This window comes from Drosophila hydei, unplaced genomic scaffold (assembly GCF_003285905.1).
Source record: "Drosophila hydei strain 15085-1641.00,03,60 unplaced genomic scaffold, DhydRS2 tig00000063-arrow-pilon, whole genome shotgun sequence".
In the NCBI taxonomy this organism is placed as follows: Eukaryota; Metazoa; Arthropoda; class Insecta; order Diptera; family Drosophilidae; genus Drosophila; species Drosophila hydei.
Genome location: NW_022045657.1, coordinates 3,882,784 through 3,954,872, shown reverse-complemented (window position 1 = coordinate 3,954,872; position 72,089 = coordinate 3,882,784). Strand labels below are relative to the sequence as shown.

The 72,089-nt window shown below is 39.0% G+C and overlaps 1 protein-coding gene across 1 annotated transcript; it reads right to left on the bottom strand.

Annotated features, from left to right (window-relative positions):
- Positions 1-21,629: 21,629 nt before the first annotated feature.
- On the bottom strand, positions 21,630-68,103 carry LOC111600261 (ABC transporter G family member 20). Its single transcript, XM_023316310.2, has 9 exons — positions 67,391-68,103; positions 51,708-51,969; positions 35,030-35,189; positions 34,435-34,697; positions 33,598-33,691; positions 27,279-27,706; positions 26,999-27,218; positions 23,041-23,218; positions 21,630-22,770 (listed from the first exon to the last, which is right to left on the bottom strand). The coding sequence occupies exons 2-9, from the start codon at positions 51,941-51,943 to the stop codon at positions 22,016-22,018; spliced, it is 2,334 nt and encodes a 777-aa protein (XP_023172078.1). The 5' UTR covers positions 51,944-51,969; positions 67,391-68,103; the 3' UTR covers positions 21,630-22,015.
- Between the last annotated feature and the right edge of the window lie 3,986 nt (positions 68,104-72,089).

The following is a 72,089-nucleotide window of genomic DNA, read 5'->3' as shown; positions in this document are numbered from 1 at the left end:
TCGGCAGTCGGCTACCAGCTAGCAGCTGTCGGCTATCGAGCGTCGGCTGTTGCTCGCGACTGTTGTCCGTTTGCCTGTTGTTGTTGGTTCAGGATCTGTCGCATATTAATGACACGCTAGGCAAATGTGTCATTTTGACATTTTAACAGTCTGTCATGCAGTCGCCAAAACCACGCCATTTATACATAAAAATAAATATATAAACATATATATATGATGTATGTATACAAACTGTATGTACAAATACATAAATACATAGCCACATGTTGGGAGGCTGCAGCTGTGGCGTTTCTACATAGGCAAAAAAAGTAAAATGGCGCCGGCAACTTAAATGTGCCATTTGCTTATCACACACTCACACACACACACACTGACGTGTAGGCAAGCGCCGCCTGGCTGACAGTTTTGTGCCGCACAGATTTGTCATGCATAGATTTATGTTTATGTTTGTGCATAGTTTTGGCTGACGCTCGCCACGCCCACTCGACACACACACACTTACACAGGCGCTTCCCCTATTGCCACTAAACAGCTAACAGCTACACATTTGTCAAGCGGTTGCTGCTGTCCCTTTCCGTCTGTCTTCATCTCTCTCTCCCTCTTCCTCTCTCTCTCTCTCTCTTTATGTATGTATGTGCACTCAACAAGGCCGAACGATCTCATTATGTTGCATATTTAATTAAAACACAATTTAAACAAATGCCACGATTTCAATTGAAAACTTTTCTTCACAAATACATATACATTTCTGAATGGATACTGCATGCTTAAAACCAGACAAAATATTAATTAAGTTATTATATTTTTTAATTTAAATGGTTATCAATTTAACAGTTAATTTTCTAACTTACGTTATAAGGATTCTTTGGATGATTAAACCAGGTACTAGCCAATTTCTAGTAAGATCTGATTTATTAACAAACTGAAACCGAATCTACAACCAAAATTCTTATGCCGTTTCCATGGGTCAGTATTAAAGGGAAATTAAACAATTAGTTTAATAATATTGCTTTGCTTTCATTTTTATTTTTAAAGTATCTCTTACTCCACGACTCACCATATCAACTTCGATTCATGACAATTAAATCGCGTTTTCCGCTTAAAATTATTTGGCGCTAGGGGCCCTTAGACGATGCTGCGTGCCACGCAAGCCTGCGCTCGTGGAGTTGAGTTTCAGCAGCTGTTTTCCTTAGGGCATCGCAACAGTAGCTCTATTTTTGGGGTCATGCCTTATCGCTAATTGTGGCATACGGCACAATGCAAATGGGCCTAAGAACCTTTCATGTTAATTGCCCGACTTGCGGTCCTTCAAAATTATGCTCTGGGCTTAGCTTTCGAAGCCATCTCTGACTCCGACTCCGACTCTGATTCCGACTACGATTCTCAGTATCAGTCTCAGTCTCAGTTTTCATTATTCAACTTCCCGCATTCGGGTCTTGGTTTTGGTTTCGCTTTTCGTCGCCAGGCTAATTCGAAATTAATTTCAGCCTTTGTCTGCACGTGTACTGAGTGTTCTTTATCTGGCTAATTAATTTATGCAGAGCATCAGGAGAGCAGAGCTTGGGAGACGCCAGACTAATGCGTATTAGATATAAATTCATAACTTTGCATTATATGCGTGGGTTGGGGCTTGGTTTACCTTTGATTACTGTAGAAAAAAATAGCTAAATTGAGTGTAGTCGTTGTTGTTGTTAGTCGGGAAAGTGCAACAAAATAATAAGGGCGCCAAAAGCCAAACACAAAAGCAAAAGCAAAAAGCAAAAGGCGAAAAAGCTCACAACAAAATCTACAGCGTGCAAAACAAACACTGGACATGGCAAAGGGGAAAAACAAAAAAAAAAAAAAAACAGAAAAGCACAAAATAACAACAAAAAAGTGAAGGACACAAAACTAACTAACTGAACCGACGCCAGGACGATAACTCAGCGAGCTGTTGAGCTGAAGCCCGGCAGCATAAACTGCCACCTGGTTGGGTCAGCGGGCGGGCTTTTGCCAGGTGATGGGGACTTGGCTTTGTTTGCCGAAAGTGCCAAAACACTAATTTACTTTTTTCGCACTTGCAACGCCCCTCCCTTTCCTTCTCTCTCTTTCTCTGTCTCTTTTTCTTTGTCTGTGTACGAATGTCTGACAGAGAGAGAGAGATAGAGGTAGGCTGCTCAGCTGCCCAGTTTCTGGCCTTACGCTGTGTTCCGTTCACTGGTTCCGCTTTGGCTCGATTATAAAACGCAGATGTGCCACAGCATAGTCAAAGGACAGGCGCTGGGCGTTGAGGGACGCAAGAATAAATGTTTGGATCAGATGAAAATATTCACAGCGTGGCTGATGGGCGTGGTCTGTGAGCTAGGCTTTCAGTGTCCTAAAAGCCGTCAGAATGCGTATGTGGGCACAGGAGTTGACAAGAAGCAATTCCTTTGCTCTTTTCCAAGAAGCAAGTCCAAGCAAGCTGTTAAGTACATGAACTCAAATGTATAACTCAATTGCTCAACACATATTGCGCAGGTAACCAAATGCTTTGCCGGTTCTATTTCTTCACATAATATTTATTAATAATATTTACTTATATACAATCTAGCAAAGAGCATCTGCTAGTCGCCGAGTTCTGAGACGGCTGCTTCAGTTATTTGCCTGTTGTCCCTTATTTTATATTTTTTCTACGTTCAGCTTTGTTGTCTTCTTTTCCGGAATGTGTTTGCCAGCCTCAGCCGAACTGGGCGTCGCGTCGCTGGGAACTTCTTTAAATTGTTGCGATGCCAGAAATGCTTAACGCAGGCGGACAGGCTGGGTGTGGCACATGGCATATGGGTTGGAGGCGGTTCACACTTTAAGTGCCGTTGGCAGGGTTCAATATTAAGTGCATAAATGCTTAATTGTGCTTACTGAATTGGAAATGCATACATATGTGTATAGTTGAAGTAATTGCTGCTTTATTGACCAGTCGAGTGTTTAATATTTGTAACTCAAAAGTTGCATGAGATACAAACTGAAGTTCGATAACGGTTTTTATCGATTATCCTGACACGGAACTAGTTATCGTTTTGCTAGTTCTTGTAGACAGACGGACTGGGCTCAGCTATACATCGTGCTGCCAGCTCCGCCTCTTTATATATATATAAAAATATTTTTAAATTTCTGTATGAATTTTGAGCCTATTTAAATCTCTGTAAGTCTCTTATTGAAAGCTCTACAGTTCTTTTAACAAATTCATTATTAAAACTAAATTATATAAGCAATCTTTTGTCTTCCCCAGAGCTAAGTGCCTTTAAGTATTTTCTTTTCACCAATACAACTTCATTAATACAAATTTTCTGAATTTTCTGAATTTTCTTATTTATTGTTTCGAAAGATATAAGCATATGCTTAGCATCGCTAAAGTTCAAACAGGAAGTGAAAACATAGTGAGCTTCAGAGAAAATTTTAAACTCTTTCAATATTATATTAAAAATTCAAGCTTACAAAGTTAGGTTAAAGCCATTCCTTATGTGACTTTAGAAGAATTCGCTTTCTGATTTGACTAATTTTTGTAAATGAATTTTTAATTTTGCCATTTTGATTTTTCCAAAATGGATTTCTTAATGCAAACCCTTCAGAGGTTTGGCCAATTAGCAAATTGTATATTAACCATTTCCATCTATGTACCTTATGGCCGGAAGGCAGCCCTTTTCTATATTCCTTTACAGATTTATATTTATATCTTTTTTAATGTATTTTTACATATATATTTCTGGCACGCGCCTGGCTGGCAAGCATTAAATTCATTAAAATTTCATTCGCATTTTCAACGGAAAACATATTTAAAATTCTAATAACAGCGAAGCAGAAGCAAATGTTTTCGCTGCACGCAGAAATTTCTATCGCCTGGGTACAAAGATGCCAACATAGATAACAATTAGGGGTAGCAGTCAGGCAAAAAAAAAAATCTGTAAGAGATTCACTGAAAACAACAATGAGCTGAAAAAGAAAATGCCACACAATATTATGGCTGAAGTAACGCTAGGAATTCTGAAGTACGCAAAAAGATGAGACATAAATTCTAATTCTTGGTTAAGTTTAAATTTCCAGCATTGTCGCAACTTGTGTGGCGCAAGCGAAAATATTTTAGAAAATTATAAACCAATTTTTATTAAATTAGAAGGCTTCGTCTGCTAGCGGCTTTACCAGTGCCTCTCGCCAGTTTAATTAGGTTAAAGAGCAGCAGCACAGTGGGCCACAACTAAAGTCAATGGCCATGGCTTTAATTGCCAGTCGTTGGCGCAGTTTATTATCCAAAGTGAGGCACACACATAGGCAAATACAGCGCACACACAAACAAACATACATATATATATATAAATATATATATATATACATATATATAGATGGAGGCACTCAGACAGAGCATGAGTGCAGCCACAAAGGGGACGCTCCGTGTGCAAACAAATTACGCGGCTTTAAAGCTAAACGTGCTTTGTCCTTGTTGTCCTGGGACAGACAGACAACAGGCTACAATTGTCACTGGGGACCGTTCGCAATCGTTTGCGAACTGACTGCGTCGCCTTTGGCGGGGCAACGGCATATTTATTTTCGGCACAAACACAAATAAAGTCAAAGCGATAATGTGCGACAGTTGCTTATCCCTTAGCCCTGTGCAGCTGTACCCTTAACCCTTGCCTTCTAAAAATCACGTAACCAGGCTAGTGCCTCAGCTAGGAAATACTTTGTGGCATGTTCTCAAAACATTTTTCAATTGTGGTTCATTGTGGTTCAGCAGACACGGCTTGCTGTGGTTGCCAAAAGCCAACGTGCTAACGGGTTTTGTCTGGGAGCCAGTTACGAGTAATCTATCAAATGAGATTTACTTTAACGAAACAAATGGTCTCGTAGATATTTAAACATATTGCTATTTTAAAATATGTACAACTGTTATATACGTATGCTGAATGAACCTTAAGTAAAGATTAATACGATTTTGTTTAAGCAATATGAAGCTTAGGAGTTTTCACTTAAAAAAAATAAAAAAGATAATTTTATTCTTTTTGTATTTTAAGTTAATTTATTTGAACTTGCCTTCGCTTTGAGTATACTTTGCCTCCAGCCAGCCATAAGTATTCAAAAAGGATACTTGAATAATGCCAATGGGCTGCTGGCTTTAGGCTAAGTTGCCAATCGATGTGGGTTGCTTGCAACCAAAAGCTGATTTAGTTGAGGTGCACTTAAAGCAGCAATTTTTCATGCAGACTCACATGCAGCCGACAATATTAGCCTAGACAACTGTCAAAGGCAACAAGCGGAACGGTCAGCAGGCACTTGCTGGTATCTACAGCGACAAACAGCTCAAGTGCAGGCAGGAGCGGGTGGCTTGTCTGGTCAAGCGTAGAATTGCCATTAAGCTGCAAATTTAAAGCAACTAAAATGACAGCAAATATACCGTGAGGCTAGCAGCAGCAGAAGGAGCAGCAACGGGAGCAGCATCATCTATGGACGTTACACATACGCAACGTAAGCCGCACTGCCGTTGAGCTTTCGATGGCCTCAGCAAGTGCTGCTAGCATTTTCTGTGTGAGTGTGTATGGAAGCCATAAGCAAATATGTACGCTAGAATGTGCTAGGATTATGCTTGTTCCATGTGTTGGCTTATGAACGCTGCCAAGTTTACATCGAAATGTGTCAATAGTACCCCAACTGCAAGTCCGAGTCTAGCCCTGAAATTTAAGCCACTTCACCAAGCCATACTGCTTATATATATGGTGTATGTATGTATATGTGTGTGTCCCTTTGTTCTGTATCCTGCCAAATTTTACAAGCACGTACTCGGCCCGTCGACATGCTTGTTACCTGACTGGATGGCTGGCTGCTTGGCAGAGTAGCTGCTCGCAGTCTAGGGTGAATCAAATTAATACCCAGCATCCGACGGGCGTCACGCTTGAACCACAGTGACAGAGAACACATTAAACTGATGAGCTTAATTGCAGGTTACTTACACAGTGAAAACAAATAGTGAAAAAAGGGAGAATCTTAGCGACGACAACTGCCATTGCAACCCGTACCGATCTACGAGAGCCGATACTCTGCTAAACTATAGAATAACTGAAGAAATCAGAAATAATAATAATAGAAATATATTTATACACGTAGCATAATGCCGAAAAGCGAAACATAAACATATATATTTATTATCAATATTTCTCTGAATATGAGTATACTTGTAGTATATTTTCTAAAAGAAGAAATAATTGCTTTAATTCAACTAAAAATTATCAAAATATTATTTAATTCAGAAACCGTGAGAGTGAAATGTATACAATAAGTGAAATCCTACTTGAATTCAACTGCATGTTCTTCAGGCTAAAACGCTACGCCCCTTGTTACATGAGATCTAATGATCCATTGGAGACAAAATCGAAGATATGACCAAAAAACACCTAGATAGACAAGATTGTCACCGAAACAGCCAAGTTAAGAGTCTATGTAATGCAGTGCAAAGAGCTGTTTATCCGCGCACTGGAGCTAGTAGAAGGCTCATACCTTAAGTTTAGTTAAAATATATCAAATGTGACCCTAAGCGTTCTTTATAATTAAAACTTTCTGCTTCTCTAAGCAACTCAAAATCAACTCACTGAGTTTTTATTCTGGGACATCACTTACATCAGACACTTGTCAGATATTGTGAAACCCTTCACACCATCTTTAACACACGAAAACGTTAGTGGTCACATCTCACGAAAAAGGTTGCCTACTTTCATGGACTACACCATTTACAACATCACGAAAAAAGAACTGGAACAACTGTCAGGTCGCAGTTCTTATTCCGGCATCACGACGCTTTGTACGATTGTCAGGCATTTGGGTATCTCCACGTGCGTTACCCAACTGACTGCCACGAAGCTTCTGCTCACTGTTTCCTTTCGCCGCAAATGAGATGCCTGGCTGAGCTGCTTCAGGCACCTGGCTCAGAGCAGCTCACGTATGCTTGTGAAACGCTCACGCTTGCAGAGTCACTTAATTAAGAGCATAATTTATAACAAATATTTAGCTGTCGGTCAATTGGGACACTGTTTCAGCAGGCAGCTGCTCTTGGGTCGTTGCGTCTGCCACAAGGCTTAAACAATTCCGTTCTGAAATTTATATATATTTTTTTTACTACTGCCTTTTTTGGCTCTTATTTACATTTTCTGTTTTTGCTTTGTCGACTTCATTAGGCGCGCAAAATAAAAGCGAAAGGAAACAAATGCGACAGGAAAAAAGGATAGAAAAAATATGCAAATTTCTTGCTGCTATGAAACACTAGTGTCGAATATGCAAATATAAAATATTTACTTCCGCTCTCGTGTGATATTCACATTTTTAATGGCATACTCACACACACTCGCATAGTCGAATACATACAGCAGGTGTTCCAGTTTTCAGTGCAATTATGAAAGCTGCCAAAAAGCAAAAGGCCAACAGCTCTGCCGCATAAAAGTGCCAACGAAATATACAAACTGTTGGCTAATTCCTGTTGTGCTTTGTAGGCCAACTTCATTAGGAGCGACGCTGTAGTGCCTGTGTGCGTGTGCTAAAAGGTGAGTGGCCTAATGAATTAGAACATTTAACTGCTGCTCGTCTTGGAGGCACAGCATTTGTTCATATAAAATGCATACATTTTTGCTGTCTTTAGCAGAGTTTAATGATTGCAGAGCTAACAATTTGGAATCAGATTGTGTTAGACAGATCAGACATTGAACCATAGCACACGTATAAAGGTAAACACTATGCTTTCTATCTCTCTCTCTATATAAATACAAATATATAAATACAAATGACATATTGCAATTAGTGAAACAATTAACAATTTATCTACACGCGAGCAGGCATATCAAAAGGCTATTAATTCAACAAATACTCGTATTATTATTACAAATCATAGACATTCCATTGTTTGTGTTTATTTTAAATACATGAATTAAACACTGATTTACCAGTGACTCACAATGTTTCAAGATAAATCTATGAAATATTTGCTATGGGAAGGTGAACATTGTTCGATCTAATGGCCACAAATAATATTTTCCAAAAAAATTAAACTATAAATTAAATGAAACGAGTATACTTTCTATAAAAGAAACCGTAGACTTATCAAAGACGCAGTACACATAGAGTTTGAGGAGACCTAATTAAGCACTTCATATTATTTTAGCTTTATTTGTTTTGTTGTTAAAGATAATACTGCTTTCATAGCATATAAATTAGAGAAAACTAGAATTGCAAGCTGAGCTTCAAGAGAGGAATTCAACTGACTCTAAGTGATAGAAAGAATGATCCCATGGGAGCTAATGTGTATGGCATATTCTTATTTGCTATATTTTCTGAATTTAATTTGAATATATATATATATATATATATATATATATATATATATATATATAAGAGCTGATGATTGGCCACAAGGTAGAGCAACACTTCATTTGTTAGCGACGGCATAATTGAAATACACTTTGTTCTGTGAATAGGTTTAAAGAGTATTTCTACCTATATATATGTATATATGTATATAAACCTAGTCAAAGAACAACGTGTATTTCAATTATGCCGTGGCTAACAAATTAAGTGTTGCTCTACCTTGTGGCCAATCATCAGCTCTCATTGGACTTTAAATATGCGTGTTCAGTTGCCTTGTCAACGGCAACATTTGGCACTTTCAATGCTCTCTCGCCTAATTGCACACATAAATAAATTGTAACTAATTTGTGCCAAATCATTGCGGAGAACAGCAGAGCTTATAGGAAGCGAAAAGGATATAGAGAAAGAGAGAGAGAGAGATAAAGAGAAACAGAGAAAAGAGGAACAAATTAAAATGGGTTGCGGCTTAGCATGACATTAAAGGCTATGGCTTTCATATGTTGGAACGCAGCCGAATGAAATAACATGTGCGAAGGGTTGCAGGTGCAAAGCCTGGCTATGCGTAGTAAAAGCTGTTAAAAAATTCAAAAGGATTTCGGCAAATAAAGTTTTATTCTTGCTTTGTTTTCGCTTTTATATTTTTATCCGGGAAGCGCTGATAAATCGAAATGGTTTATTATTTTTTATAAGCGAATATTCTGAAGTAATGTTAAAAAAGATATGATTCATAACAAACGCAGACACGATATCCAATTTATAATTGTGTATCGATGTATTGAATGCCACTCAAGTATCATTTGGCTGGCGACCAAAAGTCAAAAACCTTTTTAAAAGTTTTCATTGTCATTGCATTGTCTGGAAGTAACGAATAATTAAAAATTCGGTTAGTTTTTAGTGCTCTGCACAATGGAGAGCTGCATTGTTTATTGCTTGGTCGACAGCTTATGGAAAACTTTCAAAACTGATGAAAACATGGCATCAAAAACTGTCGCGTTGCAGCCGAACCAACAACATGGCCATCAAATGCGCAGCCACCGGATAAGCCAGCTGAACAGTTGAGCGGCTGAGCAGTTGAGTGGCTGAAGTTGAATGTCGCCCATTTCGCTTAGTTGCTTAAAACTTTAGCTACGTTTTATTATACGAAAAGCGGATTTTTGTTTATATATAAAGTCTATGTGTATCGCTGGCAGATATGAGCACAGTTTTTGCTGTTTGCTTTATTTGCAGCAATTGAGTATTTTACGAAAATGTTTTCAAATTTTATCGATATAAAAATTCAATTTTTCAGTATTTTTAAAAAAATTAATATTTATCATAATATTTAATTTACTATATATATTTGTTCATTCTTTAAATAAGCTTATTGTCGTCCATGTATTTTCATTTTATTTAGTGAAAATCTTTGCTTTTTAGCTATAATAAGCCATCATAATTCCAGTGTATTTCTCTTGTCACATGCTTCGAATTGTCTCTTGTTTCTCAAGCTTTTTGTGGATGTAAGTCAACGCGATATGCGCGCTAATCTGGCCAACTTCAAAGCTACTTAACTTTTATCCATTTAAGCCATCAGCGCAGGCAGCAAGCACAGCAAGCACAATGTCTTTCGAAGAACAAATGGCCAAGTAAAAGAAAAGGCTGCCAGTCCATAGACAGAGTGATAGATAAAGTGAAAAAGAGAGTTGAGTGGATGTGCTTGGCCAGGGTGCGGGAGCTGCGTTCGTGTATTGTCTGTGGCCTGGCGACATTTTTGCTTGACTGCACACGGCTTTAAAATGTCTCGGTCGACTTTCGTTTCAAACTGCTGCTGTGATTCTGATTGCAGCAGCTGTTTATGACATTACGCATACGCATCGCTGACCTTTGCCATTGTCAGTGGGCGGGCGGTGTACCTCTCTCAATTTGGTAAGGCCTTTACATAAAGTGCAAGTGGGGCAAGCCCGAACATATGCTGGCAGACAGGCTGGCAGGCAGGCTCACTCGGCTGATGAACAAGTTGCTGTCATAGTTGTAGTAGTTGCTGTTAGTTGTTGCTGTACGCCACTTCCGCTTCCGTTGCGGCACAAAACAAAAGCAACTGCATTGCACTTTTCCTTTGGCCCCGTCGCTTGTATCCGCATCCCTTACACATTTGCCACAGCGTCAACAATGTTGTTCACGGCGGGCCGCCTGCCTGCCTGGCTTATTCCCCTGCCTGGTGAACGGCACTGCTTAGAAATGCAAAGCAGCACACAGCGCAGCAGCGCGGCAAACACAACACACAAAGTGATTTTTATATTAAGACCACAAGTGCCTGCATCCATCTACCACTTGGCCCTTCTTCGAGTAATGTCCTGGCCGCCGCTTTGTTGCCATTATGATGACTGCCAAGGCACGTTGATTGCTGTGGCGCCTCTGAGCTATAGCCGAAGCTGCTCCTTTCCCTGTGTGTATGCTTGAAATGCGCGTTGCATGAGATAATCTCTTGCAATGTGCGTGCTGCACGCCAACCAGCCATCGTCCTCAGCATGGCCGGAACTTAACTTAACTTGCTTCATGCCACTGCCACGACGGCTGGTGTGGTTCTCGGTGCGGTGCAATCACAGAGAGCAAGCCATAAAGCACGCGAAAGACAGAGAAGCAGCGACAGCACGCGGATTTTTGATGGTTAATAAAAATTCCAACATTGTCTTCTACAGTTCATCATAGCCACATATGAGCAGCGGGAGTCTGCGACCAAAGTGCATGCCGACAATATTTATGCACTGAAAGAAATGCTTAGGAGTTATGAAATATTGATAAAAATTTGTATTGGGCATAAGCTGATAATTAAACTAAGTATATTATATATATTAAATAATTTTATTATAAAATATATATTAAATTTATATAAAATATATATAATTTTATGATAGTATCAGTAGAGACGGATGCTTCAAAATGACTTATAATAATTAAATATGCTTAAGCCTATATTATTTTAAGTTAAAATAAGTTATATAAGCTGGTTCGATGCCGTGATTGGAAATATTTTTATATGACACTAATATACATTTCAATCTTATCAAATAATAAAAAAAATTATTATTAGCTTGCAATTTTATTAAAACATTGTTTAAATGATGAAATACTTTGAAAGTTGCTTTTTTAATGTTCTATCTTTTCCCTATTTTTTATCTCTAAATTCTAAATTCACATTTATTATTTTCAGTGTAATATGCTGCCACAGTAATCTTATTGAGCTATATGTGTGTAAATGTTAAAATGCAACATCTCGAGCGCTTTACAACTCGACTTAGGCGCTGAGAGTTCAAGGCACGCTCGTTGCCTGCCTCATAAATGACACGAATTTCAAATTATGTGCCAGAGCTCAAGTTTTATTCAAGCTCAACACTGAATGAAATAATAATAAGCTTTATAGACGGCCTGAACAGTTGATTCTGATGGCATTTTGAGCAGATATCTAATCAGACTGTCGCAGCGTTCAGCAGAGCAGCGAAAGGAAAAGCCAAGAGAAAATGTTGCATACTTTGCACTGCTTTGAGTTTTAATTAAAGTGGTATAAGCAAAGTGCACGACTGCGTATATGTGTCAGTGTGTGTGAGTGCGTATGTTTTGATATTTGCTCATTGGAATTCTCACAATTGATGGCAATACATAAACATGGTTCATAAATGAGAATGTGAAGCAATCACCTACAGGCATTTTCCAATCAAGCGATTGAGTTGACTACAACAACAATGACAGCAACAGAAAGGAACCAACAAAATCCTTGCCACGCATTTGAGTTAAGCTTAACTTTATGACCGAGTAGCGACAGTGCTCAGGATCAACCTGCACAGCTGCATCGCCCATCGTCAGCAATGGCATCATCAACATCATCATTATCATCATTATAGCTGGCAGCCACCGGAATTTAGATTTTCAATAATCAGCCATCATTGAAAAACAAATACGCGTTGGATTTTGAAGTTCAATTGAATAGCCGCAGCTGCTGCATAGAGGAGCATCAAGCTATACTTGGGATTTGGCACATAGAACGTGATTGGCTTCGCTGAGTGCGTAAACTGCACAGGTGAGGAGCCACTGGATCGAATTCAACTTTATCCGGCACACGCTAAATGTGCGTGTAATGCAGCGTAGCAGCTTATCGTATTGCAAGTTGACTCCTTGCAGAGGTAAACATATTGTCGAAAATACTTAGCATACCCTGTAAGCATGCTTTGACTTGGTAAAGTGTAAGGAATCCATCAGAAAGATATTATCTCTAGATGTAAATAAATAAAACAGAATTCTAAATTATTTGAAGTATAAAAGTGCAAAGACCCATTTGGATCTTAGGCTATCTTTTAGTCGATTCCATACTGGTTTCGTGAGCAGCTAACATACCAAGAAATATTTAGTATTTACCAAGCAAATATATATATTTAAAGCCAAGCCATTTTCGATGGTTCAATTCGAATCAACTACTAAGCAAATGCAACGGCTTCTCAATGAAGTGTAATCAACCATATCCTCTCTGTACATGTTTCAATATTATTGACAAAGCCAGGAATCCATGTTTGACAACTAAAACCCCATCGAAATTCATCCCAATGACTGTCATAGTTAAATGTGTTGACTAATCGGCTTTAGACGATAAAGAGGCCTCCGCAAATCGACAAAACTATGACAAGGAAAATTGCTGAATGGGAGCCAATCAATTGACTTTCACTTCAGATAATTTGGCCACACTTGAGGTCTTGGCTGAGTTCTTCACTCGCTCTTTATTTTTTGGCTTATGCAGAACACATCTGCATTGACAATTTCTACATTTGCATAATTCAATAAGCACACAAATCAATGGCGCGCTTTCAAATTCCACTCGTGAACTGGACCAGAAAATAAAAAAAAATAGAAAGGCAGAGAATTCTATTCAAGCAATTTGGTGCGATTAACTGCTCAATTATTTAAGCAACCCATGGCGCAAAGGAAGGGAAGGAGCTTGCATTTGCAGCATGTCGAAGTTTGAATACTCTAACAGGTGAAAAATTGCAATGGAAATCAGTTTTTGAATAAAATAAATGCTTAAAAAGATGAACTTTGATTTTAAAACTCAGGAATATTTTTTTACTAAAAAGCATTCTGTACTTAATAGAATTAAAAATAAAATATTTTATGTAAGGTACATCATAGCCGCGTTACCCTCTTTTACGGGTACACCAAGCTCGGCTTGTTTTCCAATGAAACACGAGCGAACAACGACGATACGGTCAAGCACAAAACACTTAGCCCGCGAGTGAAGCGATGTTGGTGACCGGCTGGTGGGTTAAAAGGGTTGCAATCAATTGACATTGATGTGTGCCAGACCAAAAACTATTTCAATGCCCCAGTTGGGCGGGCGTAAATCCCGCAAAGGAAGCAACCAACTGACTGTCTGACTGACAGACTGGCGAACGTTGAGTGTGGTCGAAGGTCCTGCCATTGGTATCTCTGCAACTCCGGCTTGACACCGACGCCAGAATCATAAAATCTAACATTTATGGGTGCGGCGCACGTTGACTTTGCTTGCCTTTGGTGCTGCCTACTTCACGGCTAGTTTTGCTTACTTTTAACGGCCTGTCGACGTCTCTATATATGTGCGTAAGTGTGTTTGTGTGCGTCATTATAATCCGTGCCCATTTAGTGGAGCTATTTGTCGTAGGGCTGACTCCCTTTATGGGTCGGCATCTTTGGCTGTGCTGCATGCAAAGTGTGCCACTCGAATGGCAGCATCATAAAAATACGTTTTATTGCCCCAGAGGATCTGCCTCAAGACATGTCCTCTCACTCGTTTGTCTGTGAATGTGTGTGAGTATGCGTGAATGCCAACTAATTTATATTGAGCGAATGGGCGCGGGCGTGGCAAACCTGCTCGTTAATTCGCAACATGAAAACTAAAGTGGAAAGTATGTGGCACGACATACAACAAAGACAACCAACAGCAATAACAACAACAACACACGGCTGGCCATCAAATTTAATGCTTATGTCAACACTTACAATACACACGGTCAGGTCGTTTTACAACATAGGATGTGCGTCTGTCACCCTTTAAAGTTGTTGCCATCGTTGTCGTTGCCGTTGCCGTTGTCATTGCCGTTCTGGTTGTCGTTGTCGTTCCCGTTGCTTCATTGATTTTAATATCAATTTTCACACTAATATCTTGTAATATGTAATTTTTATGCATGAGGCGCATACAGATAACACACCCACATACACACAGTCATCTCCAGCACACCCACACACATGGGACCTGCACTTCTTCCTGACTGGTCTTGATTATCATCTTCTGTATTGCACTCCCATTGCGTACACGTTATATTTGATTTTTATTATCGTTTTACGGCTGTTCCCATTTTCAATCAAATTTTCACGCAATGCTTTTGTTCTTATCGTTAATTAAGTTAACTTTTGATTACACTTTAATAATCAACGTGTTTTTATTCAAGTGCCTGTCGCATTGGTACGTGATTCAGTGCATGCACACACGCATGTGCCTCATTGCAAATGCTTGTGGTGCCCTTGTATTAATTAATGTTGATAATTTAAAAGTGCTTTGCAATCGCTTCATATACTTCGATAAGCGCCATCATTTCAACGGTTTGCATTCGTTTCCACCCCCGCTCATCGGTCTTCCGAGCAGCGGCAATTAAATTGCATTTATATATGGCATGCAAAATTAAAACGCATGTCCAGTTAAACCGGCTGTTTGCCAGCCTAGCCTTGTGCAGCGCGATGCTAGAGTACATGCAATACAATATGGATCAAGTGCTTAGATTATAGATATATTTGTAAGCTATAAGATAGATTTGGCGGAAAAAAGGCTAAAAACTGGCATTCACTCTTCCCTCTTTCTTTCTCTCTCACTCTCTCTTTCTCACTTTTAATCTCTCTCTCACAATTTCACTTATCAGATCGCTTTATTGTATCCTAATGCTAGAAGACTTTGGTTCAGCATACACGTTGACGCATGAATGCATCCAGAAAATAATCTTTAATATGTATTCAATAAACATATTTATAGTTATTCTAGAGTATTAAAATGTTTAAATATACTCAAAATAGAAGTTTTATCTTTATATTGCACTCTGAAGTTTTTCTGTTTTAATTCAACTCACAATGTGATCAACAATCAGAAGTCCGGAAGCTATTTATCTGGGTTATGCCATAAATTATTTCATTGCTATGGCCCAATTAAAAAATGTATGCATGGTAATTTGATTATACCAATATGTTGAGTGGGTCCTATTAAAAGCACACTTTTATTTAATTTATACAATTATTAATAGTTGCGTGGCCTCTAAAAATATTTCACCAATGTCTGATGCACTGCTGCCACGTGGTGGATCTCTGATGCGTGCTAAAGATATACGTGATATTTATTTATTTACCTCTTAGGAGCTGCGATGGCATACAAAAAATAATAGATATGACTTGTTAATGGAAATTGGACTGGTCAAGAAATATCTTGAGAATTTAGAGCAAATGTGCCATTAACAATAATAGACAGCACAAGAGAACTTTAAATATTTCAACAGACCGAAGAGGCACTACTCTAAATGGCAAATTGAAAGGGTACTGTATTACAATAAATATTGTTGGCTAGGTAAATCAATGGTATCGATAGACTGGGGAAAATGTTTTTTAAAGCTTAAAGGCTTCTTTTCAACATGAGAGAGAGGGTCTCGATATTTTCAAGATGTTGCAAACTTTGTCAATATTTCCAAGGCATCCCAATACTTACAATATTGAGGGTAATAAATATGTCGAGTGCCAAGTGCGCATTGGCATTTCAAAAATCATAAATATTAAGAAAAAATTACGGAAAATGAGGAAATGACCGTGGGGCCTGGGGTCTGGTCGACTGTTGTTGGTATTTTCACTAAGCTAACGGCAATTGTGGGAGTGCACACAAAAGAGCCATTAGCAGCGAATTACCAGATAAAGGGACGCAAGTATGGAGCCTGCTGCTCCTTTTGTGAACTGTGCCAGATACTCGACATTTTTCAATAGGCCACACACACACACATGTGTCTGTGTAAGCAACAGCCTGCTGCGTTTATTAGTATGGGGCGTGGCACTAACAAACCCACACACAAACATACACAAGCATACACACACATACTTATATGTATTTATGAGAATGCTAGCGAATGCTCTGTTGGCTGACTTTTGGCGTATTTTATGCTCGTGTTTTGTGTCATTTGCTTTTGAGCCATTAGCACGTACTTCCTGCCAGCCAAAGGAATGAAAGGAAAATATATACATATTTATGTGTGCGCCTGGTCTGCCCTGGCCGCCAGCCAGTGGGCTCTACGAATTGGCTTCATTGTTGTAATGTTTGCCTCAAGCAGCTGAAGCCGGCAAAGAAAAGAAAAAATTGTAACAGAAAACGAAAAACAACAAGTAGAACTAAGTAGTTCATTTTGAGATGCCTGCTTTTGTTTTAAATTTTAAGTATGGATAAGAAAAAAGCAAGCTGCAAATTGTCGCAAAACAAAGGACAAGGAAAATGCCCAAAATGAAAAGCGACCAACAAAGGCGTGGCAGAGGCAAACGAAGGGAAAGTAGCAGCGCTCGCTGCGACTTGACACAAAATGGGTTTCCGCCCCAAATCCCAAATATCCCCGGAAGCCGATTAAGTGTTACCCGTAAGCGGGCGCAACAGCGTGAAAGCGACGCCGCTGCCACCGCCGCTACTACCGCCGTTGCCGGCATGGCAACTGGCTGTGGCTGCAAATTGAGCGCCTTGCATTGAAAGGCAGAAGCCGCAGCAATGGCAGCAGCAGCAGCATTCGCCTTGGATGCCTTGGAAAATAATGGCAATACATGTTGTTCAAGCACTTACGGGAACAACGAGGGGCGTTTGACAATTAATAGAACAGCAAATTGGGCAAAGCAAACAAAATTCTGAATAAAGTTTTAAAATTAGATGTTTTTACATATATACAGCATTTAGCCGGGAACTAAACTAAGTATTGGACAATACTTTCAAAGTTGCCAAGCCGCCCTCGCATGTGACGTAGACGCAGCCGGCATGTAAACATTGCAAAACACATTACAATAAAATATTTATCGTTATTATGCTTTTGAAAATGCTTTTCAATTGCGGTCCGGACAGACCGTAGATACCGCTGACTGAGGGCCATTCCACCAAAGCCATTTGGCATCCCCTGCATCCGTCCGTCAGAAGCCTTTTGGCTTCTTGGCGGCATCGCATGGAGGCGCGCAAAGCGTATCGAAGAATGATTGATGAAGGCGTTTGGGACCTGTCTCTCTGTGGGTGTGCTGACAGCATTATCTTTTACCAAGATCTCCGGTTGGCAACAACTTCATCAAATACGCGAAATTTACCAAAAATATTTGAGCATATGTGAGTGTGTCTATGTGGGTATATTAATTTGTGCGCCGAACAAATTGCAAAGCTGCGTAAGCAGCTGCCATATGCGGCGTATGAGTAATGGCATGTATGGCCCTATTAGTCAGCCATGCCGCGGGCCAATATAAAGGCGTTGATTTGCCTGATCATATTTATTTCGATTTCGTCAGTTATTTGCATGCGATTGTGTATCTAAGTGGTTTTCCGGTAACCAGCTTTAGCCCTAGGCGACGACTTCATTATTATATTATTATTTCATTTCCCCATTGGAAATTAATATGTCATTTGAGCCACACGCCCGCCACCGGCGCGGCGCAAGTAGGAGCGGAAAGTAAGCGAAAGACACGTCAGGAACAGGCAAAAAAAGCAGATGAGGATATAATAAAGGCAACAACACGCTTAGGGGCTTGGTTGTTGCTCTAAGCCAAAGCAAAGATGAAGCAAAATAAAAATTGCAAAAAATGAAAAAAAATAGAATGAAATAGGGGAAGATATACAGAAGAGATGGCGAGAGTACATAGCTTAAGCAAAGAGTGAAATAAAAATGCAAATAAAATAAAATAAAAATGTGTCTGTCATGTCAATATTTGCCGCCAGCAGATGAACTCAATTTGCAATTGGCATTGAGTGTGACAGGCAGCTGTATGTGTGAGTGTGAGTTTCAGTGAGAGTGAGAAACTATATGGGTGTGTGAGTGCGTGTGTGTGTGGCTTCTGGGCAGCAGGACCTCAGCATAGCATTTACTTTGGTGGCAAATCATGGGAAAATTGATTGACATTTTCATTATACAATTTGCCAGGCGAAAGGCAACAGCAACAACAGGAGTAAAGCACAGGCAAACAGCAGACAGGAAACGGCAAATGCTGAACTGATTGCCGTTGTTGTTAGTGTTGTTGGTAAATTATACAAATTGCTCATAATGTACCACAAATAATTAATGCCAGTCATTAAAATAATAAAGTGCCTGCATATGTGAAACAGGCTGCTGTTGCCGCCTCCCGTAATTTCTGGTAATTACTTAAATAATTAAAGCCTTCTTCGAATTTGGCAGTTGTCACTGGTAAATGGGCTAATTGATGATGGCAAATAAACAGAAAAGCTGGATAAAAATGAAAAAATATTAAAAAGTAAACAACTCTTCTGATTAAGTGGCAATTAATGCATATAAATAATGCAAAAACAGGCGCAATGCAAGCGAGGCAGTCGCAAATTGATTGCTCAGTCAGCCAGCTGCGAGGAGTTTGCAGCTGACACTTGCAATGCGGTCAAGTGGAAACAATTAACGTTCAAAGACAAAGACAACAAGTTAAGTAAGGCAATATAAACAAACATACTATGAAAATACGATACAAATATGGCAACGCGCAGGTACGTGCATTCAGCAATGATTGATATGACCTTCAGTAAACTAATTAATATTGAATTTCGAACAGAAAGCGAAAATTATTCCAGCAATTAAAGCGTATAAATTTAGATAAAAATTTAACCAAAGATAATTTTAAGCTTTAAGTCTTCAAATTCTTCTTATTTTAAAGAGCATTTTATCAAAATTACCTCTGTAAATACATTTAATTTCTATTTTTGTAATGGTGCCAATTAACTTACATATATATTAAATTCTTTTGAATTAATTGTATTAATTAAAAGCTCTTTAAAAACTTTTGTCTTTATTCTTTCTAAATATTTTAATTAAAGCCATTTTTATATATCGATTTTTAATTACTGTGTATTTTCAATAAAGTTCTTCGACGTCAGTGGTTATAAAAGCTCTCCCTTGGTTGGCTATTGCATACCTGGGAACATTCAAGAAAAGTTTCGTCTCACAAAGTCCTTAACAAGCACCTGAAACTTTGAAAGCCGCCAAAAGGACACTTAAAGTCAAATTCCTGAACAGATTACATTTTATCAAAATGCCACCGCAAATATGGTAAATGGTGAGCTATTTATTTAAAGGATTTCACTTTGACCCAAGCCCACTCCCAAAAACGGATACTCTTCGGGGAGCGAGCTTACAGACCAATTTATGCCAAGTAGCACAAAACATTGGCGCGTTGACATTTGCAAAAGTGAAGCCCATTGAAATGAACAGACAATTGACATTTTGAGCAGCGAAGCAAATGGCTGGCATACCGAACAAGTGTCTGGGGTAGATACATGGAGATTGGGATCGTGGGTGGCAGATGCTCGCTGAACATTAAATTAATTGAGCAATTAATTAAGACGCCATCGAGTTGGCGGAGCAGCAACACTTCACGACGCAGACGAGCAAAAGTATCTGAAGGAGCAGCCCAACGCGTTAGCGAGTGCATCGAAAGGAGCAGCCTCAAACAAAGAGCCATTGTAGACATCTGGCTGACTGGCTGACTGACTGAATAACTATTGGCCACGCCTGTGTCTGTGTGTCCGTCTGTCTGTATGGTTGTTATGCTGGCTTCGCAGAGCACGTGAAATTATGAAGTTGAGAAATTAATTCAGCGGCAAGTCGAAAAGTTTGAACTTTCAATTATGTGGAAAGCAGCGCTAGCTACATGAACATCTCACAATGAGAATAAAATTAAAATGAGTTTTTCCAGCACCGCTGAACTTTTCAATTTATGTGCTCGAGTACAGCCGTCAGATACACTCGAGTAATCAATGTTTGTAGTCAAACAAGTATTACAACAACAATAACATCAACTCGAAATCATTTCAAAAGGAATGTGAAAAATAATAGCAAATGCTTCAGTTCAAAGTTATCGATGGCTGACTCATATCTAATTCTACATAATAATAATAGACACGTTATGGAAGCAGAATATATAACCTTGACTGACTGACTTGCGACGACAAGTCATTAAGTAGATGGAAGATGGAAACTCCAGGCGGATTAAAGGGAAAGATAGAGATGGAAGGGAAAGATAGCAGACATCAATGCAGTGGCAATCGCACTGGCACATTTAGTCCAACTCCAAATCGTAGTACAAGTTCTCGTCCTAGTCACGGAAACGGACGACATGTGGAGCACGTTACAAGTTCCTGCTATGGTCTGCCAAGTCTATAGTCCTATGCTCTCTTGTGGACTGACCTACATAAGCATGTAAAACACCCCACTTACAGTGAGTGTGTGTGTGTTTGTGTATATGCGTGTGTGTGTGTCCGTTGCTTTTTCTAATTCATGTCCCCTGCACTCGATCACCATAGGAGCAGAAACAAAAGCTGAAGTCCCATACCATTGCCCTGCCAGTACTTTGTCCGCTTGTTAAGTTGATTTTTTGCAGCAGACGGATGCTGCACGTGTGGCACGGACCACGTTGCTCACTGTCTGCACTTGCTACATGCTTTCCGGTTTAATTGATTTTGCCGCAAAATGTGAAATGTGTCGAAAACGAGCTGCACGACAAGCTGACCTGACCACCCCCAAGCCAGGGGAGGTGATGCACCTACAAATAATGCGCATGTTTAAGAAGCAGCTGGAGCAAAGGGTTAGGAAATGTGGCCAACAGCCGAACTGACAGATTGCTGTTTGGGGCAAACTTTGATTGGAGCTGCTCTCGGTAAATAAATATTGGGCAAATCAAAGACTGATTGAAAGGGTCAGAAAGTGCCTCATCTTGGCTTATAATGAATGGCTGCTGAATTTTAGAGCTTACGTTTAGGGATTGCAAATTCTGAAAACTTGGCAATTGCCACAGATTTTTGACAAGGCGAAAGAGCTAATTGGTCTTAAGGGATAGAATTCTTTTTAATAAAGCTTTACTTTAACGAATGTTTAGTTTTCTGTAGGAATTTGGTAAGGTCTATCAAATTGATGGAATTCAAATATTCTGATGACAGCGTTCATTTTTGTCAGTTTTTCAATAATTAATATGAAAAATATGCAAAATATTTATTAAATAAAATTCCGTTTTATAGAGTTCTGAAATATTAGGTTCACATTTTATTCATATTTATTAAGCAAACTTTAAGCAAAACTAAAATGCTTTACACACTAAATTATTAAAATTAATTTTGATTTTTAAAATCACAATAGAATTACGTGTATTTATATAGACCAGTGTGTGACATGGATGGGTATGATCATAAGTGTAAGGGATGGAGTGAAGCTGATATGAAAACTTAAGCGTAAAAGGCACAACATTTCCATGAACATGTGACATCCGGAACCTTAGAAATACATTTATATCGAATAATTTGTGTGACTAACACATTGTACAAGAGACATACACTCGCTAGACTTATATACGACTAAGAAATACCCTTACGACCTAGTAAAATCATAGGCAATAACATGTGCCGCTGCTGACACTAGCCCTTCTTGAACTTGAGCAGTAATATGGTGAGCACTAGAAACACGAGCACCCACGACGAGATGGAAATGAAGCCGTTATATACAGTTGGATTATCCATGCCCCAGCCGCGCTGCAGTATGGAGCGCATCGATTCTGTGGGCTTCGTCAGCGGCAGGAACGCGGTGACAAACTGAAGCAGTGGATACATGCCCTCAATGGGCCAAATAATACCGCACAGCATCACAATGGGCAGAAATGAGCCCATCGCCACATATGTGGCCGTACGCTCCGTATCCACAGCGCATGAGATGACAAAGCCAAAGGTCATACCGCAGAGTCCGTTGAGTATGCACAGTGCTACCACCAGCCAGATATCGCCCACCAGCGTCAGCTCAAAGAAGTAGAAGCTGACAATGAGCACAAACACAGTCTGACTGAGCATCACCGTGAACTGGGTGACAACCTGCGATAGCAGAATCTCTGGTCCCGTTATGCCGGCCACCAAGCAGCGCTCCAGCATGCCCTCATTGCGTTCAATCAGCATCGCGCCCGAAGTGATGGCCACCGACAGAAAGAATATGATGGTCAGTATAACGCCCGGGGCCGCAAAGTCTGTGAAATTTGGATTCCGATAGCCGTAAATGGGCTGCTCCCATTGTACTGGCACGCGTCCCAGCTTCGGGTTCACATTGCAATCACTCAACATGTTCTCCACAAAGCTGAAAAACGTATATTGCAGGTCGCGATAGAGAAGTGTTGATATTTGTTGATCTGCGAAAGGAACGGAAATTACACTGAATTTAGTATTATCTTCTATTACAAAATTGTTTCTAATATAATTGAAAAATTAATATTAAAATAACAGTAAGGACACATATTATATTTATTCTAAGATTGAATACAAGAGGAAGAGAGAAAATGCTTTGCTATCTTCACATTGACATTCGAATATGCCTTACACAAAATGAAATTGACAAAATTGAGTCTAATTTACCTTAAAATGCTTTTAAATAATAATAATTGTCAAACTAATTAACTTACTGGACCAATCCATGCGTACGCCCAAATCGGAGGCCTCCACCGTCCCATCCTCGGCATAACGCCCATCTTCGACTCGCTCGACCAGGGCATCAGTATAGTTCGGCTGTATGACAAGAGCGGCCCAGGCATAGCCGCGACGCACTTCCTCATAGGCAGCCTCATCATCGCTTACATATTTCTGTCAAAATCCAAAGCATTTGAAAAATAAGTCAGGGATAGGTAAGATATACCAGCAGTCAGTCAACGTCTGTTCTTTCAATTAGCTTAAAAAGTCAATGCAACAACTGTTCAGCTTGTACAGACAGCTATGAAGGCATATAGCAATGATATTGTTGTTGTTGTAATGCAATTAAAAGCCCGTGTCACTGAATTATTGAGCAACCCATGTCAGGTACGCTTATATAACTATGGGCACTTCCTTAGTGAGTCTAGAACTTGTCGGCTGTCTCTTTGTGATGGCAAACACTCTAACTGTTAGCAACTGTAGCTGTAGCGTCGCTCGCTTCATTTCCTGTCGCATTGTTTGTTGCATGTTGTTCCGAGCACAATAAAAGTAACTCCGCGTAATTAATGTGCGTACTTTGCGTCAAGCGATAAATTCTGCAAACAGCAGCAACAAAGAAAGGAAAATCCTTAAGGCAGCGCCGCAATACAAAATGCGTTGCCTACTTTTGTGCGTTGCGCCTTTTGCTTTTTGCCCGCCGACGTTATTGTTGCCGTTGTCAACAATATGTTTATGTTATCTTTTACAGTTTCATTTCGCTGATTTTTTTTTGTATTGTGCTTCTGACACACAAAACAATAAATAATGGAGTGTATGCAGAGAGTAAAGCTGTTTCAGAAATTTGCGCCCAGCATATCCTTGGGCCTAAGCCAGTGCTTGTGCCATACATTGATTAAGTTGGTTCAAGCTACTTTCGGGGCCACAACTTTGCCTAAAGTTTTGGCAGCCACTTATGTACATACAATAACCCACAGACAACAGCATCAACAACAACAGCACAAATAAATGCCGGCACATGTATTGGCATTTGTATTTGGGCTAAGCTTTAGCAATTTTGTGGTTACTATTTAAACCGAAAGGGAATCTAGAACAACAGGCGTGAAATTTACGGAATTGCCGCACTAATGTTTGGACAAATGAAGTCATTCACACGAACACACACACACTTAGTTACGTGCACATGTTGAGGACATGTGTGTGGTTATACGGCTGAACACTTCGATAAGCTGCATTAAATATAATGGTTAATCGAATTTACTTGTTTAAAACTTGGCTTACATAACTTTAGTAAGTAGAGAGCTACAAGGTTGAATGAAGATGTCAATCTGAATCTTTGTGTTCTGTATTGTTAATCAATTTCTGTCTCTCATAGAAATCCATATGGATAATTATTGAAAGGCCACAAAGTATTAAAGCTTCGGGAGCAGTAAATTATAATTTAAATTTGCTCAATTTGCTTAATCTGTTAATAGTTGTAAGCTGACAGCTGTTAATTATCCGTAGTTAATGCATTAACAGAAAAACGATATATAACAGAAAAAAGATATATACACGTCAATCTAAAGACATGGAATGGCATTTAATTTATGCATAACAAACTCAATCAGAGAGCTGAGAGTTGTCGCAACAAGAGGCAATCAATTTAGCAGACTTGACAACTTTTATACTATGGCTGAACCCTAAGATCAACATTGTTTATGACAAACTTGAGCCACAAACTATGCGAAAATGAACTCAACTTGGACGGCAAATGAGATGGAAGGAAGGCAAACCCAGCCAACAGCTACTGCTTATGGACTAGACCAAGTTGCAGCCCTACGCAAATGAGCTGGAGACAGAAACAGGTAATAACTTTCCAGCATGGCTATGGAATTCTCGCGTACACTATTTTTTTTTTTGTTTGCTCTTTGGCCATAAAACAAGACCACAGAAAAATTATGCTTCACCTTAAGTTAAAGCTTGTCGCTAATCAAGTGCACACAATAAACCCGCTGCAGTTAGCCCCAGCTCCAGCTCCGGACCCTCAGCTAAGGTTGACAGCAAAAGCCGTCTAATGAGCAGCGTTGTCACGCCTAATGAACTTTTAATTAAAAGCCACAGCGACAACAACAATTGAAAGCCCGCCCACAATACGTTGTGCAATTTTCGACATAAATTAAAAGCCAAAAGAGCCAACGGGGCTGCAAAGGGGTTACTTTTGACTCCGTCCCCACGCCCCGAGCTGCGGCTGAAAAGGTCGCCACTTAGATAAGACGGGGACGGGGCAAAGTAAAATGCCTTTGATCTAGACAAACCACAAAGCCAACGAGACTTAGGAAAAAATTAAACCGGAAAATATAAATATTATTTTTTAAATTGAGGGAGCACAGAGAAAAAGCTGCCGGCTGCTGCTGCTGTTTGTTGTCGTGACTTTGTGTCCACTATTGAAATGCTGTCAATGGGCAACGGTTGAAGTAGGAAGAAATTCAAATTTCAAATGTTAAAGACAGTTCCATGGTTGGGGAAGGTGAGGAGTAGACGACGTTGCGTGGGTATTGTTCGGCTGTTTGTTGTTGTTGTGGTTGCTGCTGGCCACGTGCTGATGGCTGCTTGATATGCTGTTCATTGAGCAAAATTAACTTTTGGGCTCTCCAACAAGGTGCGGGAGACACAATGAGCAGGATCCAGACACAAAAAAATATAAAAAGGCACAGCCAATTTTTAGGACCAAAAGCAGATGCGCTATGGAGATACGCGCGCCGTGTATACTTTATTTTATTCTATTTTTTATCTTAGCTGAAATTTGAACAAATTAAGAGTGATAAGGGGACTTTGGCGGCTGACCGAGCTTTTCAATATTCGAGCCTAAATAAAAGTTTTCGCCCTGAGCCTGACTTCGCAAATTGGCAAAAGCGGCTTGTTGTTGCCGTTGATACTGCTTGGTAGCTACATTTTTATTGTTATTATAATCATTTTTTTTAAGAAAAACAGAAATTTGATGGCAACTGTCGAAACAGGTCATGCCTCAAGGGGTCTTCGTATTTTCGTATACTTTTGATGTTGCAGCAAAGTATTTTCTTTCATCTTGATTGATTTTCTTTACCACCAGGTATTTAACAATTAATTAGAAATAACTTTGAGGAAAATAGAGCTGCCTTTTACTCATGTGAATTTAAATTAAATTCAAAATTTATGAATATGAATTTAGATAACAGTTGAAGTATTAAAACCACTCTCTACATTTGTTCAATATTCGTCAATAATAAACTTAGTTGAATTCTGTGTCATGCAGAGCTTCGGTTTCCCTTACGACCAAATAGCAAGAAGGCATTGTGCCAAATTAGCTAAGAAGGCATTGTTTTTGAAGCGTAATTTGCAATAAATTGCCGTGAGGGGCCGGTCTTTTGCACTGGGGCTGGCTTTCAACTACTATTTTTGCCCCACAGCTAGTATATTTATTGATGATCTCGACCAGCCAGCAACTGCCCATCTGCCCGAGACCCCAACAGCCTTACTACCATACTGCTGTTGCTGTTGCCAAAGATAAGCAGCTGTAATTTGTGTGCGCCAACACCAAAGGCAACAGAAGCCGCAGCTAAGACGGTGCCAACTCCAAAGGGGGACGCTGGCTCTGGGAGTCAGCAACTTGATTTAGGAGTCCGGCAGCATGGGCTAGAGGCAGGCAGACGTTGTGTGCAGTAGATTGAAGAGCATGCACACGGTGGCTGACCAGCTTTGGTGCCCGCACAAATTGAAATAAATTACACGAATGGCCGGCAGGGTCGAACTATCGTCTCAGCGTCCTTCAATAAGCAATAGCAACATCAGCATCAGCAGCAACAAGAAAATTCTAACATGAGTGGTTATTGTACTTGTAACCCGGCTCGCATTGCACAATTTAAGCAGAAGCCAACGACAGCTTCTGCTCTGCCCCTCTGCTTGGGCCCCAAGGTAATTTGCATGCCATGTACTCACCACAACCATGCTCTTGTTCTTGACCAGCATATCGAGATAACGGCAGCTGAGCATGGTCTGATTGCATCCGGTGTGCACTGGACAAAATTGTTGCATAATCATTTCCTCGGTCATCTCGTGATTCGCCACGGCCAATTTGAGGCCAGTGGGATCATGGCCAATCGCATAGCAGAACAGCAATATCTGGACCACCGGCAGACCCACTATGAATAGCATTATTCTAGATGCGAAACAGTTAGTTAGTCACATGGTCAAGTTGATTTGCTGGCCAATTACTTACCCTACGTTGCGCATCATCCACAAAAAGTTTTTCCAGATGAGCGCATGCAGATGATGCGACTGCATCACATGCAAATTGTACCAGAAGGATGTAGGCATCTCCTGCACCGGCGGCAACGGTGGTGCAGCAGGAGCTGTGCTCGTAATGGGATCTCGCGCCGCCGATGACATGGATATATTATCACCGAATTCTCCTGAAATCTCAGCGGCGTGCTGCTCATCGGACATGTCCAGCGCTGGATTCGATATGGCTGGCACCGTCACCTGCTCCACAATCTCCTGGGCAATAGATGAGCGCCGACGTTTGCCCATGTTCTGCATGACGGAAAGCTTGAGGAACACAGCCTCCAGCGAGTCGGCGTTGTATTGTTGACGCAGATAGTCGGGCGACTCCTCGGCAAGCATTTTGCCGCCACGCAGCAAACCAATCTGTAAGGACAGCAGTTCTTTAGCTAAATTGATTCAAATTTGAGGGAAAAGTGTCGCCAAGTAAATTAAACTTTGACTTTGACAGTGAATCGTTCGTGTAAATCGTAGACTCTACCATCCGGCTAGCCCTTGACATCTTTTGGATTGACTCAGGTTTAGCTGCGCATTCTCAATTCCTAGCTGGCTTGGAGTAAAAGTTTTCTGTGTGCGCACAGTGTCAGAATTATGTACATCCTGTTGTTGTCGTTGAAAACTTTTATTGACTGTCCTTCGGCAATGCCCCTCTCATGCTACAGACAGCTAATCTCCCCGCCACTTTGTCACAACGTGCGGATATTAAGTTAATTGATTTCTGTACCGTACATGACCAGGCATACAGAGTAACATATTAGGCTAGTTCAGGATGTTGCTCCTGCCCCGGAACCCAGTCCAACGTAATCGACTGACTGAATGCCCTTACTGGGCCGTCAAACTTTTCCGCCTTTACACAACTTGCTCAACATCTTCATAGCCAACTGCTGGCTCATCAATTCTTGCGCTGTGGATGGCTTCATTAGGCATGCACATGAGTGGATACAGCGTTAGTTCCTGCTCCTGCACATGGAAATTTCATGCGAAATATGCTACACACACAATGGCTAATTCACACACACACTTTAGCACACGAACAAACTGTAGCTAGTTAGAAAAGTTTTGCTGCTTGATTTGATTCTGTCTTCAGTCTGCCGGAAATCGGTTGTTTCCTCCGGCTTTGTCCATTGGCTGTTATATTTGGTAATTCGTCTATGGAGCGACCAATTAACTTCCTAATTAAATGCCGATGCAGAGCCAATTCACTAGCTCTCTGACGTGCGCTTGGTCAATTGCACTTTTATGGTTCTCGATGTGATCAGCATTTAATATAGGTCTGAATTCCATTTGCCATAAATAATTCCTTTCATATTTTATGCCCTGGCATCGGGCATTATTATGATTCCACGGAATTAGTTATACACTTATATGAAACTTTTTATGTACATATAAAGTATATGTAACAGATCAATTCAATAAAAAAATGTTGCTTAACAACATTTTTTTCTAATGGACAATTAAAATTAAATAAGCTTTAAGCCTATGATAGATATTTTATTACTTATGCTATAAGTATAACTCAGCTGATAAATATATCCACCATGGCAACTTTAAAATCTCGAAAGTGTATTTAATATTTTGCTTAATGCATGCAACATTTTCTTCTTGACTTTTTTACTCGTATGAAAGCGGAAATTGAAAAATGATATACGAGGAGGCTCTTGGGCGTTACCCAAGGCATTTTTTGCATTTTTCAGATATTGCATGAAAGGGTTGGATCCATTTGCATACACAAGGAAAGAAAATGAAGCTTAAACAGTTAGCTCAAGCTAAATCGTTTGGGGTTGCTATTTAAAGTGCATTTGCATAACTATTTCTTTTAACATTTATTTAATCTATCTCTTGCCGAAAATATGTTGAATTATATTTGATGCATTTGTATTTGCATTTATATTTAGTAGTACATTATATATATACTTTATATATATTCTGGCTTTTACGATTTAAAGCACTTCCTGCTGAAAGGGATACCGGACATGATCATGTTCGCAAATGCCGATAAGAGGAATGACCCACATCAAAGGCTGCCACCACATTATGACAGCCCATCATTATGAGTCGTGTCTGCAATTTGCTTCATTATTAGATAGACATCCCAACCCAGTCTGACTACCCTGAAGCTAGCTTGGTTACCTACATCAGGAATTTCAGCTGTGTGACAACGCTGTCGGTCACAGTGTTGCGTTTTATTCTGGTTTGTCCCTTTCCGCTATGTTTTCTGTATTTCTCTTTGTTTTTTTTAATTTTTTTTTTTTTGACAGACATTGCTCCTAAATTTAATGTCAACGGTGGCCTGGCTCATGGGAAATTGTCCGCTAACACAAAAAGCGATATTCGTATGAAATCGTGTATACGCCATATAGACGCGCAACTGAAGGGCGGACAGGAGCGTTGGTGGCCCTTTGGCACTACCCAGTTGTATGTGCAGCACTTTCTGCTCTAATAAATGAAATCAGGGAGCGTAACATTATTTGATGGATATATTGTTGCGACTACTTTACGGTCCCTCCCTCACACCACAGGCCAACAACTCCAGTAGCAACAACAGCAGACACTCAGAGCTGTTCTGTTTCTGAATTTTTGCTTGTTATCTTTTTCTTTTCTTTGACTTTTTTATCTAGTGTCCTTTAATAGTTTATTCTGTCTTTTCTGTGTGTTGCATTTCCTTTCTGTCGCGTAATTTTCCGCATGTTGCTTTTTAATAACATAAAATGAATAATACAAAAGAGGGAAGAAGGCAGAGAATTGTTTTTTAATGCCATGACCAAGCACGCAAATGGACAGTTGAATAATTGCTGATGTTGAGAAACATCAAATAAAATGAGACCTACAAAGCGGTTGGCTTATGTGAACATGAATGTGTGTGTGCTCTAGAATGCATTGCGGTCAAATTGATTGACAATTTAATACGGTATTGCAGTCATCGTATTATAGCGCAATAAACTGCTGCCGAAAGTGCAAATGCAAAATATAAATATAAAAATATGTTTTTTCTATATTACCATTAATATTTTAAAGTGAACATAAAAGTGCAAAAAAAATGTATGCTAGGTAAACAAGCATTAAACTTAATAACTCTATAAAGTTAATTTAGGTCACATCCATAAATGGATCTGTGCCATGTTTGCTTTCACACTCAAAATTTTACTATTTCCGTAATATATTCTTGATAACTTTATTTTATAAAACAAAATACGCTTTTGTCCTCGAGCAGACCTCAGCTAGATATTATTTGCCGCGTATCTGTTGAAGCCAGCAAGCAACTCGCATAATATCTATTTGTCAGTCGTTTCGCAAGTCTCATAAATTTGCAAAAGAGCTTTTATAATCCATAAATAATATCGAATTTTAATGGCAACACTCTAAGTTTAATACAGCAATCAAGTTTATGAATGTGCTTAATGCTTAACAGCAAATCGAAGTTCACATAGCTTTTCATATATTTAGTAAGCGGCAGTTGGTATATATTAGCCAGGGCAATGCATTTATAGCTAATAAATTGCATGACATGCAATAATAATAAATCTTAAGGGACGCCAGCAAGGCAACTGCAGCTCGATTGAAATGGCGAAAAGCAGGATACGTGACCTGCTGCCACCTGCTGCCTAGGTAAGTGTCAATGACTATGTCTCACTCAATCAACACGATTGAAAGCTCAGACTATATGTATATTTATATATATATATATATTTATATATATATATATATATATATATATATATATATGTATATATATATCTGTAAGCTGTCCACATGCTTTAGGAAGTGTTTTAGTAAGCATGCATACTCTCTTCTGATGCCAGCACGCAATTCTGTTGAGTCAACAATAAAAAGACACAGAAAAAAAAACACATAGAGAACAACCCAACACAAAAACAATAAAAAAACTGACCAAGTTCCACTGGTCAGTTAGACAAGTAAGTCGCACGACAACTGAAGTCCAAGTGACGTGCAGAATTGGCGAAAAATATGTGCTACTGCAGGAGAACTCCTTCGAGTTGGATTCCCTGCGTTGAGCATTGCGCAACCTGCGGCAAAGCAAAATCGTGGCACGAAAAAGTGACAAAGCTGAAAAAGCAATTTGCTGCCGGCCATAATACGAGTCGTCGACTCAAGCGTGCGCAATCTAAGCGGACGTCATGTTATTCTTGTTGTTGCTGTTATCCCTGTCCTTGTTGCCGTTCTTTTCGGTGTCACAGCAGGAGACAACACGTGTTCAATATGAGCAATTAAACACTGTCACCAAAATTGCCAGACAGACAGAAGTGAGGCGAAACTCTGTTGCCCACATAGGCAGTTTATATTTCTTTTGGTGTTTCACTTTTTAAGAACCCAAATGCTGTACAACAATTGCCATTAAAGATACATTTCAATGGGTTACGCATTGCGGTTAGATTAACTAAGCCCGAGACCCGAGGCCTTGTTTTATAGACTGTCCTTCAGGTTGCCAGCACGTTCTGTGGTAGACAAAATCGCACAATGATTTCGTTTATTGCCCATAACTCTTTAACGTCATGGCACAGAGCGTGCGAGGGTGTCGTTCTCTTCTTGTTTCGACAACCATCTACCAGCTGTAGCCAAGAGGCAGGCAGTAAGCAGCAGGCAGCAGACACCGAGGTTTCAATTGTCGCGTGCTCGGCAGGTACACCAAAGCCATTGGCTAACGAGCTGAAGTGACTTTGAAAAAATACTCAGATATAAAAGCAGCTTTACATAATTTAATATGATTTTATAGCAAATGGATGTAAATTCAATCATCTAATACATATCCTTTGCGTTACTCAATTCTGTTTGTTATGATCAAATTTAAGTCAGTTACTAGAATTTCAAGAAATGTGAAGAAACTGCGAACTAATGGCTTAGCTCCTAAGCATATTTTACTTTACTTAATTCAGTTTCTTTTGTTACTATACACTGAAAGGGAAAGCTGTTTACAATTCTTTTTTTTTGCAGTGTTCAAAATAACTATTAAGGAACTTTTAGTTTTTTATACTCATCATCTCTTAGTTTTATTCGAATAATTTCCCAACTATGTAATGATAAATTCAACCCCGACCTATAAACTGTAAACAGCAATCGAATCAAGCCCCCGGCTGCAGGGCTGTTGGTGGCATTTATGTGTTGATAAGGACCCAAATAAATCAGTGTTTTGCAATATTATAAATCGCTTGTCCATCAATCATTTGATTTCATATGCCTTCCATAGGGTATGCACGTGTCGCAGTGTTTGTCTGTTTACTCCACAACTCAACATTGTGCAACTCTTTAAGGTCGTTTCTTTTGCATCAATCTTTGGAATTGCCACTGATATATATGCTACAGACTCGGCTTTAGCTCAGCTTGCGCACGGACCTGACCAGCATAAGTGCGTGTCCGTGTGTGAGGATTTGTTTGTTTTATGTGTGCGAGCGTGTGATGTCTATGTGTATGGGTGTGAGTTTGTTCATATCCTGTGCGTGTCGCTTGGGTATCTGTTGGTCTATCTATATATCTGTCTATCTAAGTGTCCATTGTGACGGGCGTTTGCTTTGTGCGCTTTGTCACGCTTTATTTCTGTATTTTCTAAGCATTCCATCTCTTTTTCTTCTTTTTTCTTTTTCATATTTTTGCTGGAGACGGCTCCGTCAGTCGCTCGCACAGTTCATTGTCTGCCTCACGCATTAGTAGTGGTATACACACAACGTGGGATTCACACTATTTCGCCTTGCCTGTGTCTAGGTCTTTAGCTGATTATGGAGCTTCGCATTGGCAACATAAATAAATCTGAAGTAAATTTTGCAATGTGTCTCGCTCGGAAATGCCTCGTAAATCGTGCCATGACCATGGGTCAACAACAGCACGGCCAGTAATATTGTACTTCTTTCGAACGAGAGGACACAGATTTGTTGCAGCTCGCGCAGGATACAAATTTGCCAAGCGACCAAGTTCCACACACCAGGGTAAGCCCTGCCGCCGCACTCATGGTTCAACAGAAGGAAGCACTTAGCGCCGCGTGTTGACAGCACACACTTGAGCTTGAGCTGATAAGCGCAGCCGCTGCGCAGAGACTTATGGTTTACTCCCTCGACAGCTGAGCTTTCACCTTTGTCAGCCCCTTGCCAACTGAAGCGCATAATGTTGCTCATACGCCGCATTTTACAAATAGACGTGCAAGCACCAACTATAAATCAAGCGAGCAAACAATGCGTGGGCGCCAAAAAGCCATTGCCATTGATCCCCTACACTGGCCAACCCTTAGTATATATCGCATAAGAACTTACCACGTGAGCTTGGGCACACTCGTCGATGTAATGCGTGGTGATTATCACAGTCGTGTGGCCATTTTTTGTAATTTCCACCAAATGATCCCAAATGCTGCAAAAGTGATACAGAGTTAGTCAGAAGGCAGTGATTTAATATATTACATATTATTTTTGCTATTTAATACACCGAAAAAACTTTGCTAAATAAATGTTTGCTATACCAGTCCCTAGAGACAAAGTCAGGAAACAATTTCTAATGAAAATGATTCTATTTTATTGTAAATGCAATTTGTAAAAAAATTCCCTTTTGGAATAACAATATTAAACGTAAATTCAAATAAAAATGAAATAACTAATCCTATAAGCTGATGATATTATATAACATATTACTTTGTAAATAAATTTATACCGCACATTTGGCAACCTTTTGCTTTATTTATTTTAAGTTTCTGCTCTCACCATATCCGTATGAGTGTAAAATATATACAATGAAATGATATATGCCGTCCGCTAAAGAAATAAATATGTGAATCGTAACTTTTTGTGTGTTTGAGCAATGAGCTATCTGTTTTCCAATTTGTATTTTGCATTTTCTCAATATTATAACATATCGCTTTACCTATTAAGGCTATAGCGAGTGAAGGATACGTAACAATGTCTTATATAACTAAATTAAAATGGTTTATTGTTGTCTATCAATAAGCAATGTAATGTGTGTTTATTTTGTCATTTGCATCATATCCTCAATAAAGCTTTGTGTATCTTGCTCAAAATGTTCTTTATTTATGTTGGTTTAAAGCGTGCAAGTATGCATGGCATCCAGGCATCCTCAATCCATTGATTATTTATACGCACCTCTGTCGCAGCACCGGATCCACGCCCACGGTCGGTTCATCCAATATGAGCAGCTCCGGTTCGTGGAGCAGAGCAACAGCCAGACTCACGCGACGCTGCTGTCCACCGCTCAAATTTTTGACAAATTTGGAGCCATTTGGCAAATTGAGCAATTTGAGCAGAAATTCGGTGCGATCCTCGATGTCGCTGCGGGGCATGGCCGCAATAAGTCCAAAGTAGATTAAAGTCTCGCGCATTGTGAACTCCCCATAAAGAGCTATCTCCTGCGAAATGGGAATTAAAAGAGAATTATACAACGAGCATGGGCGAATGCAAATACCATTGCCTACATCTCGGCGATGCAGCTTTATGAGCCTCGGGGACTAAAAATATTACTGCGCTTTGTCGAAATTAAAACTTCTCTGCTTTGCAGCATTTAAAAGTTTTATTTTTTATTTGGGGCCTTTGTTTTATTTTTATTTCTATGTTTTTCTCGCATTCTGGCTTTTAACGTTTTATTGCATTTATTTAATTTAGTTACGAGCCACGAAGCCAACTGCGGCAGGGCAATAAAAAGCGCATGAAATATTCAAACAGCACATGGAGTTCGACTCACCTGTGGCATGTAGCCAATTCGCGGGCCTGGCACACCGGATCCTGGTGACCCCGGCCGTCCGCCCAGCACCCAAATTTCGCCCGAATTGAGACGCCGTCGTCCGACGATGCAGCTGAGCAGAGTTGTCTTGCCACAACCAGAGGCGCCCAGGAGACCATAGCTGCAAGAGGGAAAGGCGTAGAGAGAGGGAAGGTAAACGTGTGCGTTGGGCAATTTAATGCTAAAGCTTATATAATAAAATGCATATAGAAAAGACTGAGCACAAGCTGGTATTTGTACACATATGCATGTCAGGCAGGAGCGCATCGAGCTGAGTGAGGGGCCCAAAGCCGAAAGACGAATAGTAATAAATAAATTATAGAAAATACTAATTATAATGAGTTTTTATTTGATTGTACCCAATCAAATTTCATTCTTAATGTCTGTGAACATTTAAGTATTTAAATTGACTGTAAAATGAATGCAAGTATCTAAATGTTTCAGGAGTATGGGGAGCTTCCACTTCAACCAGAATTTTTCTTAGCAGACACGCAAAAGGACGTCGTGGAAACCATTAAAGGACTAGCGCCCAATGCACCGAGCTGTTTCTAATGGGGCACTGGACCGATTCGCGTGGCACGGCCGAGGCAGTGGATCTGCATTTAACTTGAGTCCTATAAAGCGAGCCGTTCGTTGGGCAGCCCAATACTTGGACGGGCTGGCAGGCATGCCACAGCTTCAAAAACAGGCAAGCAGACAAATATTTTAAGCACTTACCAACACATACACACACGGGCGCAGGCACGCTAGTTCACACAGACTCACAGAAATGTGCGCTACACCATGAAAGCATCAGGTGAAAAATCAACTGTGAATAGTTTTGAAAAAATATGCAGGTGCAAAAAGTTTCATTGCAGCGCGCAGGTTTCCACGCCCCTCTGGGTGTCCCTGTTTCCATGGCCCTGGCATGTATGTGGCTTATCTCGCGTGTGGAGTGGAGGTGGAGCTGTTGCGAAATATATTTAGGGAATGTTTAGCACAGCTTAGAGCGCAAAAGTCCCACACGCCCAAGCCCATGACCACGCCCATGCCCGCGTCCTAGCGAACGCCATTCCTTTGCGATGTGCACAGTATACAGAATTGTTGGGTTGGCTGTTGGTATTATATTCTATCACAGGGCTAGCTGCTGAGTCTGTGTGTGTACGCGGATGTGTGTGTTTAGCCATGAATAACATGCAGGTCAAAGTGACTCCGCAGTGTGCACATGAAAAAGCCACACTTGAATAAGCCAAGCCGAGCGCCAAAGGGGTAAATAAGAGCGCAACTCAGAGCTGGCCAGATCCAAGCCAAACAACATGTAACAAAAACAACAACAATATCAGTTGCAGGTAAAACAATAAGCGCAGATATGATTTAAGTGTAAAAGTTTAAGAGCTCCGAAGCATATAAATAATGTCAAGGCTAGTCGGTTGACTTTAAATGTTCCCAAGTCAACTAAAGTTGCAGTCAGTAATATTTTAAATTGGTGTGTTTACTGTGGGGTATTTCATGTTATATTCATTTCAACAAAGAATATAATTACACACATATAACAAAAAGACAAGCTTAAGTTTTATCTCACAGACTCTGCTAAGACGCAGTAAAACTAGAGATAATAAATAAAACTATCCCAATGGCCAATACATGCAAGATTTTAGTCAATTGGCAGACATTAAACTAGTAGTCGACAGACACAGTAGCTTAGACACAGATGAGTAAATTAAAATAAAAATTAACGCCTTTGTTTTCTATTCGCTTGACATTAAATAAATTCTAAGTCATTTTATCAAACTCTTTTCATTTGCTAAGCCTTTGCATAATAAGCAAATGTCCACTTTTAATCACACCACACAACTTATCCCTATTTCCATTTTCCCGTGCTAAATTGTGTAGCTGCGGCATTAGCTATGCAATTACATATTGCCACACGACTTCAACATAAATTTCCCGCTGCAGAGCAGCAGGAATGTCGTCGAGCGTTAAATGGTCGACATCAAGATAAAAAAATAATGCTAAATTTTTGCAGTCAAGCAAAAAAAGAAAGAGCGGAGCCATTGAAAGTCACAAATTACCAACATTTACCTGCGGCGTGTGCATATTTTAGCTAGACTCTGTTACCCTTGCATAGCCAACAAATAAAGCGAAAACAACAAACAACTCACAACAACTAAAACAACAAACAATGCAACGTGAAATGGCGCCAAGCGACGACCAAGTTGATTTTTGAAGCCATTAAACTTTTTTGTGCGCAGCCTGATGCATTCCCGTCTAAGGTAATGCTGCCGCAATGTGATTGATGATTTGTGCCGCTGAATTAGCTTCTGGCATGCCACGTTGCACAGCCACACATGCCTGCGTATACTCACCACAGTGCTTGCGAAACGCGCTGTGCACTAATTAAATGTGATTCAACTCGGAGATATATGCATTAATTATTGATCCATTGCATATCAAATTATGTGGCTATTTTTGTTGTGCATCTCACTCTGTCAATCTGCTTGTCAGTTTATCTGTCAGTTAGTAACGTAGCTAGAGGTCAAAGTGTCAGCTGATAATTTAATTTAATGTTTGCTTACTTTGCGCCATATTTTATTGACATCAACGCACGCCCCAGCAAAAACTTTTGCAGTCGTCTATAACAAATTGTAGTAGTAGTAGCTGTTACTGTTGTTGTTGATATAGCTAAGCAGCACATCACGGGCAATTAGAGGCGCGGTAATGCGTATTTAATTAACTGGCTTACTTTGTAGTTTTCCATGCAAAATTAAGAGCATTGTTAGCAAGTCTGAATGACTTACTTGAGCGACTGGCAAGCAGTTGGCTGTCTAGTTAAACGGTAAACTTTTCTCATAGACAAGCTCACCTCACACTAAGTCAAAGTGCTTGAGTACAACTTTGCGATGGATAGTATTAAATATAGAAGCGAAGTTCAATTTTAAGTAGCAGAGCTCTAGATGATTTAGAGTACTTTAATGTCAGTAGCTAACTAGTTGTGGGATTAAATGTCAACTCTGTACTACTTTAATCAAGGAAGTCAACCTTTTTCTGCAACAGCTGGCATTTATGTACGAGTCGCAAGTGTCCAAAAGCTCGTCAAAACAATCGTACAGCCCGGCGCATGCTTGATATTTTTTCAATTAAAGACATAAGCGTACGCGTTACGCATACGCAATGTGAAACAAAACCCGCTAGCTCATAAAACTCAGACGGCATCTCCTGCCATTGCGCCTCTACGTATGCTAATAATATTAATAATTATGCTGGCACAAAGGCAAAAGAGACTGAAACGTGGGGCGCCAGAGCGAGAGAGATTAAGAGAGGGGGCAGTGGGAAAGAGATATATACACAGTTATGAAGTATGACTGGCAGAGTACAGTAAGAGTTCTACTTGCAGTTACATTTGCAGTTAGTCATTCGGTTGCTGTACGTGCAGGCCATAATACACACAACACTTGACCCCTCGCTCGGGTCAAAACAATGACTTGTATTTTGTGCTTTGAAAGGGTTATTTCGCCTGCCAGGGTTGCCACAGCACAAGCAGCTGCTGTCCGATTTCATTATGCAGCTTTTATGTATAATTTAAACACTTCCATATGAAAAGCATGCAAAAAGCGCTTTCATATTACATATTTGTATTTGTTGTATTTATTGCTCGCTTTTGTTTAAGCTGGAAGAGCAAAGTCAGCGTTTTTCCATTTGCGGTCAGTTGAGCGATAGAGAGAAAAAATTAAATTGACATTGAGGCGAAATTGAATAACTAACAGTTACCCTGGTGGGTTTAATTGCTATTATATTGTAATTCTTATGAATTGTCGATAATAACAGTAATAAAGATATATTCAGCTTCGATCATATCTTATGAAAAGTAATATATCACTCGACGTTGCATAAAGGTCAACTGGAAAGCTCTAGTCGAGAGCAGTCAGTATAGTAGTATCATTTCATTAGAAACAATCTTAGCTTGCCTCTGCCTAACTTTACACTGCACTACTGCTGATCAGAGCTTACAACTATCGTCTACTTTAAGTTGAATCAAGTTTCAAGCTTCTAGGGTAGGGTACGACAGCCAGCCACACTAATAAAGAAGCAACCCTTGCAGCAACCGCCCCTCTCCAGTACGTATCTGTTTACTTGACTGTCTGTCAGTCTGTTGCATATCAGTGGCATATGCAAAGAGCATGTGTATCTTTATACGCAATAACTTTAACAATTTGGGTTTTGTTATAGTCAGGCGTTTGCGTTGGTCACTGAGCATTCGAACGGCGTTCCGGGTCCGGTTGCTTGCATTGTTTTGACAGCGGACTGCTATATTAAATGGCTGTCTTGCTTTTTGGCTTTTAATTAAGTTTGCGTGCTGCCAGTTGGCCTGTTGGCCAGTTGAAATTAAAAACTCAAATCGAGTTTGTGAGCAACTTCAAGGGTGCAACTTGCATAGATCTGGCCGCGTCCGAAACAATTACGTTTATGAAACTTTCGGCCAATATTCGAGCTGGGTTGGCTGCCATAACAAAAACAAAAAAACTTACGATTTTCTCGGAATAAATTTCAGTCTATTTGCTTCGTTAACCGCACATACAAAAATCTATTCTGCGACTGAGTGTTTTCAAAAACTTTGTTTGCTCCTGTTTGCTGCGCATTATGCTAAACTTTCTTGCAATTTTCTGTGTTTTTTTTGTCCATTTCTCTTTGTCAAGTGCAGTGGGCAACGCCAAAACCAATTACAAAATCCATAGCCGTAGCGAAGGGAGCTAACAAAAGTGAGTCCCAAAAAGTGGGCGTGGGTGCAAAGTTAGCTTGCAAACAATTGCAATTTATTAAGCTAAGAGCCAAGCAAGCCAAGCCAAGCAAAGCAGAGCACAAACAATGTCCATGTCCAATGCGCTTAGTATTCGCTGTCTTTCAGCATAATTAAAACAAAGTTCAATGCGCCAATGCAGAAGGCGAGCACACTTGAGGCAAAGATCCAGAACAGAACATGGAGTCAGATACGCGCACGTTTCAGCTTGACAACTCTTAAAATATAATTGAAGCTTGTAATGAAATTTACTTCTGTACGCTAGAGTGCAATTTATAGGTCAATTACTGTTCTTCATATGTGGAAGTCACTTGCAATCTGTGACTCAATGAAATTTATATTTCTATTAACTCATTCATTGCATTTGTATTTTATATTTTTTCTTTTGCGTCACTCTGAAACGTTTTACAGCTAGAAGTGCAATTTAATATTTTTATAGCTTCTTTATTGAAATTTGATACGAAACTATATTTATTGCATATTCCGTATGCAATATTCGTAATAGTTGCATGATGACACTGAATAGCTTTAAAGTTCAGCTTAAATTTATTTCTGTAAATTTATTTAGTTCCCCATTCATCAGCATGCATTTTGCCGGAGGTATACTGAGAGTCTTGCCAAGTTATTTGTTTTTCGCATAATCTGTATAAAATAATAGTATTTAACAATAATGAATGCAGAGTAATTATTTTTTTTATTGAGTTTGGCAAACATTCGCATAGCTAGCTCAATAGCATTTGCATAGCATTTGCTCAATTTTATTAAGAGCTGCACCGTGTCCAACGTTCAATTATGTTGCACGAAGCTTACTGTCTGGTCATAGCTAAGTAACAAATATGTGAACTGGCAGTTCAATTGATCGACGAACGAGGGGAACTGACGACTCGACACAGACCGAGCAAGACAATGGACCCACTGATTAGTTGTGAATTTACTGCTGATTAAGATGCTTTTTAAAAAGAACTTGCCGGCAAATTAACTTTGGCACAAGTTTCTGTATGTTATTTGTTTGACTATGTATGTGTGCGTGTGTGTTTGCTGCTGTTGTTGTCACAAACTTTTCGTTGAATTGGCAGTTTATGTGGGATTCAAGGACAGCATTAATTTCGCGCACAAACACGAACAAATATACTCGCCTCACTTGAAATTTTGGACACGCCGACTGTAAATATATAGATGATAATATATATATATATTATAGACATATATGTATATTTATGTATACGGCAAACTGTCGAGGTGTGAGTCATTGAGTACATGCTGAAAAGTCAACCATAAAAATGTGCAAACAAATCAAAAATGCTGAAACGGCAAGTTTTTCGCTTGGCGCAATTTATGGTCAAGCAGTCGAAGGCTCTTAACTAGACGGATATTTGTCTTATTTCTTTTTTGCTTTTGACCATTTTTTCAGGCTAAGAACTAAGTGAATCATAAAGTGTGAAATTTAATATAAGCATTTCATATATGCGATGAAAATTGTATTGTATTGACGATTGCTTAATGCTTAGCTATAATAATTTCGAGCTATTTAATTTTCATTGGAACTATGGCAAATGTTAATAAGCATAAATAAATGTTAATTATTTTAATTCATTGTTCATTTTTGCATATGTAATTTAATGCAAATGTGTAATAACTATCGCAATCCAATAATTTTAAATATCACAATAAAGCCGCCTGGCATCAAAATATTTGCCAATGCTTATTCATAGGCACAACCCACTTAATTATAACTTTTTATTTTAGATACACAAATGCGATTCAATGCAAATATTTTGCCGTTCAATGTCAATAGGTGCACGGCAAAATTTTATACTCGGGTAGACAATACAAAATAAAATCACAGTCTGTGGACTTTTGTTTCGGCTTGTTTACAGGTTAAATAAAATCATGACAATCAGCTCGCATGCAAATTGCATGCCGCACGCATAGATACAGATGCAGATTCATGAGTCTGCTGCAGTCATATGTCAATTACAGTTTTTTGATGTCTAAATCTTTGTTGTTGTTGCAATTGCAGATGCTGCTGCTGCTGCTCCTGCTCCTGCTATTGACATGCTAAACTGTTGTCTATTGCACGCGAGCCGCTGCCTGATTACAAAGCCAAACAGAGGGCAAACTATTTTGATGTTGCTGCTGTTGTTTTACAAATGTGTACAAATTTATTGCATACGCTTGTCGCTTGTGGAAAGTCCGTATGGGTGGGGGTGAATGATGCAAGCGGCATTTGCTATCCAATTAACAATTGACAGTTCGGCGGAACGGCAGCCGTGTTGTTATTGATCCAGAGCGGGTGTTGGGGCTTACTTTTAGGGTTTGTATAAATAAGCAAGACAAATTTCAAATTAATGTGAGTTTACTTTATGCGCATAATTTCATTTTAATTAGAAATTGCATTTAGCTCGTGCTATTAACCAGGCATCATCAGGGCTGTTTGCCTCGGGTCATGCGGCAATAAATAAATATGCTGCCAACTTTATTTTAATGGCTAATTTAATACGCTTTTGGGGTGCCAGGTAGGCAGGTGCCCAGCCCCGCCCCATTCCCATTATCAACTGAATAGAAGTGCAGCATATATATATATTATTTTTTAGAGGATGTTGCGCATACGCCATGTTGAAAGTAAGGTCAAACTAAATGCCGCCAGGCACTTGACGGTAGTCAACGCAACTAACCACGTGCCCTGGAATGTGTATGTGTGTGGGTGTGTGTATGTGTAGGTGTGTTTATTGTGGCCACATTATGTTGGGCTCAAATGAATGGGCCAATTGGCTGCATTGTGCATTTTGTAGGGTCTCCAGGCATTTACGTGTAAATGATGCAGGGGCATAAGATGCTTGCGTCATGTGGCTAAGTTAATTGAGTAGTGCACAGAGAGTAAGAGGTCTTCAAGGACTAAATGTTTGAGCTATCTTGAACTAAATTCTCTCTAAATAGGAAAATTTCTTTTATATGGAAAATTGTTTAGGTCGTAAATGGAATATAAAGCGTGCGCTTTCTGGAATTAGAGATTTGTATTTTTAATTTCTTTTATTATTTTTATTACAACATATTAAATTTTATACCATATTCATGAAGTTACTCATTTATTAAGTCTCTTTTACTATTTTTAGTCGACGATGGCTTTTGATTAATATTGAACAATAATTTCACAGTCAATTGCAAGGAAAAATAAAGGTCATATAGCATGCATTTTTCAGTTAATAAATAAATGTGTATGTTGTTACTTATAAATATTAAACTACTCGCAATTGTAGCGCACTCAATATTGCATATGAGACCGAATGTTTAATAAAAGTTGTGCAGGAAAAACAGGCAAACAATGTCGCAGCAGCAACGGAAGCTTTGAAGCTGCGCGTATATGCATGTGTGTGTGTGGCTCACCTTTCCACATAGATGCATGCATGTAATGTAAGTGTATGTGTGTGAGTGTGTGCCTTGTCGCTTAACTTATTAAAGGCGCACACTCAGTTTTAATTACTCACACAGCTGTAGGAAAATACTTAAATGCACACGAATACATGTGCGCTGCTAATTGCGGCCACATTCACCAGCACATGCTAACACACATACATGCACATACACATGGCCACTCACACGCACACCTTGACTGACAGGCAAGCTTGCACAGTTAATGCGCACTTCCGTTTCCGCAGTAATGCCCTGCACTATAGTTATTTTTTAAGGCCCTCCCTCCACCTTGGCCGACGCCGCAGGAGGCAGCAGCTGCTCATGTGGTTGTTGTTGCTGCATTTTGCGGCAGGTAATTGTTAATTTCAACAGTGCTGCCGCACTTTGAATGATGTACGTCCAAACTGTCTGATTGACGTAAAGACTGCTGGCGCAGTGCCTTACCACATGCCACATGGTACACCATCAGCTTGATGTGCTGCGCTGCAAATTAACAACATTTTAAGTGCGCGCAAAATGAAAGACTACCTAAAGTGTATAAATATTGACGATTAACGTGGAGGAAGGGCAGAACTGTATGCGCTGTCCTCAGTCAGGGGCCGGGTCTACAAATGAAGTGCAGCTTAAGCAAATTAAGCGCACAATCAGAGCAATGGCAGGAAGGAACGAGGAGTGGGTTGCCAGCTAGCAAAACAATTCAGCCATTAGAGCTAGCCTGAGGTTGAGGCAGCTGCCAAGAGCTGAGCTAACAGCATATTATGCAATCATTTAAATATTGAAGTGAAACAACAAATACAAGCAAGGCAACCTCACTGGCAGCGCGAGCTGTGCTTAAATAAATTGAATTCCTAGACGCCTAATTGCGGCCAACACTCAAAAGCCGCCTGTCAACGTCCCTGGCACGTAATGTCCTTGATAGGACAGCATCAGCTCAGCTTTCGTTTCTTACATTTCGATCCGGGTAATTGCTGCTTGAATTTCAATTCGTATTCCGATTTGTAATTGCAGAGTTGCGACGACTTAACCCGACCCCAAGGACGTGAATGCGGCCAAGACTTCAACTACTCAAGAATTTCCACAGCGTTGAGCAGTTAAATCAAATTAAATTCTATTTTTGCAAATCTGACAGAACTCCAAATGCTTTATGATAAGATATAAAATAATAATAAAATAATACTTTTAATAAATAAATCTAAATTAAATAACTTGTTATTGATAATCTATCAATAATTAGTTTTCGATCGAAAATAACGTTTTGTGAAATTCACAAAAGCCAAAGATATTAACGGAATCGGACAGCACGAACCGGCTTTGGAAATCATTGTAGCCTGAAGGATAGAGCATGTTAAATTCATTTCTTGGGCAAACTAATTTTCTATGCCACTTAGCTGAATGGGGGCGTGCGGTTGGACTTGATTTGGTCACTGTTCGCTGGCTGCGGGCTGACTGCAGGCGCTTCGCCATTTCCAAACAACATTCAATCAATTAATTATTGTTTTATGCTGCTTTCAATCCTTCGAATGGCAACGCTCTGCGCGAAGGCAGCGAGAAAAGCAAAATGGCCGCACACTTTACAATTAATTTGCCATTATGTGCCGGACGGAGTGAGGTCTGTGCGCGGGCCCAACGCCATTTTTAATCGATTTTCATTACAGACTCGCTGCGGCCAAGTACCGTTCGTCACTTACTTGACGCGCCAATTGGCCACGTCCAACCAAACAGGCAACCATTCAACCCACCAACCAGCCGGTCGGCTGGCTACTGCCTAATTTGACTAATAAGCTGGCCATTGCAACGGCTGTTGAACTTCCGGTTGCCAATTGCCAAGCATGCTAACCAACGGGCCACTTTGGTAATTTTATGCCACAACAGTTGGGCGTTGAAGCGTCTGCCAGCCGCGGGCCTCAAGTACCGTCTTTGCTCTTGCCCTTTTGCTAGGCTGCCTGCTTCATTTGGCTTTCGCTGGCTTAGCCTTTCAGTCTGTGGCAGTTCCGTTTCATGTTGCTCTTATTGGTTAATCATTAGCCATAAAGATTTTAATTTCCGCTTTTTAATAGGCACGCACTCTGGTAAGGACGCGAGCTGTTTGTTTAACTTTTGTTCGTCTTTTGAATACTTTACGAAAATTAGGCGAAAGCCTATTTGGTTTGCCTTAAGTCCAAAGAGCTATGGGTTTTATGAGCCTACAAATGTTAATCGATATGAAATCCCTACAAATTTAATCAGACCTAGAAACTGCATGACGTGACAAATCGACAATCACAAGCCTCGCCCCTTAGAGTTATGAGTGCCACGAGGCCGGCCCATTTGTCAGTTGATCAATTTGAGTGTCACTCACAATTGTATTGTAAATTGCAGTAACAAAAGCCAGTTGGGCGAATAAACCAAATAGGCCTGGCTAATCATACAGGCTGTCAACCATCCAGCTGGCTAGTCATCGATTGATAAGCCAACAGACACACCCTTCTCAATCACTCAATAATTTAATAGTTAATATTGTCCACAAGGAGATTGAGAGGGAGAGAGAGAGAGCTATAAAAAGAGAGAGAGCCAAGTAAGCAATCAGAACCAATAGTTTCGACACTGAAATGCCTTACAATTTAAGTAGCGCAAGTATATATACATAAAGTGCGCTACATATCCAACAGAAATCACTGTTAGTATAATGGTTTCTAGCGCCTAGCTTATTTACGCAAATGAGACTAATTGGAAAGGAATATTGAGTGTCAGCAACGGCAATTTAAGTGTATTGATATACTAAGAAACTTCAAGTAATCCAAGTGGCCATCTGCCACGCCCCACATCTGAGCCAGTTCAAATAAACAGTTACCAGGCATGCAGACATATGTTATATAGTGCTATATAAATAGCATACATGCATATAGCTATTGTGACTGTAATTAGTGGCAAATGCCTGAGCTGTTGACCTCAAATAAATACACACTGTGCAATCAAGGAGCGAGGCTTCGGGCCGAAGCGTCAACTGCTTTACTAGTACGATATATGTATATATCGCACTGAATCGCATTAGGGTATCTTACTCTTGGTTCTCTCAATCATTAGATCTTCAAGAACGTTATGCATTTAATTATGGAAACTACGTACTCTACAGACCGTAACTAATAAGCATACTTAGCAACAGTCTATCAGATAGACCGAAGCCATGCCGAATGAGCTCTGACAGTGGGCCGTGTTCTGTGAACCCTGCATTCCTTAAATCTTAGATAAATTGTGAAATAGCTAATGTAGCTCTGTCATACTGAAATATAAATAGCTTTTTGCTTTTCAAATTAAGATTGCACTGAGATCTCCCTCCCTCCCTGTATTTACTTTGTGCCTTTGCATTTGTATTATTTTATTCAACAAGTTTTTATTTCCTTTCATGTACCACTGTAAAACCTGTCATTAATAGAGAATATTACATACACTCCAATCACTGTCCAACCTTAAGTGCAGCATGTGTGTATTTAATACCCCATAATTTGTTAGGGCAAACTTTAGTACCATTAGCTCTTGGCTGATTGTCTGCTACACAAGGCAAACAAGTCTCTAATAATGACACTTTATAACACAACTTGTGCAGTAAGAGTGATTACTAAGTTAAATACTTATGTACGCTTGCGCTTACTTTAATCGAGAGCTGACTGAAGTCTGGTGCACTCATGAGCAAATATAAGGGCGGGAATGATAATTAATGACAGCACGTAATACTCATGCCAATATTAAGACTGCTCAAATAGTGAAATAATTAAAGGCGGCCAACCTTAACAATTTAATAACAATTCAATGTCAATTAATAGGCGGATTATATATATATATATATATGTATTTACCATAAAATATATATGTGAATGCATTTTATAAGTGTTGAAATCTTAGGTCTCCGAGTTGGGCGCTTCATAATCTCTGTATGGGCTGTTTATTGTGTGTGTGCGCTCAATTTGGCCTGACTCATGCACCATTAATTGGCCATTTTCATGGTTTCTGCAATATATAGACCCCAACATGGGTTGGCCAAAAAAGGGTCAATTCTCCTTGTCGGACAAAAGCTCCACTCGAGGCACGCAGCCTTTCCCATGGCTGTGACCCCTCTCAACGACCAATTACACCTAAACAGCTTTAATTTAATTTAGACACCCTGCCAACCGTTTGCCTGCCTCAACAACGCCCCATGGGTACTCAGTGAGCCTCGAAGGACGAAGGTGCAGGGGGCAAGAAACAATGGCGCGGATGTAATGTTCGCATTATGCTCGTTCACAAATTGTAAGCAGCCATTATGTTTCTTCATGTTGCGGCTCCATGTTACCTCTCTCTGTGTGTGTATGTGTGTTTGTGTTTTGAGCATTGTAATGCCGTAGACCCTGGACCAGCCCAACATCAACAGGCCTGGGTCCTAGTCCACGGACGCTGCGTCCTTTTCGCTGCGTGTAAAATGGTTCAGCGCTCGTGTTTTCCATTGTTCCGGCCGAGTCTCAGCTCTGTCGTATGTCAAAATAATGGCGACTCCGTCAGGCCATTGTTGTTGCCGTTGTTGTTGATGTTGGCCATGGCCATGCAGTAGCATTACCTGGCCAGCATGTTTTTCACCCATATTTTGCAGTGCTAGTTCAGTTTACCCAAGAGCAAGTGCAATGCTAAATAATAGCAAAGTTTTAGTTGTGCTTTTGATATGCACAAATTTCAGTTCTTTATCAAGTTAATGGATGCTGCAATTTTAACCGCACTACATGTGCATATATTTCTCCTCATGCTGACTAGTACAAAAACTATGTGCACTACTATATTAAGCCTGGTGGCAAGCAAAGAAACTGCCGCAGTATGAACTTTAGCTAATATTGAAAGCCAGGTTCAAAAGTCAAGGATAGATCGTTTTTGGGCTTAAATTCCTGTACTAAATATATTTTAATTTTATTTTACCAGAGAGCAATTTGCTTTGCCTTGCCCGTGCTTTGTTCGTCATCTGCATATTTTTCATTATGACATTTCAAGAAATTATCTTTATCTTTGTCCTTTATTTTCAGAAAATCCCAGAAAATTTAAATTTAATTACTAAGATTGAATGCAGCTGTATCCTTTGAGTTTCATCACAATTTCACTGCGCAATATCAATGTACAAATCATGTCTAAAAGAAATTTGTCGGCAATCAATGGTCCTACAGTTTGTGGTTAAAAGATAGTTGAGTGCATGAATCAATAAGCCGAAAATCAAAAAGCCAAATGCAATGCTTGAACATTCATTTAGGTATTTGAGGAAAACACATGACGTCAGTCATATCTCCCGCATATAATACTGTAAAAAGCATCATGACTATGTATGAACTCAGCTTAAGGTGTGGAAAAGCGTCTTTTGCCATAATATTTGACTTGAACAGCTGCTGGGACAGAATCCACTGATGTAGTCATATTTTGTGGTCAGTTTCTGTTGGGCTATTAAGCGAATATTAAGCGGTATGGCAATAACGTAAATTAAAAGTCTCTTTTTAATGTTGAAATTTGCTCTTACTCTCGTACAAATCTATTTGTATTAAATATTTGTAATATCTCAAGCAGTTTTCCAGGCATTTTAATAAAGCGCTATCATTTTCTCGGGCTCTATAATTACGTATATTAAAACGTACCTTAAATTGCCTTTGTTGCATGATACTCGGCTTGCGCAATCATGGCTTAATTACATATATAATTGAGGCAACTCAAATGGAATTCAATTTGAAATCAAATTTCATGTCGATTTAATATTTTTATTGACATGAATCGCCTAACACTATATTTGGATAGCAAAAATAATAATCATTTTTATATGCATTATAAATGGTTTAGCTGATAAAATATCAATATGTAGTGCAAATTTTAGATACAAATATTAAGCTGGTTAATCTCAAATACAAAAAAATATAAAGGATTTTAGAATATTTCTGAATTAAGCGGATTTTCATCATATATATTCTGAATTCAATCAAAATAATAAATACATTTACCAAATTTACCCTGAGCCTATCCTGCTCTTCCACAGATAAAACAAAAATTTTTCGTTTCATTTTTACAGTTTTTGTTTTGCATTTGACAAATAATTTGGTTGACTGAATTAGGAAACTTAAGCATAAATGTATAAATTGACAATTGAATTATTTTCAAGCTATTAACAATTACTCTTTTGCAGAGATTTTACTTAACTATTATATATTTATTAACTTAAATATGTATTCTTCAAATTTGTGGATGTCCTTTAAAATCTTTTATTAATTGAGCTCTCTCAGAACATTTTAATCCACTTTGAAGGCCATTCTTTCGTCAAGCATTGTCTACTACAGCATTTCAATTTTTATTTATTTTTTGTTTTATTTTCAACGCCTGCCACTTATTAGCCAATGGAATTTATGTCCTTCGTTTGCAGGATGATGGCGGGCGTTTTTATTGGGTCATCGCTAACTGATTGTCGTTATTCAATTAAAACCACGGCCCGACCTTTCAATCGAGCAAATCAAGTACACTGAGCGCAATAGCCATAAATTTGCAGCTATTCATAGCTGTTGAGAGAAACCGCGTAATTTCTGTGCACTTTATTTATGCGTGGAACTGCGTGATTTATGTGTGAGTGTTAGCAGACCACAGAACGAAACTTTAGCAGACAGCTGAAGCTGTCTTTGTTCCTTCAATATATATATCATATATAGCTGTATGTGTTGTGATTTCTGATCGGTGTGTGGGTGGGAGTATGTCTGTGTGCTCGTGGCTATCAGTGAAATATATAAAAACAATATAATTCATTCCAAATAAAGCAAGCTAGGCCGTCAGAGTTGGCGTTGCTGATGTATCCGGTTTTGGCCAAAGGCGAATCACAATCCCACTCCACTTACCACAAAAAGAACAAATAAGTACAGCAAACCAAATGCCATCAGCAGACACGGACAGACAGTCAGACAATCAGACGAAAGGACGGACGGCCAGCTGAGCCGCGCCTATGAAAGTGCCTAAAAACTTTTGAGCTTAGGGATTTCACAGTTTCTCTCTTTTTCTTTCTGTCGCGTCTCCTTTTTTTTCTTTATATGGCAACAGTAAAAATCTTCGCCGAGGGCTTGGCTGACAGCTGAGAGAGCTCAAGTTGGGTGAGTCGGGACGAAATATTTTGTGCTAAATCTTCTTGTTCACACTAACGCGTCGCTGACAGTTGTTCGTTCCCATTTTATATTTTCTTCTATTTTTTTTTTTTTGGTTTCTCTGTCTGTTTGTTTCTGGCCTAAAGTTGTTGGGGTAAAACTCGCGACAACGTCTCGGCTGTGTGTGTGCGTGTGTTAACGTATTTTCACAGATTTGCGTCTCTGTCTGTCAGTGCGTCAGTCCATCTGTCAGTTTTGTAAGTGGTGTGAAATATCTAGCCAAATGGCCAAAACAAACACCCACCTCAAGGCAGCCGCTTCGATGATTTCATGGTCAAAGTTTTGTGTAAGCTGTTTCATTCATATTTATTGTTACCAATTTCCAAAGTCTGGCAACGCCACATCACACGCTCTTTTGTTCATTTGTGGTTTGTGTCTTGTCTACAAAACTGGTTTCAGTTTTCAGATGCTGTTGCCGCTGCTGCTGCTTCAGAGTCTATGACGTTTCTCTGGGCCATCGTCTGGTTAAGTCATATACACACACACGCGCTTTGTGTGTTAATTTGGCAGTTTTTCAAGTGCTGACATTGACCCACTTACCGTTTGTCGACATCGTGTCGTCGTCTTCATCTTTAACTCATTTACTATTCGGTAACTTTAAATCCACACCGATTCGAGTGTTAAATGCGGTCAATAGCATTTTACAGCACACACTCACCCATACACACACACTTTAAACTCTCCGAATGCACTTTCATGCATTAGTTGGCAAACTGTTAGTTGCAAGTGGGAGTTTACCTATTGGCCTAAACATCTTCCTTATTTTGATTGTTGATTGGATCAATTATTCATTGGCCAAATTAAGCTCGAGCAAAACGTAGCTCCACTCATCGAAATGACTTTAAAAATGAATTTTGTTTACCTGTTGACACAATTTCATAATTCTAAACAGGTTTTAGCTCAACTGAAAGTAAAATGTATATGAACATGTTTAGATAAATATCCATAAATTAACAATGATCAAGACCATATGTTTGTGAATACGTTTTAAAAGCATATATATTTGAATATATCTAATTTTAATTTCAATACTATGTGTTTCAGTGCTAATTATGTAAACGACTAATTAAATTCTTTTTTTTTTTACTAAAACTGCTTTGTTTAATACAGAAAAGCCTGACCCAAATATACTTGAAATACTCAGATGAATTTAAGAATAATAATAATTTTGAATATTTAAACAGTTTGGGATATATATGTAATACTTGACTTCTTCAGATTTTTCGAATTATTTTAAGCATGTAAAGTTACGATTTTGCGCCATTTAAAAATTTTTCTCTAAACAGCGAGCACTACTTACATGGAGCCCTTGGGCACTGTCATATTCAGGCCATCCAGCACAATATTTGGATTTTTGCCACCGCCATACATCTTATGGGCGCGCCTCACGCAGACGGCCTGCTGGCGGCGTGTCGCCAGCGTCGAGGGCTGTGAGATGAAGAGGCGACGGCGGGCGGCCAGATCCAGATCGCTGTTCGCCGTGGTTGCAGCTGCAGCTGGCGCCGTTGGAGGCACTCCATCGGCTTCGGCGTCCATATTTTATGCGATGCTGTTGTCGTTGGCTGCAAATGTCGATATAGAAACAAATCTATGTGAATATTGACGTGAAGTTGAAAATTGAAATAAAAACAAATACAAAAACTAAATTGGCAAACGTTATGCGCAGCAACGCTGTGCATCGACAAGGAAAGTGAATCGATATGTACTATATATATGCATGTATGTGCATAGTCAGAGCTATGGCCTGACATGACCTACGCAGCAGCTCGCGTAAATGAAGCCAACTCCCGAGCCCTTGGCTGCTGTCAATACACGTCTAACCCGGCCAAGCTCTAACGATTTGCCGTTCTTGTCACTGTTCATGTATTTGTTGTTTTCTTTTTTAGTGGCTATTTTCGCTAGTGCTATAGCTGCTGCTGCCACTGCGACTACTACTGCTACTGCTACTGCTACGGCTGCTGCAGTTGTTTCACAGTTGATTAAACCAATTTTTGTATATGGCCAAGCTTGGGCAGTACCCTGCAGTTAGTCCGTGATGGATATTGCTGCCATGTAGTGGCAGCTCAAAGTTGTTTTGGGTATTGCCAATTTTCTAACAGCCAGCGAAATGAAATTTTCAAAATGGCTTCAACCCGCTCGCTGACCTGCCGGGCTAACTGCTATTTGGCGAAAATGCTCGAGCATTTGCCTTTTCACATTCGTTTTCATTTTTATTTTAATTTTCCTTTTCATTGTCATTTCAAGTTGACATTTTGCTAATCGAAAATGCAGCAAACAATTTGCGAATTGCCGCTAAAGTTTCGCAATTATTTTTGCCAAACCTCAGGCTAGAATACAACAACAACAAGAGCACACAAAGCCACACAACAAGCGGAAAAAACCAATAAAACACAAAAAAGTATCCTAAGCTCCGTCTCATTTATTGATTTACTTCGCACTAACAATGGGCTGGCCAAATAAATAAAAATAAGCATAACAACAGCAAATAACTAACCAAAAGTAAACAACAACTGACGCCTTGTGGTTCGAGGTTTGCCTCGGTTTTGCTTTTGGTTTGCTTGGCTTTTTTGGGGTCCCGTACTCCCCGTACTTGTTCTCCGACGTGTATCTCGCCCGCCGACGTACCCTGGGCCGGCAGCAAGAAATAAACTTTCTTGATAAATGACTTCAATGTAATTAATTTCTGCTCAGCTCGCTTGCAGTGCCGGCAAAATTGTAAGCAGAACTGTTGGGTGGGTTCGAGTGGTGAGAATATGGGGGGATGGGGGGTTGGGCTTGATACGACTTGCTTGGTAAGCTCATGAGCTATAGCCTGGCCAAATGCTGTCACTGCAAATGTTCAACTAGGAATCTCCTGCCCTTCTGTCTGGCCATACTGTCTGTCTGTGGTAATACAACTCAGAAGCTGCCCCGCAGCATTTCAATTAAGAATTATTGTTTAAACATGTAAGTTGTTGCTTGGGCCACATACGATAAGCTGAGGAAACAGGCAGAGTATTGTATTCAAAGTATTCTTATTATTATATCCCTTTTCGAAATAATTACTTTAATATTAAGAAAAGCTGTCCAATTGTTAGCTAAAAAATGTATATATATACTGATTACAGTATTATCTTAAGTGAATTGAATATACTACTAAAGCTTTTCTGTCTTAAAGATCTACAAAAATAATAATATTTGGCAATATAAAATCTGCATTTGTTTCATAAGCCTAATATATCTGGTGAATTTCGTAGTCTCTTATAAACCGATGTCATAATTAACGTTCGCATTGGAACAAAGACTAGGGCTACTCATTTCCGAAACATCTTCATCCAAAATACATAAATAAAAATATTTATTGAGGCTTTCAAGTTCAACAACATCCGTTTCCGCCCTTGCATTGGCGGTGCTGTCAAAGCGTTTGATAATCAGATGTTCGAGTTATGATGTATAATTTTACTTTGTGAATTCTCACCACGTTGTGGTTGGTCAGAGTATATTTAATTAATTTTGCACTTCCCATAATAACCACCAACCTTTGCTTCCCCCCATGGTGTTATCCACTTGCAAAGACCACCAATTAAAACTTTATTTATCTTTATATTTTTCTAGACAGTCGTAAGACTACGCAGGCTGTTTGGCCCTAGCCGAAGACAATGTGCATAGTGGGAACCACAGAAACCACAAATTTAATCAAACAACTGTGAAACTAAGTTTTTGCAAGAATAACTACCTTGGCCAAATAGATATACAAAACAAACAAAACACACAGCAAATCCTTGAGTGACTGCAAATTGCAAAAACAACAAAATTGTTTCTATGCAATAATTTTTCAAAAGAGTAAAAGAGCCCAAAAATACAACCTGTAGTTTGAGAGGATGTTGGCAAACCAAGAATGTATTCAAACAGAGAAAAGTATATTTTATTGTTATAAAGCAGGAAACGGCACGTGAACAAACTGAAAGGCAGACAGACGGACGGGCCGAAGAGTGGGCAGTTCCCTTTGTTTGGGTTACGGAAAATCTTTTAAAGTTTTCACGTTCCTCTACGTAACGGTATCTGTTTTGGCTGCACAGATTTGGATCCGTTCTCTATAATCTTTATGGCTGGAACAGGTGCCAACTTGGCAGGCAAGCAAAACGGAAATAAATAAAATCACACACAAGGCTCGAGAACAAGGCATTGGAGTGTGGGGCGTGGCAGCTGTGTGCATGCATGAAAGGTAAAATATGCTTATAAATAACACACAAATACAGTCAGACACACACGCGCATTCACATACACTCGAAGTGGCAAAGCTACATACAGAAAGTTTGAAGTTCAGGCTACATTCAGAAGTGCAAATTGTTGCGTGCTGCGATTGTATCTATCGAATGTGAGCATACAAAGGTATTTCCTGACAACAAATATAAACGCCGCAATAAAACGAAATACAGCAACAACAACACCTAACCTAACGCGACAAAGAGAACTCACAAGTTTTTGTCAGGGGAGGGGGCCAAATAAAAAAAGTTGTAAAATGAAATGATTATCTGGTGCCTGCCGCCTGTCTAGCCATACAAATACATGAATAAATGCGCCTACGCACACTCCTAGGCACCTATATCTTTAGGAATGTCTATGATAAAAGTTCTTTGTGGTCTGCGAGTGTCTGAGCGCCAGGTAAATAAGTCTATTAAAGCCGAAAGTCGTCTGCGGCATTGTTTATTGCAAATGCGAGTCACATATTTGTACAGCGTTTGGTTTACTGCATTTATATGATGTGCCATATATTTATAGGAAATAGTATGTAATATATATGCGCCTTGATCTGTGCGTTTATGGTGTCAACTGTAAATGTTTATCGTGTGCATAAACTTTAGGGCAATTTGAGATGTTAATCATGGCCAATCGTGGTAAAGTTCAGGCAGTTCGTGGCTACGATTCAAGGCGCAGCAGAAATCAAGTATCGGCAATTCAATAATAAAATATATCACCAAAAATTACTTTAAACAAAATATTGTTAGTCCTTAGGCCCCTCGCTTATCAGCCGTAGTTATCTTTAAGTATTATATATATATGGAAGTACATTATTGTATTTGATATACTGTTCAACTTGCATTATTCAATTTTGAACACGCTATGCGCTTTAAGTAAATTAAAGCTCAACCAAATTTGCTCTGAACAGCTTGCATATTATCTGCCCGCTGGGTTAGTTTGCAATTATCCTTCTATAAGAAAGCGCCATTAGTTACTTGCTTGAATGCATCATTTGATTGCTATGGTAACTGGGCTAAGTCGCTCTAAATGCTCGGCAATCTTGACCATAACTGCGCACAGTTTAGGGCAACTATTAAATGGGTCAATGCTTCTTGGAGGCGCAAACTTCTTAACTTGCCGCATTTACATATAAAAAGCATTTCGAAAGCTCAAACCTAGAGACAAGCAAGCAGAGACTGCCACACAAAAGTCATTTTTCGCCAAGTAATAAATATTTATATTCATTTCTGCACATACACAAAGCGACTTACTTGTTGTAAGTTGTTCTATCTCTTCCCTTTTCACACAAGCCCTATTTCGGCTAGCACTAGTGGCCAAACAGAATTTGCACAACATTTTACGCACAATAAATTTAACAGCAAAAATTGGCCGGCAAATGCCAAGAAAAAAGCGCTCATGTGTTCGTAATTGGCGAGTTTGATAGGCTCTAACCCACATGTATACACTTTCATACGCATACACCGTCACACATTCATACGGACAGGAGATTTTACCTAATAGTTAGGAAATTTTTGGGCACAGCTCTTTGCAAATAGTATGCCCCAGTTGAAGGCACACGATTAAGTGCAACAAAATATTTTTATCTGCTACCAAATTTTCAACCTAAGCATCTTACATAACCTTGGCCTTTGCACACAAATTGCATAGAAGTACACTGTTAGTCTCTCGATTTCATATTTCCTTTCTTTTTGCATTTTCGAAAAACACAAAAGCCAAAACAACAGAAACTCATGAAATACTCATAAATAGGTAACACAATTTTCAGGCCACAGAGCTCTCTACGAGTGTAGCTCATCAAGCGTACAAATAAACACACAAACACACATACACATACAGTCTCACAGGCCCACACACATGTGCATATGTATAGATCATTTGTTAGGCTCGTTTTTGGGCTTGGGTTTTGGGGTTTTTGTGGGTTGGTCGTTTGCCAAGCACATTTGTATTTAATGAAGCCTATTTTTTTCGTTTTGCCTTTGCTGTGTTAGCAACATGAGCCGCAATTATTACGAGCCATTTGTTAGTAAATAATCATCGAAGCTTTACCACGCAGCTCGTTTCTATGAGATTTATGACTAAATAATTTGCGCAATCGCTATTGAGGTAAATAGCAGCTGCATCCTCTATATATATGATATATTTTCGAGAGGATTAATAACATTTCATGGAACAACAATTGGAACAAACATCATATGAATTTTTTAATACTCATCTTAATTAGTGCTGCGAGGGAATTCATACGAGAATTCAGTCTGCATTAGAGTAGGTTTAAAATCTAAATGAGAAAGGCTAAGAGCCAAAGAGATAAGCCAAGCCTGAACTGTGAAAAACCAGAACTGGCAATATGAAACTCGTTAAGAGGCTTAAGAGTAACGGGGAATGAAAGGGTTAGTATAGCACGAAGAACTTATTGAGTACACTAGATTAGACAGCATTTGTCAAGCGTATTACTAACAGTCAAGCTCTATCTGGTAATTCATTTAATTTAATCTGAGGTACAGGGTAACTGTCGGCCAAGTCTTATCAATTCAAACTTTGTTGTATTATTTCCCATTGATGGTTGCATGTGGCACTGAAACGTTGATTAAGCCATTTCAAAAACGAGTTTTCGTTTTGCTAGTACATTCTTAGCTAGCTTTTTGCAAACCCAACCGCTTTTTCCACACACCAACACACATCCATACCCACATCCATAAACATGAACATATCGTTTTCCATTCACGTAGCATACTTTTATGCGTTCCGTACTGTGGCACAACATTGTTAACTTCGTGATATTTTCTGTTTTCGCATCAGCTACACTGAACAAAATACAAGCTATACAAGCTGTTATTGAGTGGAGTAATTGCAGACAAATTAACGCTTCATTTGCATAGTTTTCGCATTTGTTTTATAAAGTGAAAATGCAAATATAACCGTCACAATGTAATTAATCATGTTTGTGCCCCAAACACACAATTCACTTTTTTCTCTCAATGTTCTGTTTGGGTTTCGTCGTTGCTCATTTCTGACCGTCAACCCTCCTCAGTTGGCACCGACTGATTCGGACTGACTCAGCGCATTTGTTGGCGCTGTTAATTGAAAATTGTGAATTCAAAATTCTAGTTTGCAGCTGCATAAGCAAACCCAATTGGTCAACTGCAAAATTCGACATCGATGCAATTGATTTGACACACAGTCGCCCGGGGCTGGCCTGGAGAAACCATTTCGGTTGAGCTCTATAGACCAGCGGCCCGGGAAACTGTGTTTCAGACTATATCTAGGATCGAAACAGAAATTTTTTATAATGCCGTCACACCTCTCCCAAGGCATATGCTAACAAAAGCTAAAACGCTATAATTAGCTAAGAAAATTCTTAAAGATTACAAATTAACTTTAATTACTACACCTAAATAATAAGTAAAACAAATAATTTGAGGTCGCAAATCAATTTTAATTATAATTCTACTTAACTAATTGATGAGAGCTATCTTTATGACAGTTTTCTCTACAAATCTCTACATAAGTTTAACTTATTAGTCAAAACTACATTTTTACAGCAAGCATTTGAAAATAAGAAAGACTGCCGTTCAACGAGCTAATAAATAGTATGTTTAGCCCAGCAAATAACTAATGATTACACTAAGTTGTTTATTAAGAAAATTCCGCCCCAAGTTGCATTTGCACGTGGCTAGCAATTGCTTTTTCCTTGACTGCTTTGCGGCCACTCTAGACTTTGACATCTATCTATGAACAGACAACTCAATGTTCAAAATAAATAGCAACAAAATCAAGATAATCAAACTTAATTACTAGAGTAAATCTGTGGTCAAGAAACAAGCCATACGCTCACATACACAGTCTAGCTCACTTGCCAGCTGTAGCCTTGTTACTATGCAACATTAGAAGTCATTCCATTTTCTCGAACAAAATGCAAGTTTTCAGAGCTAAGTCAGTAAGTCGATTCAATCGAGTGATATATGCACTTTGAGCTGCTGAAATTAGCAGCTTTATGTCAATTATTGGTATTTATTCAGCTGAGGATTAAGCAGTTTATGCAACGTGCAGCACGTTGACTTTGAACGCTTCACTCTGAAGTCAAGTGAGCTTGATGAGCTCAGGGGCAAGATAAGGAATGTACATCCTCAACTGTGTAGACCCCAAGCAAACAGTAATTGTATTGGGGAAAAAACTGACGATTGCACAGCACTAGTCACTCGGTGACTTACTGTATATATTTGTGTGCATGTGGTGGTGAGACTGGAAAACAGGTTTGGTAAATCTGGCTACTAATTAACGTGCCTATAAGACAACTGTCATAATACAAACGTCCGCAAAGGTCGCGCTTAGTTTCAGTAGAAAAACTATCTAACATTCAAGTATCACTATATATATCTACATGACTTGGCAAATGCCTGCTAAACTTGACAGTGAATATTATTTTTCAGCTTGTTTGGCCAACAAATAACCGACTATGGTAAACAATGGCAACAACGACGTCAGCAGCAAAGTTGTTGCAATGCCGTAACTAGTATGCAAATGATTGCAGCTTCGCCTATTACAAAATTGCATGTTAGTTGCACGCATATTAGAAAACAGAATTCAAATGTCTGCGACATGCAAAGCAATGGCTCGGCTTACCCACTATATGCATCATAAGTTTAACTAGCAAGAAATCCAATCTCGAGTGCGCAATCCATGTGCAATTGGCTAGGGTCAGTTTGACAAGCAGTTGCAGCAGCTATTCTATAGCACCAACTGTAGCATTAACCTTGCCACACCCGCTCGCAAGCATAATCTAGTAAGAACGTGACCAGACACATAGAAGAAATGGCATCAAATGCGATAGAAAATAACAAAACTGTGACTATAACTGTGACTCACAGCGATATAATATATTTTTTAATTAATAATTTAGGCTCGATTAAGTTTGCTTTTGTCAGCTTACTTTAGTCTAGAATGCCATAAATCTTTTTAATATTACCTGATAATTAGAGGTAGTTAGTTGCAGTAACTCGTTTCATTAAAGTTAAAGGTCTTACTCTTGATTGCGAAGTGCGATTGAACAACAAAATGATTTAAGACTGAATACTTCTAGTTAAGTGAACTTCAATTACGCTGCTATGAGTAAATTGCACTTCTAATACATTTATTTACATGAATACTCAGGCAATGGAAGCTTAGAAATCTGTTATTTTGTTATTGCATTGCGCTGTAGTTCCTGAATAGCTTTTCAGTAAGTTTTTGAGATATGACGAGTTTATGGAGCTTTATCCGACTTGTTGTATTTACCCTGTTTCATAGTACAGAATAGTCGCAATATAATCTCCAGCTTAAGTCATGCTCTCAATACGTTTTTTCAATAAATTACAATGCAAATTGCCATTGAGCATGCAACAAAAGTTCTAACTTAAGGACAACTGTCAAATTTCTAAACATCTAAACAACCGTAAATAAAATATATTTAAATTATAAATAATAAAATATTGTTTATGTTGCGACTGGTGCTCATCTCTAACCTTCAACAAGCTGTAGTTTTTCTCACACACACAGACACATAGTATTTATGTCTTTGCATATTTTACAGAACCATTTGCACTTGACAACAACAACAACGACAACGACGACGGGAACAACAACAAGTGCGAGAATCAGTGCAGCAGGACCCAGACAAGGATTAGCGGTAACAAGGGCAGACGTTGACGATGATGACGTTGACAATCGCTGCAGCAGCCGTTGCAGCAACAGAGGCAGGGCCAATGGGCAGGAGACTGTGAAAAGGACAAGCAGGAGCAACAGCCTCGAGACGCTGGCGCCGTCATCAGCAGCAGCATTAAGACATAAAGTGCATTGCGTCTGACTTGGGCATGTTTCAGGTTACATTTTGGGATTGAGTTTGCAATCGGAATTGGGTTTCGGACCTCGAGGTTGGGGGGTAGGGTTACAGACATGTACATGGCAACACACAAGCAGAAGCAGACACAGACATAGACATAGACACAGCCACAGACAGCGCAGCGAAAGTGTTGCTGATATTTGTGTGACAAGCACAAGCCGAAGGCGGTAGTTGGAAGGGGTGGAGTAGGCCCAGCTGCGGGCTAGAACATACATCCATAGGTCTGGAAATAGCTATGTAGGCAAATCGCTCCGACACCGTCAGTCACTTACACAAGTCAACAGACGGCAGAAGAACGCAGCACAACACAACACAAGTGCAAACAAAGCGTACGAAATGCATACATTACGAGATTTGGTTTGAAATCTATCAAGTATACGTCGCGTTGATGTTCGGCTGATAAACCACGCATGCGATCGAAAATCAAGGCATAACCAACGCACTCAAGCAAAAGTTGAGCCGTACACAGCACCTTCTTACACCCAGCCACGTCTCGTGTTTAGCATTTATTTGCATATGAGCATGAAGGATGCGTCTGAGCGGCGGGCAGGAAGGGCGGGTGCGAAGGAAGTGCGGGTATTTGTTTGTTTGCGCTTTTGTGTGAGTGTGTAAATATTTAAAGACCTTTATTGCTTTCTTTTCGCTGGAAGCATCATGGGAGGAGACTCAAAGAAACGCCAAAGCAAATTTTAAGCAAATTGTTTTTAAATATTTAAGAACAAAAGACTGCAGCATTTTAAACGGCTCAAAAAAAATCATATTTCCCATTTCGAAGACACTTGTTCACTTAACTTTTCTAATTACCTTCAAGAGAAGTTTCAAATCACAATTTAATATACAATAAATATTTTTTTTGCATTTAAATTGTCCAATTGAAGACAATAAAGGGACAAAAGTCAAATGCATGGCAATATCAAAATCAAAAGGCAATAAAATAATATATATGGCATTCATTTGGCTTTTGTCCACTTTTATTTCATATATGTAGATGGAGTTGACTCAACCAGAACAAACAATATTTGTGCAATGAACAAAAATATTTGTCGTATTTATTTTGCTGCTCGTTTTCGAATGTCGCCTGCAATTGCAGAGACTGTGATTTACATAGCCCGCCACACGGAGACAAGCAGCTGGCGCAGCCAATAAAAAAGGGTCATTTAAATATATTTTATGCCAGAGCATAATTCATTTAGTTGGCTTGCAACGATTCGTCGTTCATTTTTGTTTATCTATTGTTTTGTTTATAAACAATAAAATCTAGTAATTAACAACAGCCTGACAAGAACAACACAACAATATATAGTTTGACTTTCATTACACAATCTGAGATCGCCAACGAAATAGCTTTCAAGGTTTTTAAAAAAGTTTCCAACTCTAAATTTCGCATAAAATAACAATTAAACATAAAAAACAAAACAAAACAAAAAATAACAGCGAAACGCGTTGGGATTGCATTTAACACAGTTTTACAGTTGAGCAAATTGCAATGAGACCCATCGCTGAGTGCGGTGCTTCAGCTACGCTTGGAAGTTTCACATTTCAGTCTACAACTCTTTAGCTTCTTCTTTATGTGTTGCTTCTACATCTTTTGGAATTTTTTCCAAGTTTATGCCTAGGTCTAGTCATGCTGCCTCAGCGCTTAGTCAGGTTTTGCTTGCACGCTAGCGGCTCTGGTGAGTAATCGTAAACTGATTTTAGTTTTTTTTTTCGTATACCCTGTAGCAATTAAAAATATTGAAAAACAGGTATACTGAATTGTAAGATTGAAGGTCGCTATGAAAAGAATTTACAAAAATAAAGTTAAACTCCTTTTTATATGTGCCCTTCACCTCTTAATTGCTTATTCTGTTGCCTTCCAGCTTTTTGTAAAAATTTCTTCAAGTTCAAATAGAGTATCTTAAGCTTAAGCATTAAAAGCTATGCATTTCGTACTCTTTATAGTGTCTATAAAAAAACCCCAAGGCTGGCATTGCTAGAGTTTCAACCATAAGCCGCTATTGAATTCTCGGTTGGGCTAACTTCAGCAATTGAAAAAGATATCAACTGAAAATGTATAAAGTTCTTACACAATTGCAAAACAGTTTTCGTCCTGACTTAGTTACTTAAACAATCATCTATATGTTGTTTCGCTGGCTTACCGTTTCATTTCAATACAAAATGTTACTTGATTATTTAAATGGAATCACAGCGTTTTGTGCCCACTTTAAATACTTGCATGACTGTCACATGGACCTCTACGCAGCAATAAAAAATGTTTCAGACAACCTTTTGAAATAGTATGCAAATAAGACGGCAAGCCCTGTGGAAAAAAGTGCGTTGCACAGGCGAATGAAAATCGGCTACATATGCCTGTTTATATGCAAATATTACTTTTACATATGTACGCAAACATTTGGCAATTACTCGACGATGTCATTGTTGTTGTTGCCGCTGTGGTTTCTGCCCTGCGGCTGCGTTAGTTGCTTGTCTATTTGCAGCTACCAATTCACAGTGAAGAGGACGAAAAAAGTTCACTTCAAATTTTTTTTGGAAATTTTCAATTTAAATTGTGATTCAATTTTGCACGCCCCAATGCAAAAGTCGCGTCTGTAATGGTGCATATTTACAGATATATATATATATATATATATATATATATATATATATATATTTATATTTATATTTATATATACATCGTATATATGTATTTATTGATATCGCGCATCAAGTGCAGAATGCTGTGAAGTGTGTGTCAAATCCCATCTAGACTCTGCTCTGTCCCCTCACATTTTGCCTCGACCGCTATTTGTCATGCAAATTTATTTTCGATTACTTGTTACCAAAGATTTGCTTCAGATTATGCAAATGTGTCAAACGTAAGACTTACACCCACACACGTACACCCACAGTCTCACGCGAACTGAGGTGGTGGGCGTGGCATTTTGCTGCCTTACAAGTGGCTTATTACTCTTAGTGGTTGTCGTTGTCGTTGTCGAATAAATGCAAAAACTTTGCATATTTTCATGCAAACGAATTTATTTTTTTCCTCTTTAGGCATAATAAAATATGAGTTGGAAAATCTATTTTCGCATTCACTGATTGTTTATCGTTCAAGCTATTGATTCCACATTTTTTTGAGTGTGGGACGTCCTTTATTTTCCCACTTCACACATTCATACTCACTCCATAGACTGTACAAAGCATTCGCATAATTTTGGGACCAGTCATTCCGTATACATTAAGCATTATTTAGAACTATAAGATTTTAATACTTGTAGAATGATTTTTATTTATATTTATAAGTGACCATAGAGACCACTTCAGTTTCGTTTATAAATTATTTGAATTTGGAAGAATATATGATTTTCAAAGTATTTTAAATTAAACTTAAGTTTCTTAGAATTTTTAGCAACAAAAACAAGTTATATATAACAATATAAATTCTAAGGGATCTTTAATATAATCGGAATTGGTCACCAAATAGAATTATGCTTAAAAAATATCATATACACATTACAATGCCAATATAATTTGCCTGCCTCTATCAATGTAGACCTAACCTTGTTATGCCATTAAAACAATTAAAAAATAAGTTAAATAAATAAATTAAATATATATAATTGCAGAAATTGCGTAAAATGCTCCCTTGCGTCTGCTTGAAAAACTGCGTTTACTTTTTTATCAGTTAATTTTGTTTTATTTTATATTTGGTTGACTATTTTTATTGGCGGTTACATTGGCCGCTACCATTTGTATGCATTTTATGTGTGGCATTTTTAATTGAATAATTCGAAATATATATATACCCACACACGCATGAATTCGTTAAAATCATTCCGCGTTCTGTTTTTTTAAATACATATAAATTGTATTTCCTTTTGTGGGTTAACTCTGCTTGCATAGCTTGTAAATCAATTGCCTTTGCAAGGACATCCGTTTGCCAATAAATAAAATGAATGATCCAAACGTTGAATCGCCTTCGCAAAACTCAATAAAAATCATTTACCGTCAAATGTGTTGGCAGTCTGTGTAAATTTGTGTCAATGTGGATAAAAAATAAAATTTCGAATTTAAAAAAATATACAAGTATATATAAATAACTATTTAAATATATTTTAGTTGCATTGCATTAATTGCAGCTCTAAAGCCCGCACAAGTGCTAAATGCCAAATGAATTTTATTGCCATTGGCTCACTCGAACTTCTATAAATACACTCAAACAGTCAGAGCGAATGAATGTACACGTGAACGTCACGAACTAATTAAAATTTTTGGTACTCCAATTAGCTGCCAACAATTATCCAAAATAATTTCAATTTGGCACTAAAATTTAGTTAATAATTGAAAATAAATTGTGCTTAAATTTTCTAATATTCATTACATGGTTTAAAACAATTTCTGCATTTAATGTTTTCGTGTGGAAGATAATTTAAGTGTTGATATATATGGAGTTCCAAAGAGAAGGAAATGCCAATCATTCTCAAATATTATGTATAGTTTTGGTCAATCGAGCAGGTTCTTTAAGCTTATAAAAAGTCTATTCAAATTCTTTTAAAATAATATAATTTTAAATCTGTTTTCTTTTAGACATGTTTTTTGCAAAAGTGGACAAGACTAAGGTTAATGATCAAACTTTTGCTCTGAGATAAATAAGCCTATTCCCTCTGATTTTATTTGAGTACAACATTATTCCAATAACTCTTCGAACGTCGAATTGATTCAACCAGCTGTCAGCAAAAAGCTGAGTGCATTGCCGCAATGTTGATATTGATTTTTTTATTTCAAGTAACGGACGTCTAAATTACTATGTAAATAATGCAAATTAAAAAGTATCGATACATCACATAATCAACACAAATTTCACATCAGAATGACTTGTAAAACGCAAAGTCGGCTCGTTATACTTAAGTCCCGTAATGACAAAATATCGATGCGATAAATTAAAATCAAGATTCATAGCCACCAAAAGCCAAGCATTTGCTTTCGTTATTATTATTATTATTATTGTTTTTTTTTTCACATTCTTATCGAGCAATGATGCTTAACGTTTTATTAAGTGACTCAGTCAAAGCTGTGAGCATTTTTTTGCAATTCATGTGAAATAATTAAATGAGACGAACCACGACACACTGGCCACAAGACTTGGCAAAAAGAAGCCGAAAAGCCAATACCAGCAAAAAAATAACAAGAACATTTGAAGACGATTGAATGTTCTATGAAATTGCTTATAGCTCAGGTGTGACTATATGAGGATATATGGGTTTATAATATTGAAATATAATTTTTATTAGTGCAAAACTTAATAACTGAAGCTATTAAATAAAATATTATATTTTAATTTATATAAGCATTTTAATTTATAAAAATATGATAAACATCAATGAATATTGGAACTTTTGTAGAGTATAGTCTATAGCTTCCTATTTCCTTTCTTATTTTGCTACTTTAGTGTTTCTAAACGGATGGACTCTATGCATAACATCTTATATTGAAATATTATAATTCTGGTTGCCTTGCTCACACCTAAATGTACTTAGCGCACATTGAACTGCACAACTGCCACATAATTGTTAGGTAATTTATTAATTAAATTAGTCTGAGGTAATGCGACTCTAACGGTGCTTAAATATGCCTTCTTTAATTTTGACCCTTTTTCTTATTAGGGTGCGTAAAACTGTTTCTCGTTTTTTCCTTTACGAAATGCCACAAGCGAAAAGGCAAATAAGCCAAGCATTGGGGCAACTTCTGGTTTGCGGTTTTAATTGCGCCAAGTAATGTGGTTGCCGTAAATGTTGTTTGCATTGTTGTTGTTATTATTATTAATGTCATTGTTGTTGTTGTTGGTGTTGTTGTTGCTGTCGCTGTTGGCATAGTAGTTGCTCTCATTGTTGCGGTTTGTGTGCAAACCGAAAAGGTTAAGTGGCGTGTTTAAAGCAACGAATTAAATCATTATAAATCACTCTGAGACGAGCGAAGATACGTATACGAACGCATGACCAGACCTCGACCTTTGCGCTGAGTTCACGGACTGACAACGACCTACCAAGAGCGTATAATACATACAAATATTATATTTTAATACAGCAAATGTACATTTTCGTATTGAAACATTATTTCATTCAATTATAACTAAATAGTTTATCTATGGCGCTCGATTAAGATATTGTGACCTAGTCAGAATACCCTTCACCAAGCAAGATTTCGTGCTACACGCAGACCCATAGCAATAAGTGGCTCATTGAAAACAACAACAAAACTAAGCAAAAGAAGAAAAAGAAGCAAAGAGAAACAAGTTATTGCGCGTATAGCACATAAGTAATACATACCCTGTGCACTGGAATTGCAAACGTAATACATTTGTTATGTCTATATATAGAATTATTGCAATTTCTTATTTGGATATAAATTTGATAATGCTATTTTTTCAAATTTTAATGATCAGCAATATCGATAAATATATATACGTAGGGCAAAAATTCTCCCTGTATTACAGGGTATAAAAAGTGCCAGCAGCAAGTAGTTAATGCCGGACAACTTGAGAAGCAGCAAACTAAGTATTGTTAAATGTCTTCGTCTTTAGCTTCGAATTCGAGTTCGAGTTTGAGTTTGAGTTCGACTGTGACTGCGACTGCGACTGCGATGAAGCTCAGCTTCAGCTGAGTTTGCATTTTAAAGCGGTTGCTGTTGACCTTGAGCTGCATAAATCGAATTGGAGCAGGTCGTTGACGAAGCGCATGCTCTTGTTATTGTCTTTCTTATTATTGTTGTAATGCTGTGCATTACATTTTTGCGGTTGATATCATCCTTGAGATCGCACCTAAATTTCGCAAGGCCTTCCGCGCATCTATAACTAAATGTATTGTGGCTTGGGCTCTGCGGTTTCTTACCTGTTCTGAAATATGCAGCTGCCTGGCGTTTGTTATTGTTGCAGGTATTACGGCTTTTGTTGTGGCTGGCTGAAATGTTGCACACAATATGTAAACAAAATACTTGTGTTGCCGTTGCTGAATAACTTTGGCGCGTTTTGTGTTTGCAAAGTCAACAAACGTAAAGAACACGTTTGCTTTTAGTTAACCAGTTTTGGCAATGGCCAAAGATTGCGATTGAGCAAAAGATTGAGACATACACAGGTACAATTCCGCACGCACATATACACACACAGCGAGGTGGAGCCGCACGAACACACTCAAACAAACTAGACAAACTAAGCGCATGCGAAATGTGAGCGTTGCTTATGTTGGTAATATTGTTGTTGCTGCTGTAGTTGCTGTTGCGGATTTTTTATCTCTTACTCGCGTAATTAGCCAACAGCTTAAGCCAAAGATTGAGCCACACTGAGACGGAACAGCAACCAATATAGGTAGGCACTGTAATTACTTAGCTTGACTCATTTATTTACTGGACAATTAACGCGTTCTTATTAATTTTAATTTGCACCTGCCGTTAATCGTTGACGATCGTCGATACGATTCGAATGAATTGATTTTTTACTAGCGAGTTCTGTTCGATCCGTTGCCCGAAGCGTTTCCGCGTGTTGTTACCAGAGCCAGCGACGAATGAAAACTGAATATCAAACCGAACGCTGATTTGCGCTGACAGATCCGACAGTTTGGCTAGAGCAGTAGCTCGGTTAACGTTGCCGTCGACGTCGTTGTCGGCGTCAGCGTCGTTGTCTTAACCAAGTTGTCTAAGCGCTCCGTTCAAAAGATCAAATTGTAAGTGGTCTGCCTTCTACAGCTGCTGAACAGTTGCTCACTTGCTCTAGGCAACCACTTTATTCTCCGGGTGTGCGTCGTGACTAAACCAGCTGTTGTATTGTTGTATTTTAAAGCGACAGGGAGTGAGCGACAGAGAGTGAGCGACAGGGAGTGAGCGACAGAGAAATAGAGAGCGAGAGAGCGAAAAGCTTATTTAGCTTTGATCATTTAAGCTAGCTTATGGCTCAGCTTAGAGCTAAGTGTGGTTGCTGAATAAACTAAATAGTTATTTATGTAAAAATTGGAATTAAATAAGCTTGTAAATTGTTATTTTACCTAATATAAAATTTCATGCTATGTTTTTATATACTGGACAGGGGAATTTGGCTTAATAACATTTTATTTTGAATATTAAACTCAAGTCGATTCACTTTGTAAATTGCCTTACTGAGTATTGTTTATAGTTGGTAAAGTTACCGGGCGAGCAGCATTTCGAATTCAATTTCTTCAAAGATATTCAATAATATTGCAGGTATTTTTATTTTTGTCTTTATATGGGCCGCTCTTGTTAGTTGCACGTTTTTTCCATACAAAGAAGATATTGTAGCACTTTCCCTTATGTATTCAGAATACTTGAGGCATTAGACCACCGGGGCATTTGCTTAAGTTAGCTATTGTAGGTGCAATAAATAGCAGTGACAACACTCTATGCCATTTGTATAGCAGCTTTGGTCAGCTCTGTTTCGAGTCCTTGGCGAGACGAGGCGATGCCGTGTCACAGCCAGGCAACCTTTCAGTTTTCCCAACGCTCACACAACCCCACGCTGAATGTCGCCTTTGTCATTGTCAAGAGTTGGCAGCCTTTTCAGGTTCTCAGGTATGCAGTAATAGCCTGGGTACGCTATCTTGGCACCTACTTGCCCCATGCTACCCACATGCCGCTTGTTGCCCGCCCTCGCTAGCTGGCCTGGCCGAGTCACAATCATCTGACATGTGCACGTCTTTCGCTTTGGATTCGAGAAATGCTCAAATGAATTGCCGCTTTTGCAAAGATTTCTTGCAGCTGCTTCGTTTGGCTGGATTGCTGCATTGCCCCATGTTGCAGCTAGAAGCCAGCACCTTGACGTTCGCTTGTGTAACAAGTTACACGTGCATGTTTTCAACAATGTCGCCATTTCAGTTTCTGTTTCCATTTGACGTCCCTCGGATGCGCCATGCAAAACACTAAGCTTGCCTTTGTTGCATGCTTCCTCGGCAATAGCAATGTTGCAGATAAATTTCACACACATACATAGTTTGAGCTGCTTAAGTGTCTACAAAATATTTGTGCATCGTTTCAACCCAGATAACTTAAGGCAGGCAATGCCTCTACCCCGGTTCCTCCTCCTCTCTCTCATAGCTGACATTTTTGGCAAGCCGAGATTCCCGGGTTGCCGCTAATGAAGTACGGGACATGCTGGCGGAACGCCTTGAGCAAATTATATGACAACAAATCTCAAGCCTAATGCCTCATCAATGACAATTGGGTATTGTTTTCGGAGTTTAATTCTGTCGCAGCTGCTGCTCTTTAAGATCCAGACTCTTGGATATCTTTGTGGTGCATTTATCTTGTGTCCACTTTTGAGTGCAATTTTCAGAAATAAATTTTACCCAACGGTGCAATTTTCGGGCTAACAAATTTATGTGCTCAACAATTGATTTTCCAGTTCAATTTCGACTGCTGCAACGAATGCAAGTCTGAACCGTAGCCAAACGAACCGCAAGGTGCAAACTGTAAAAATAATGCCCGGAAAACTGAAGAGACGTCGAACGACTAGCTGAATGACTGCCTGACTAGCTGGCTGGCTGGCAAAGCATCGCGGACCAAACACTGCGCCACTTCATAAAATATGAAATTAGATTTGCAAGTACAGCAGCAGGACAACGAGCCAGTGGTAAAAAGGATGTGCATGCATATAGCTTGTTGCAGCTTTAGCAAGAAAAAAAGGCGAAGCAAAATATAAAAAAGTAGGAAACCAATAGTGAGAGGGTGAGTGAAGTCAAATGGTCATGCCAGTGAGGCAGCCAAGCGACCAACGTTGACTCAAATGGCTTGACATTCGATCAAAAGTTCGGCGGAAAGAGGAGCTAAAAGCAGGTTAAGCCAGATGCATAAGCCAGAATGGCAACAATATGCGCTTTTGCGAAACTCAAATGCATTTGCATTGGCTAAAAATTGCAAATATATTGAAAATTAAATTCAAAATGTTGACGAAATGATTTTAAGTGTTGTGATATTAGTGTATATATTGATATATATCAATAATTAAATTATTTGAATATTTTTGAATGTTAATTTAAAACAATTTCAATGTTGAAATTTTTGGTGAGATGTAAAAGTAATTTATAAAAATTATATGAGAAGATGACACTAGATAAGAGAACGAGTCTCAATCAACTTTTGAGTGGAAAATATTGGTAAATGTAGAAAAACTTAAAGCCTTAATTTTAAGAAAATATATTTTTTCTAAAAATCGCATATTTAGGACTGTTTAAGAGAACATAATTCTCTTGAGTAACAGATTTCTTTATATTACTCTCAACAACAACAACAGCATTTTCTGACTTTCCCAAATTTACAACATATGTTAAGCAAAGCAGCTTTAATGTGGGTTCTGTTCGGCTTGTCGTTAATACCCGATATTTGCAATGATTTGTAGCGCATTTGGCAGAGTTCGAGCAGGAAACAGTATGAGAAGCGGTTTTAGCAGCAGGACCACGACACACAAATACCAAGCGCAACGCGCGGCTAATGCCGCTTAATAGTTTTAACATTTTTTGCGACGCTCTTTGGTCTTTGTCCAGAGCGAGAGGCGTGGCTGGAAAGACGAGCGCGGAGGAGCTGGAAGGATATGCTGACTTAACTGATTCGGTTCTTTTTGCTATTTCTCGCTTTAAACCGAGCGCGTTGTTCAATAGCTGGAAAATGTAAATCCCATTGACTTGGCTCGCGTTTATTTTACGTTCTTTTCTTATTCCACTTTTCCTTATTTTTTGCTGCTAATGTAACAAAGGGCGTGGCTGTGGCTGTGGCATGTGCCTGGGTTCACCGCAGTTCGCCTCGCTTTGACTGCAATTGTGGCCGAAATGTCTTCATTGCTTTGATTTTCAATTCGATTGCATTTAATTCGTGTCCTGGCATAAGCTGCGCGTGTCGAATAAAGAATTTATTATGCCTGTCCGTACTCTCGTCTCTTTTTGGTCGATTTATATAGACAATTTATGAGGATGATTTATGAGTGCAGTGCCTTTGTGGCAACATCAACGGAGTGCCACAAACGCAATTTGTGCGCTTATCAATAGATATATAGTATGTATATATATATGTGTCTGTGTATGCATATGAATAATAACTAGGCAGTCTGGCGACAGCTTTGTCAACACGATAATTTTGTAGGGCATATGAAAGAATATGGGCAGAATTACTTAGAAATAATATCTTAAAGACAGCAGCTACTATAAATTATAATAATATATACGATGCGAAGGTTATTTGAATTAACACAATATTTTCCATCATTTTGTCTGTGGCAGAGTATTCGTGAGTCGTTCAATTAGTTGGCTTGTTATTGTTATTATTGGTTGGGCAGCAGCCACAAAGTTGACACCTCAGACAGCTACCTGCTCAAGCCCCACAAGTACATAACACAGTGACAACGACAACAACTTTGTCTGACAACAATCAATCAATATTTATATCCTCAAGCGTTTAGCAGCTAGCTGTCTTGTCTGTTCTTTGCGTGTGGGTGTACGTGTGTGGGTGTCTCTCTGTCCCTCAGTCTATGTAAGTATGTAAACATGTAGGTGTATCCATAAATATATATACTTATGTAAATTATATGCGCATATG

Coding starts and splice junctions, on each gene's coding strand:
- LOC111600261 (XM_023316310.2), bottom strand. CDS start 51,943: ATGGACGCCGAAGCCGATGGAGTGCCTCCAACGGCGCCAGCTGCAGCT. Junction 27,219..27,278: donor TGGATGATGCGCAACGTAGG/GTAAGTAATTGG, acceptor TTTCGCATCTAG/AATAATGCTATTCATAGTGG. Junction 23,219..26,998: donor AGAACAAGAGCATGGTTGTG/GTGAGTACATGG, acceptor GGATTTTGACAG/AAATATGTAAGCGATGATGA.